General features: G+C 42.1%; 1 protein-coding gene and 1 pseudogene across 1 annotated transcript; one reads left to right on the forward strand and one right to left on the reverse strand.

The window, feature by feature from the left end:
* Positions 1-5,541: 5,541 nt before the first annotated feature.
* On the reverse strand, positions 5,542-39,887 carry A2ML1 (alpha-2-macroglobulin like 1). Its single transcript, XM_066252604.1, is given in 37 exon segments — positions 5,542-5,775; positions 7,973-8,123; positions 8,125-8,176; positions 9,305-9,451; positions 9,454-9,466; positions 9,634-9,707; positions 12,267-12,389; positions 12,392-12,422; positions 12,737-12,840; positions 13,004-13,099; positions 13,102-13,179; positions 14,594-14,664; positions 15,329-15,384; positions 15,963-16,066; positions 18,015-18,141; positions 18,344-18,572; positions 19,193-19,306; positions 19,620-19,714; positions 20,822-21,019; positions 22,375-22,430; positions 22,433-22,538; positions 23,021-23,166; positions 23,752-23,812; positions 25,967-26,061; positions 26,064-26,193; positions 28,372-28,539; positions 29,838-29,947; positions 30,277-30,336; positions 30,339-30,378; positions 30,837-30,963; positions 31,777-31,861; positions 32,133-32,292; positions 33,089-33,109; positions 38,976-39,007; positions 39,010-39,027; positions 39,619-39,692; positions 39,694-39,887. Coding segments are annotated over 37 exon segments (3,780 nt in total).
* Positions 39,888-40,503: 616 nt separating this feature from the next.
* On the forward strand, positions 40,504-41,057 carry LOC136319282 (ferritin light chain pseudogene; annotated as a pseudogene).
* The last annotated feature ends 16,881 nt before the right edge of the window (positions 41,058-57,938 follow it).

Raw genomic sequence — 57,938 nt, forward strand, 5'->3', positions numbered from 1 at the left:
TACCTCAGAAGTTGAGACAATCTCATGATTTTTTCTTCTTTTTTTTCCATTGATTTGAAAGAGAGAGAGGCAGGGGGAGAAAGGGGGAAAAGGGAGACAAAGAGAAGCATCTACTTGTTGTTCCACTTAGTTATTCCACTTTGTTGTGTACTCATTTATTGCTTCTTGTATGTGCCCTGACTAGGATCAAACCTGCAACTTCGGCACACTGGGACGACACTCTCTGTCCACTGAGCAACTCCACCAAGGCCTCATAAGTTTTTTATTTTTTACATTGATTTTAGAAAGAAAGAGTATAGGAGAGAGAGTGAGAGAAACATAGATTTGTTGTTCCACTTATTTATGCATTCATTGGTTGATTCTTGTATGTGCGCTGACTAGGATTGAACCTGCAACCTTGGCATAGACGGAAGACACTTTAACTAACTGAGCTACCTGGCAAGGGCAACAATCTCATGATTCGAGTGTCATCAACTCTATTTCAAAGAGACAACAGAGTCATCACATTCTTCCTTTACCCATAACTTTAACCTCTGTAGAAAGGAAATATGAAAATGCATTGTTTTTATTTTCCATTTACAAAATGTGATGAGGCTCTTGTGCAAAAATAGACATACAAAGAAAACTTTGCATATAACTTCATGTCACTTTTTCCTAACACTACTTACAAAACTCAAACTCCTTTTATGATTTTCTGAAATTTTCTGCCTCAAAACTCAGTTTGAGGATCAGCTTGGAAAATTATTAGTTTACACAGTCATAGTCCGTGGAATTGAGAAAAAGCCCTTCAGCATTATCAAGGAGAGAAGTTCATGAATTTGAGGAATTCTTCAATGTCACCAAGGAAGGGAGTGGGCCAGGGAAGGAAGGACAGCATCTTTGATGAAAACTCTTCTCTCTTTTATATATTTTTTCAACTCTTATGTATTACCTTATTTCTCTAATTTTTATTCCTTTTTTATTTTTCTTTCTTCTTGTATTTTGTTTATCTCAATTATTTTCCTTTTCTCAACTATTCCATTACAAAACTTGAGAGAGGTAAGGATGTATCAAAGTAGCAGAATATATGAAGGTAGAACAAAGACTGTGTCTTGATAGAAGGTGGTACATGCATAGACTGACCTCATTCTTATTCTTGATTTATTATGCAGTGTTTGACTGTGATTCTTATAGTCTAAGACTAAGTCACATGACTTTGCTTGAATACACACTAGAGTAGTTCCCTGGCTTCTTGTCTTGGGGTTTCATTTCCATTTCCTACTTTCTCATTTCCCTCCCACCTCAATTTATTTCCTCTTCTATTCACTTCCTCCTTAATAGGAAAACCTTCTTAAATTATGACTATCTGAACAGATACCTCAAATAACTACTTCAGATTTAAGTGTGAAGGTGAAGAACAGAGATGTGGATGAAAATCAGAGAAGTTAGAATGATTCTACTGTCCATTTCTTATTATTTATATCATATTACTGTAGAATATATATTTTGATCTCTCTCACTTAAAAAACACCAAAATTCCCAATGCTGGTCATTCACATTTGACCTTGGTTAACATGCGATACACATGTTTCATTCATTAAGTAAATATTATTGAACACATACTATTTTTAGCCATTACAGGGTCAAAGGTGAATAAACCTGGCATGGTTCCTGGTGTCAAGGGTTTGTAGTCTAGTGGGAAGCATCATGAAAACAAACACAAAGTACAAGAGACAAGTAATGCAAAAGACGTAGTTGGAATGCTAAGGTAGTTGAGAAGCCTAAAGGAATACATATAGTCTTGAAGAGTAAAGATGTCCTCGAGGAGGTGGTACTTGACTTGGGTCTTGGGAAAAAGAAGGAAGTAGATGAGATTTTTAAATGCAGTGAGGGAAAGTAGGATAACTTCTACTATACATGACCTTGATCATCTTAGTTTAGTCAACATATATTTATAAAACATCTACTTTGATAATGTGGTAAGTGTTGGGAATAAAATAATGACCTGACCACAATTTCTGTTTTCAAGGTACCGGTATTTACAATGTGGATGCATTTTGGCTCTCTATTGCTACTGTAACAAACTATCATGAATTTTGCAGCTTAAAGTAATAGCCATTTATTTTCCTGCAGTTCTGTAAGTCAGAAGTCTGGGCTGGGTTCTGCTACTTACACTTACTTCTCCAGGTCTCACAAGATTGACGTCAAGGTATCGTCCAGCCTGGGTTCTTCTTTGGAGGCAGTGGTGACAGTCTGCTTCCAAACTCATTCAGGTTGTGGCAGAATTAAGTGACTTGGAGCTGTAAGTTTGAGGTTTCTGTTTTCTTGCTGCCTGCCTTTCTTATTACTTTGCCCTCTCCATCTTCAAAGCCCACTACAGCTGATGAAGTGCTTGCTCATGTTTTGAATCAATCTGACTTTCTCTTCTGTTGTGTTACTTCTGCCTCTGGATAGAGAAAGTTCTCTACAAGGGTTCATGTGATTATATTTGGTCCATCAAGGTAATCCAGGATAATCTCCCTATTTTAAGATGTGTAACTTTCATCATATCTGCAAAGTCCCTTTTGCCAAGAACCAATATTCATGGGTTCTAGGATGTAGAGCATGTTATCTTTGGGGGTCTTTTTACCTCCCCCAAAATGACATCAGGTAAGTACATGGACATTTACAACACAGTATAACTGGCCCTCTGATAAGGGTAAATACCGCATTCTATGGGGCACATAGCACATCTAATCTTGAAGGAGAATTGCGAAAAACCTTTTTGCATTAATTATCTATTGCTACATAACAAGCTAACCCAAAACATAGTGACTAAAACAGTGTATGCTTATTATTTCACCAGTTTCTGTGGATCAGGAATTCAGGAGCAGCTTAGTTTGTGACTCCAGCTCAAGCTCTATCATGAGGTGACAATCAAGATGTCAGCTAGGACCGTCAACTGAAAGCTTGGTTGGAGTTGAAATATCCTCTTTTGAGTTCACTCACATGATTGTTGACATGAAGACTCAGTTCCTTACTGTCTTGGCTGGAGGTCTCAGGTTTTCACCTTGAGAGCCCCTCCATATTGTTTGAGTGTCCTCACAACATGGCAGAAAGCCATAGTGCTATTTCCTGATCTCGCTATCACGTCTGCCTTAATCTGTTAATTAGAAGTGAGTCACTAAGAAAGCTGACATTCAAGAGGAAGGGCATTAAGGAGCACTTTCTAAAAGGACTGCTCGAGAATTTTTGGACATACTTTAAACCATCACACCATGTATCTTGTCCCTAAAATGTTGTGTCTAGTAACCATCTCACAGCCCCCTGCGGGTTGGTCCTCATTCAGTTCAACTCTGACTTGCAGCTCTTTATGACAAGTGCATTTGCCTTGTTTCTGATGGGGATGTGCTGACTCTTGGCCTCTGTTCTTCTGGGAACCCACCTTTCTCTCTACTATCAGAGCATCAAGTTTTGTAACGGCAGCTCTTATTTTCAATACGTGCCTGCAGAGTACAGCCACCACTTAGCTTCTCAGTGACACTGGTGGCTCACTTAGGAAAGCAATCCTGACAGCTTTGGCAAACAAAATGTCCTCTGGGTCCTCCCATTGACTGCTGTAGCATGACCACTTCTCTGAGCCATCTGACCCCTTCAACTATCTACCATGGCAGTTCTGTCATTTCTGCTTGTCTTAGTGTGAGATTCGCTTCCCTCAGCTTTTTATGAGCCATCCTGGTAGCATTTTTTTCTTTTTTCTTTTTTAATATTTATTTATTTATTTATTTTCAGAGACAGAGCGAGAGTCAGAGAGAAGGAAAGATAGGGACAGACAGACAGGAACCGAGAGAGATGAGAAGCATCAATCATCAGTTTTTCGTTGGGACTCCTTAGCTGTTCATTGATTGCTTTCTCATATGTGCCTTGACTATGGGCCTTCAGCAGACCAAGCGACCCCTTGCTCAAGCCAGCGACCTTGGATCCAAGCTGGTGAGCTTTCTGCTCACACCAGATGAGCCTGCGCTCAAGCTGGGGACCTTGGGGTCTCGAACCTGAGCCTTCCGCATCCCAGTTCGACGCTCTATCCACTGTGCCACCACCTGGTCAGGCCCTGGTAGCATTTTTTGTACCATCTTCCGGGATCCTTGCCTGGGTGTAAAATCCTGTGTCCTGGGAAAGTGCTCTTTTGTTGATAGACTCTTCCTTATCCAACCTAGGTTCAGGATCCTTTGATTCAGCACCCCAGAATTTATCTCATGCAAAGTCTCTGGCTCCTGCTGGTGTATGTGGTTGGATCCTGCAGCTTCTTCAGGGTAAAATATTTTTCTTCCCTTAGCAGGCCTGGTGTTTCCCTACTCAGATTGTTATGTGACTTAACCCTATTGGCATAATGGTCAAGAGAGAAATAAGGGGCATATTTTTAGAGGACTATTTGCTGTCTTGCAAGGTAGAAGCTTCTGTCTCATCTTTGAGCATGTAAAAGGGAAGAATAGGCCACTTTTTCAGGTCCTGAGGATTTGGAAGAATCTGGAAATTCCAGAAATTTTGAGGACATCAATTATGATGTTCCCCACAATGTGTGTGGGTCCCAGTCCTTTCCAAACAGTTCTTTAACAGTGGCATACCAGACTGCAATGGTTCCATACCAGGCTGTCATTCAACCTGCTCTGAAGCTCTTCTTCTTATAGCAAAGCTTCGAGCCTGGTCTTCAGATTTTCCTGCCTTCTGGCTGCAGAAGTTGAGAATTTCTGTATCTTGCCAAGAGGTCCTCTGACTTCCATAATTAGCATGTAATTGTTTATTAATCATCTTCAACATGTAATTATCTTTCTCTAAAACATCTATTGCTCATCAAAAGCCATCCAATTTCACTGAACTCATAAACACTATCTCCCTTGTACTTCTCAAACACCTGATACAAGGCCTGGCTCATTGTATTTTCTTTCATAGATATGCCATTTCAGTTCCATACTGGTGATAATTTCAAGCGCACTGCTAACAATGCCACTCAAAGTATGGTCCAATAACGCTCATGGATTCCCAAGACTATATCTAGGGTTCTGTGAAATCAGAACTATTTCTGGAATAATACTAAGATATTATTTGCTTTTTTAAAAAAATTCTCATTCTCTTTTATGTTCATGTTGATAGGGGTTACTTAATGTGTGATACTGCAACAGATTGACTACAGATGATGATAGAATTTCACTCTTTAATAAAGCCAGAATCAAAAATGTAAAACAATCTGACATTCTCATTATTTTTTGTTTTTGAAAACATAGTTATTTTTTATAAACATGTTATATTAAAATGCAATAAGTTTATTATTGTTGTTTTAAAATAAATTAATAAATATTTTAAGATTATTTTGTTTTAGTCTTTGATAAGATAAATGTCAACAGATGTAACCTAGATCACCATAAATTATTTGAGGTCCTCAGTAATTTAAGAGTAAAGAGAAGTCCAAAAAATTTAAAACCACTGTTCTTGTCCATAATTTAGTTACTGTAAAAAATATATATGTAGAAAGAAATTTCTACTGGAAGCGAAAGAGGCTTTCAGACTCTCCTTCCCAACACATTCTCACAGATCTCTGCTTTCCGGCACGTAGACACAGCCCTGGCCTGTGGCCTCCAAGCTGTACATTCCAGGGACATCGGGCTGAGTCTCTAGCTGAAACACCAACCGGTTGGCAGCCTGAACATTGAAGGTATGCTGAAAATTCTCAGTGGATTTTACAGCCAGATTGACTTCCTCAGAAGGCACATAGGCAGTGGTGGCGAATTTGGCAAGAGCTTGGAGAGCTACTACAGTGTCCTGAGGAAAATAATCAAGCATACACTTACCATTTTGTGAGCCATTGGAATTAACCTCAAAGAGCCCCAAACCTACACATCTGGTGGTGGTTGGCTAGCTTAGATGATGAATCTTCTGAGTATCTAAGAACCATGTTCACCAGCATTGGGGAAGCTGGCTTTAAAATCATAATATCTCAACTATATAAAAAATCTCCATCAAGTTATTATTGAATATCCATAGATCACTAAGCTACTCTCATATATTCATATTTAGCAACCAAATCTAGCTTCAGAATGGAGTATTGGTAGAAGCAAGTGGATATATATATATTTTGTTCAGTATATATTTTGCAGTTTCTTTATTTGAGGAGGAAATGGCAGCAACTTGATAACTCTAGAAATTGCGCACTTTTCAAATTATTTATCTATGTAATGATATTGTATGGCACAGTTGGAGAGGATATTAGTAAAGCTTTGGGAAATCCTTCCTTGTAGGCCAAGCTTCCTAGCCATTATGCTATATGACAATCTTTTCTTCATCTGGGAGTAAGACAAATAATCTATCACTAGAGAGCATGGCTTACATAGTTTGAAACTTGATTCTGAAAACATTTTATCTTTACTTATATGAATAATAACTAGGGGAAAGGAAAAAAGAATGAGGAGTTCAGCAAAATTGTCATATCTCACTCTGTGTTATGAGAATTTCTACAGGCTCGACACTTAGTCAAATATCTGTTTCTAAAGAAACCCACTTTCTCCTATCCCAAATGAAAAGAACAGTCATATTAGACATTACACTGTCATATAAAAATAAGAAGACATGTCACCACCTTGGGGAAGCTATGAGCAAGTTATACCTGAGCAGCGTGACAATCTACAAACAACTTTTCGTCTACCCTCTGTGAACTAGAGCCAAGGAGGTCTTTATTGCTTGGACATATGAAACAATTCAAGGAATGGGACCACATGTGGGTGACATGTGATTTCTTAGAATAGCCAAGAATTTTATTGAAAACCAACTATGACCTATTTGAATTTATCATACCTTTTTCCCCCTACTGCCATCCCAATAATTCAATTTCTCCTTACCCCTAACCTAAGTAAATAAAATAATCTCCTGATCTCTTTAAATCTCATGTTTCCTGCCTCTAGATCATCCCATACACCAAGTAACAGATTACTCTTTCTGAACAAAGTTAAAACAAAAAGCTCCTCTGAATTAGGCACTAACTTGAGTTTGATATGCTAGGTCTTCATAAATGAATCTACCCTACATTTCCAACTTAATTCTCATTACGCTTCAGCTAAACCAATTTTCCCAACAGCCACTCTATACTTTTGCAAATGTGTGCCTCCACTCACCATTTCCTCTTCCTTTCAATAGTTGCCTACCAAAACTTTACATGTCCTTTCAGATCTACCTCAAATGCCATTCCCCTGTGAAGATTCTTCTTATGTCTCAAGCTGATGTGAGCTTTCTCCTTTTTGAAATTTAATGTATTTTGTACCTTTTGTATCTTTCCTTATGTTATTTTACCAGACCCTGCTTGGTAGTATATAAAACTTTTCCTAGCTTCCCTTCTAGCTTGTAAACTTTTTAGACTATATCTTACTAGCTTTTCAATACCTAAAACAGTTGAAGGAGGAATGCCTATAAAATCTTGCTATTATGCTTACAGATCCCATAACTGGCTTTCTAATGTGTTAATACATAAATTTAGCTATACTTATATATGTCTTCTTTACATAAAATTAAGGGATCAGGGAACGTGTAGATACTCCAGTACTTTCAGCCTTTTGTAGAGTGCATTTTCACCAATGAAATAAAAGTTGGTTTTGCATCTCATTTGCATAATTGAACAACTTCCTTTGATTTGTTGTTTGCTTTTCTGATGCTCTTGTTTTAAAAAAAATCGAATGCTTCTTTTTTTATTGCTTCACATTCGTTTTGAAATATCCCCTAGTTTTTGTGAGCAGTATATAAAACATGAATCTTATGGTTTCATATTCTGCAAAGAAAGAGCATGAAAGGCATATAGTACTATTTATGTGCTCATATGACTCAATTTATGACTCTTTTTATATATTTTTCACATGTTTTTGTTTCCTCTCTATAGAATTATAAGTTCCTGGACCTAGAAGGCAACAGCAATAGTTTTTTCTCCATCTCCACATAGGATCTAATCATACCCGGTAAAGAGCAAGCTATTTACCTGAGTGGAAGAGAAGCCCCCATATGCATTGCGTTGCTTGGCCAACCAAGCTACTATACCAGTGGCTTTGGCTATCTCATTCTGAGTCAGACTGGCTTTGCTAAGGCAGGCCAACAATACATATGCCGTAAGTTCCACATCTACAGCCTCAAGAGCTGGTATCTGATGACTGAGTAGGTTTCTGGCTCCAGTGAATGGACTCTCCTATGGAGAAAGAAGCATAATTAGGAAGGTCTTGGAAAGAAGTGATTTTTCTATATTCACTTTGTAAATGCTCCATCCCAAAGCAGAGAAAGTACCAACCAAAAATTAATCAGGAGTTAGAAAAAACGACTGTATTTCCCCATGTATAAGACACACCTTAATTATGGGGCCCAAAATTGGAAAAATGTATTATATAAAGTTATTGAACTCAAGTTTTATTCATCACAAAATTCATACAACTCCTCATCACTGTCAAAACTCCCATCCATTAGCTTGTCCTCATCTGTGTCTGATGATGAATCAATGTCTTCAAAAATGAGTGCAAAAACAAGCGCAAAAAAGCATTTGGCTTTTTTTATCCCTTCATATTCACTTTGAAATATCCTCTAATTTTTGTGAGCAGTAAGTATACTGCTCTAAATACATCCAAAGTTTTAAAGGGATCTTGAGAAACTTCTAAGTTTAAGTCTTATCAACTTGACTGATCTTACACCAAAGAACTGTCAAATACCTGCAAAAGGGTGATTCTACAATGCCGTAAGTTTTCTGACTAGCTTCTGTCATCTATTTTCTCTCCATGTTAAAAGTTTAACACTGCCACCTGACCAGTGGTGGTGCAGTGGATAGAGCCTTGACCTGGGATGCTGAGGTCCCAGGTTGGAAGCCTCAGGCTTGCCAGCTTGAGTGTCGGATCATCGGCATGATCCCATGATCACTGGCTTGAGCCCAAAGGTCTGTGGCTTGAAGCCCAAGGTTGCTGGCTTGAGCCCTAGGTTGCTGGCATGAGCCAGGGGTCACTGTCTTGGCTGGAGCCCCCACTCATCCTCCCTTCAAGGCACACATGAGAAGCAATCAATGAACAACTAAAGTGCCGCAACTGCAAGTTGATGCCCTCATCTATATATTTCCCTTCCTCTCTCTCTCGCTTTCTCTGGCTAAAAAAATTTAAAGCATAACACTGCCTTTGAGGACTTACATGGGTTTTCCCACAAAACTCTCAACAATGATTTTATGACACTAACTTTTACAAAAATAGATCCTAGAATTGAATATATGGAGACTAGGGAACATTATAGCTAACACAGCATATTTTCACAATTTCCAAAACTGCTAACATGGCCAATGTACCTGAGATGATAGCCTGCTGATCCAACTGTTCCAGAAGAATGTTTCTGATGTTCATCTCCCCAGCCAGGGAGAAAGAATAAGCTAGTAGGGCCTGTGTGTAGAGGTTGGTGGTGGAGGAAACAGAATTCTTGAGACACTGCAGCCCAGATTCACCATTGGGTCCTAAAGAGTGAAAGTATAGAACTGAATTTACGAGGCATTTTTGTTAAATGGGAAGTGATAAGGAAATCATCATATCTTCTTTCAGTTTAAAAGACACAAATAGGAGAATTTCTCTAGAAATAAGCAAGCTAAGAAGAATATAGAGAAGAGGAGCCAGAGAAACTCACATCTATGGCCATTTTCATCTCCAGCAATGCAGCTGTGGTGTATGCCGTCAAGGAGATCTCATCGTCAACATGGGGGGTGTTTGTGGGGGGAGACAGGCAGTAAGCCAGGGAAGCAGCCAGCTCAGGCAAGAATTGTGTGCAAATTACAAAATAGTGTCTGTCCCCCTTCTGAATGGATAGATTATTTTTTTTAAAAAGGCACTCTTCTACAGGTTGACCACAGCCACGCTCCTACCCCCAGGCCTCCAGGACACACAATGAGGGAGAACTGGCTGGGCTTTAACAACTGCACAGCCTTAAACAGTAGTCTGCGAGAGGTAACATGAGGCCTTCAGCTCTGAGCGAGTATTTAGAAAATACAAGAGAAGGGTTAGAAATGATGAGAGGTCAAAAAAGGGGAGGGAAATAGAAAGAGACTGTTATCTTCAGAGTCCCTGAAATGGATGAACCCTCGAATAGGACAAAGCTGGGCCTCTTCTCCAGGGGAGATTAAGTGACACCTTCCAGTTTAATGTCTTTCACAGAAAGATTTAGCAAGTTTTGAAAATACATTTCATCTAAATTATTATCCTCATTGTATAGGTAAAAGGAAAAACACTTAAAAAGGTTAAAATGCTTGCTCAAGATTGCACACTTAGAAGCAAGAGTGGGGTTTGAACCCAGGGAGTTGAACTCTGGAGCTCCTGTGCAAACCACTAAGATTGACTACAGCCGGGACAGCCAATAGAGAGCCCAGCTCTAATTATAACGGAGGATGAATACCTCTGGGATCTTGTTCTAGAGTCTAGTCAAATTCTGGCTTATGCCATTCCCAGGTATATTTCAGAGTGTATAAACAAAGAGATTTGTGGGGCACTGATAAGATTCTGCATAAAGAATACTAACAAATCTTATACTGAAAATTTTTTTCAATGATCAAGATTTGGTGGGGGGCATTGAATTCTCAGAGATTTTAATATGAAAGCTAAAATATAATACAGTTGAATACTTGTATATACACAGAAGCCTTTCTTACAGTTTTACTATAAAGCCATATTATGGTCTTTATGTTGGGGAGGAGAGAATGAGAGAATGTCACAAAATTATAGAAATGTTCTTAAACCTATTCCCTGCGGGAATCAGAATTGCAAATGTTTTAAATAAGGAATCATAAATTAAGCGACTAAGCTGTGGATATATTTAATACCAATAATTTCACAGAGAAACTAAAGCACAGTTTTATCAATGAAGTTTCCATTGCTTAATAGTTGCGAATGGTTGATAGGGAGATGGCAAGTCCCAGGTCCTGAAACAGCACTGTAAATAATTTCTCTAGGAGAGTTCATACACACCTTCCTTTCTCTGGTATGTCCTGAAGTGAACAAGCTATCCTGCGGCATCAACACCTCCCCCTGGCTTTGGAGGAGACAGGTGATGGAGTGAATGGGTGAGCAGCGTCTCTGGGGTCCAATTGCTGTGGTTCAGATTAGTCCAACCACTCATTTGCATTCACCCTGAGCAATTGATTTAATCTCTGAACCTTAGTTTTGTCATCTGTAAAATGTGATTGATAGTGGTATATCAGTACCTATGTCAATGATTTGTTATAAACTTTAAATAATGTCAAATAAACAAAGTACTTAGAACAGTGCCCAGCAGAGTCAAATCCCTTACAAAAGACACTGGGTTCCCTATTAGTCCCCAGCAGAGCAAATGGCTTTGCTCCAGACTTAAAAAGATAGTAAAAGGTTCACAGATCTTCTAGTCAGTAGTTATCAAACATTAGTAAGTATCAAAACAGTCATGGGGATGTGAAGTACAGATAGGAAATGTAGTCAGTAGTATTGTAATTACTACATACGGTGTCAGGAGGGTTCAGGACTAATCAGGGGGATCAGTTATATAAATGTCTACCCACTATGCTATATACCTGAAACTAAAGTAATATTGAATAGCAACTGTCATTAACAATTTGATTTTTAGCCTAACCAGGCGGTGGTGCAGTTGATAGTGTTGGCCTGGGATGCTGAGGACCCAGGTTCAAAACCCCAAGTCACTGGCTTGAGCATGAACTCATCCAGCTTGAATATGGGGTCACTGGCTTGAGCACTGGGTCGTTGACTTGAGAATGGGATCACAGCCCCTCTGGGGCCAAGGCACATATGAGAAAGCAATCAACAAACAACTAAGGTGCCCCAATGAAAAACCGATACTTCTCATCTCTTTCCCTTCCTGTCTGTGTCTTCCTGTCTGTTTCCCTCTTGCAAAAAAAATTTTTTTTTAAATAAAATAATAATAATCAAACCTGAAAAAAACCCACAGCATGTATCAGAATCACAAAGGCTTGTTAAAACACAAATTGCTGGCTCACACCCCCAGAGCTTCTCAGTGTAGTTCTGGGGTTGTGACTGGAATTGGTATGTCAAACCAGTTCTCAGGTGGTGCCGATGCAGTGGGTCTGGAACTGCACTTGGAGAACCATGTTCTTGTACATGTTCTCATTTTACAGACTGGCTAAGGGTATTGGCCAAGTCGCCCAGAGACGGCTGAGACCTGGACAGCACCGGCTCCCAAGCCAGTGCTCTTCTGATTCTGCTCTGTCAGAGGTACACAGTCCTCCCAGGCACAGTGGTGGGCAGCAGGACCGAGCCACACCTTCATAGCTGTGTGAATGAGCTTCCTCGCATTGGCATAGCAGCCGCTGGGGAGCTGGTTTCCTGCCATCCACTTGAGAGCATCCTGGATGTTCTTGTTGTCAATGAAGATGAATTCCTGGCTTGGCTAAAGCATTTGGTGACAAAAGTGTTAGCCTATATGGGTAAAGAGGGAAATGTGGCATGAAAGAAATTTCTATGTGAGGGTGCAAGAATTCTATAGTTTATTCTGATGTATGGTCTCAGAAGGGAAGTGGAGGAAATATAATACCTAAGAAGGCCTGGAAAAGAGAAGCATTTATAGGCATTAGTGATAAAACTGGGAGGCACAGGTCAGGGAAAAGACCATACATGCAGCTGAAATAAACAGAATGAAAGAGGAAGTGGACAGAGTGAAAGAGGGAATGGGGTTGAGGGGACAGGGAGAGGAGCAGTTCCATTTGGGAATTGTGTTCTAGAGGACAGAACACATTGAGAATTGGGTGACATTACCATGTGTTTCCATTGCCATCCCGCTCCCCAAAGGCACTGTATGAGCCATTGCTGTGTTTGTACGCCAGCTCCTTCTGGTACCCTGGGAAGCCAGATGCCCTTTTAGATAGTAGTGACAACTTCAAAAACCACCCCCTTGTTTTTCAAGAATGTGGGACATTTCAGGGGCTGAACTTTCCTGAGTCATATGAAGCTATCGTAGGCCCCAGAGAAGGTGTCCAAGAAGAAAGATTGAACCAACTCACCTATCTCCAGGAAACCCAGTGCCCGGGACCTGATTGCCTTGGCCAGCAGCCCTGACTTCCCCAGGTACTGCAAGACAGAGATGATGGGAGCAAACGGCACATGTTCTGCTCCCCACAGCCACTTGGCGTCTGCACCAGATTGTGTAGGTTCTGTAGGGCTGTGCCCATAATGTCTCCTGGGATCCAAAGGAGAGAGAAAGAGGTGATGGTAGAAGAAGGAACCCTTTAGAGTTATTATCATTCACTTAACATGTATTAGCTATCATGTAGTGAGTATCTACCCTGTGGCCTGGGAGACCACAGTTAAGTCAAACACAGTCTCTACCTCAAAGAGCTCATAGTCAGGGGATTAAACAATTATAATACATTGCAATTATTATTCATTATAAACAATATACTATAGTACTACAATATTGGGAATGTACAAGGTGCTGTAGTATACAGAGAGGTACATAGGTCACCTGAGGAAATTTAGGACTTTTAAAAAACATGTCGGTGGAGATGATGAGTGATGTAACAAAACCTGCAATATTTGCACTCCATCTCGAAGTTCCTTGCCTGTATATAAGTACACCACCCTCTAAATCACCAAGTCCCTCTTAAATATACACAAACCTGATACCGTTTCCCAAGTTATATTTACTGACCCCTCCATACACTTCAGAAGCGGGATGCCTCAAATCAATGACTCATGAACACCTACATTTCAGCCATGGAGTTCAATTCAAATGTATAAATATGTACTGAATGTCCACTATGTTGCAGGAACTGTACTAGAAACAGAAATAAAAAAGACATGGCCTTGGTACTCAAAGAGTTCCCAGTGCACTGCAGGAGACAGTGGGCCGTAGTGCAATTGTAACGTTGTCAGCTCTGTCCCAGAGGTATGAATTAAATACAGTCAAAAGGAAGAAATTTTAACCTGGAAGGGCTCTTGAAAGAGGATAAGAGTAAAGAAAGAAACTAACATTTTTAGGGCTCCCATTTACAAGCTAGACGTTGTGCATCAGTTTTAATCTTTACACCAATCCTGAGAGGTAGGTTACTATCACTGCCTTCCAGAGGAAAAAGAAGGAGTGGAATTGTTCACTCACTTATTCAAGGTCACACAGAACAACGGGAATCCTCTCAGTCTGATATGATTCTCAGGCTTATGCTTTTCTTCTCACTCCCTCACCTGGTCCAAAGGGATGAAGTATCCTGCCTAAGTAAATATGTGAATCTTCCCCAGACTATACTCAAAGAGATAAAATTCTTATTTGTTAAGTGGTTGCTGTAAACATTTTGTCTCCCCTCCAACCAACCGATAGGTCACCTAAACCTAAATACTTATCAAGCTTCAATGACCTTCAACTTCCTCCTGTCCAGACTCCTTTCTGTTTATAACTAGGATCTACATCTGTCTAATCCCAGCTGTTCTGTTAATGTACTGGTTGTATTGCCCACTCTAGAAAACAAGCTCTTCTTTTTTCACCAGTTCTAATCCACCACCTTCCTTCAGCTAGGTTCACAGGCCTCACCCCCACTCCACACCTTGGCAGCCTCTGGCCTCATGTTTATATTTTGAGCCAAGAACTTCTAACTGCTCACCCAGAACAGTTACATAAGCCTTGACTGAATCAGGAACAACATCCACAGGGAGCTCCAGAGAGATGGATTCTCTGCAGCCACGTTTCCTGTGAGAGGCAAAACAATGGAAGGTAGAAGGTTCTCAAGCCCAAATGACAGGAAAACTTTTCATAACCCAGGTTTTCTGGACCCAGCGCTCTCTATGAGATGGAAGTCAGACTTTTTTTTTTTTTAAATAATTTTATTTTTTTAATGGGGCGACATCAATAAATCAGGATACATATATTCAAAGATAACAAGTCCAGGTTATCTTGTCGTTCAATTATGTTGCATACCCATCACCCAAAGTCAGATTGTCCTCTGTCACCTTCTATCTAGTTTTCTTTGTGTCCCTCCCCTCCCCCCCCCCCCCCCCAACCACCACACTCTTATCAATGTCTCTTAGTTTCACTTTTATGTCCCAGCTACGAATGGAATAATGCAGTTCCTGGTTTTTTCTGATTTACTTATTTCAGGAAGTCAGACTTTTTTAACCTAGTCATGGTGACCTTTGCAAAAATATACAGTATTACAAAGAGAGTCGTGATTGTGTTGTACATTTTCTCTTCTTTGCCCTGCCTCCCAGCTCACTGGCCCCTTTGGGGATGGCACCCTGGATGCTCCTATACCTTCTGGTCCTGTATGTCCCTCCTTTTGCCTAAGAAAGTCTCCTGCTGTCTAAGAAAGTTCTCACCACCAACACCTCTCTGAGTTCACCCACCTTTGGGGCACAGCAATGAGCTGTATGTCTTCTCCACCAGGACTCCCTCAGGCTGACACAGAGACATGGATGGGTGAAGACAATGAAGATGAATGTCAGGGCAGGTGGCGCTGAAAGAACAGGTGGGGGAAGGGAAATGGGGAGAAGACGCCCTGCCTGTGCCCTCCAGGCACCTCTCCAAGCCGGTGAGATCAGAGCTTCTCTTTGAAGCTCAGGATGACTCCGTTTCAACCCAGAGATGGGCCTCTCAGTGAGATTCTTCTGGGCAAGGGCGAGAGCTAAGGACAAGTTTAGGAAACTTATAAGGAGCAGGATTACAAGGGGATTCATGATGGGATAAAAAAGCAGCTAATGATGACATTAGGGATTTTAATAAGAGATACTAACATTCATTGAGCTTCTGTGAAGTACCAGGCACTAACAAAGTGTAAAAGGCATTTTCATAGACCATCGGTATGGGTAAGCCAATCATAAAGGCAGAAAGGGGTCAGGAAAGGAGAAAGGGGAGCTACCTGACTGGGGTTGAAATAAGGCTGCTGTGAGAAACTAGCTGGTATGTCAGACACATGCCACATGTGCCTGGGTTGGTTGCTGTCAGTACCTCTGAAGCTAGGCCTGCAGAAAACTCACCTTGACCAGAACTGGCTTGATGACTGTGTAGCTCCAGCCCTTTTCTGGAATAAACCCTTTCTGGCTATCCAGAATCTTAGTGCCGATAGTAAAGTTTACATTACCTGAGAAGAAAGTGGGGTATAGGAAGGCATTAACTCTATTGCCCGAGGTACCAAAGAGGTCTCTTTCTTTGTGGACCAGTGTTTTCTAAAGTCAACAGCATACAAATCAGCTGGGGGTCTTGTTATAGTACAAACTGATTCAGCAGATCTGGGGGAGGGGACTGTATTTCTCATAAGCTTCCAGGGTTCATCAATGACACTGGTTCAATGTGTAGGCAGCTTCTAAGGGCCCCCAGTGATCTGTGCATCCTAGTATTTACACTGCTGTGTAATGCCCTCTCACTAAATGTGAGCTGGATTTAGTGACTTGCTTCTAATGAAAAAGACAGTGCAGAAGTAATGAGACATCATTTCTGAAATTCAGTGTTTAAAAAAACTGCAGCTTTTGTTTTGGACTCATTTTTTCTCTTGGTGAGTGTGTCACTCTCTTGAAAGAATGCCCTTTGTTTTGGAGAAAACCAGCTGTCATGTCATGAGGCACCCAATAGAGAGAGCCATGCAATGAGAAACTGATGATCAGAGGTCAGTAGCCAACAGCTGAGGCTGAGAACTGCAGCCTTCAGTCTAGCAGCCTATGAGGAAGAGAGACTGTGGAGTGAGCTTAGAAATGGATCCGCTCCCAGTCGGGTCTTCAGATGAGATCACAGCCTCAGCTGACAACTTAACTGGTACTTTATGAGAGACCCTGACCCAGAAGCATCAGCTAAATTGCTCCCAGATTACTTACCTACAGAAACTGTGTGACAATGTTTGTTCTTTTAAGCCACTAAATTGTAGGGTGACTTGTTAAGCAGCAGTAGATAACTAATACATCCAAAAACTGTGCTTTCAGTTGCAAAGATATAGGCCCTGGCCAATTGGCTCAGTGGTAGAGCATCAGCTGGTGTGTGTGTGGATTAGTCCAGGTTTGATTCCCGGTGAGGGCACACAGGAGAAGCAATTGTCTGATTTTCCACCCCTCTCTCTCCCCTCTCTTTCTCTCTCTTCCTCTCCCACGGCCATGCCTTAATTGGTTTAAATACATCAGCTGCGGGCATTGAGGATGGCTCTTGGAGCCTCCGCCTCAGGTGCTAAAAATGGCTTGGTTGTGAGCATGTCCCCAGATGGGCAGAGCATCGGCCCTAGCTAGGAGTCATTGGGTGGATCCCAGTCGGGGTGCATGCAGGAGTCTGTCTCTATATCTCCCCTCCTCTCACTTGGGAAAAAAGAAAAAAAGATGTTCCAAGAATATAATTCATGAGCAAATAACATCTTCTAGAGTTAGTGTGATGATGAAATGATTTAATACAGGTAGAGTGGTTAGAACAACACCTGGCCCAGATTAGTAATATGACCATATATCCTTTGTCTTGGCATAAATATTAAAAAGTTACCCCCTGGCCTGACCAGGCAGTGGCGCAGTGGATAGAGCGTCGGACTGGGATGTGGAAGGACCCAGGTTCGAGACCCCGAGGTCGCCAGCTTGAGCGCGGGCTCATCTGGTTTGAGCAAAGCTCACCAGCTTGGACCCAAGGTTGCTGGCTCCAGCAAGGGGTTACTCAGTCTGCTGAAGGCCCGCGGTCAAGGCACATATGAGAAAGCAATCAATGTACTAAGGTGTCACAACGAAAAACTGATAATTGATGCTTCTCCTCTCTCGGTTCCTGTCTGTCTGACCCTATCTATCCCTGTCTCTGACTCTCTCTCTGTCTCTGTAAAAAAAAAAAAAAAAAAAAAGTTACCCCTTTCACACTCAAAAAAGTCCACTTTGGATAATTCTTCAGTTTATCTATCAAAGAGTATTTGCTTATTATTTGCAACAGAGACTTAGGAAGGAAAAAACTAAAGGCTACTAAAAAGAGAAGTAAAGTGGAAACAAAGCAAATGCCGTGGAGGAAAGGCTGCAATTCTCAACCTCTCAGCCTTCGCTCTGTGCTTTCCTAGCCTGCCTACCACTTCCTTCCCTTACCCAGTTTGACAGCTGTGATATTCCAGTGATAAGAGTTTGCTTCATCAGCACAGAGGCAGCTGGAGGGCTGAGAATCTGTCCGTGATTCCATCTGGTACTCCTCTGATTTAGCCAGGTGAGTCTGCACCTGAAGAGGAGGTGGAAGAGATGAAAGGGTACATACAGGTAAAGGAGACAGAACACAGAGGCTTAGGAAAGCATGGGGGTTGAGACACTGGCACCACACCTCTTTCCCAGGGAAAACTGGTACGCTTCTAATTTAGGGAAAACTTACAGTGGGGGCTGTGGTTCCCAGGCTGGCACTTGTTCCCTGTACCCCCAGTTCTTACCCTGATGCAATCCTTTAGATAACTGAAGATGGTGGCAGTAAGGCGAAAGGACTCCCCACACACTACTGAGTAAGGGAGAGTCAGCTCAACAAAGAATGGCTTGAGTGCAGTTAGTCCAACAGTGGGTGAGAGACCAAAGCCACTGGACTGGGAGGTACAGACAGTCATGGCCTTCCCCGTGGTGATGGTATCAGGAATGGTGACATGGACAGTCTCCTTCCCCCAATTACTGTGACAACAAAACACCCAGGTGAGGCAGACAGTAAGTGAAAGAGAGCATTAGAGAATGAAGCTATGAAGTCACCTGCAGAAGTGAGTTTTTTGCTGTTAAGTGTGCTTAAGTAGGAAAACAAAGAGGCAAACAAACTGGTGGACCATGTCAATCTCAGAGTGTGAATCTTCAAGTAGGCAGCTTTAGAGTGAAGATCTAAAAATAGGAGAGAAGGGGGATGCCTGAGTATGTTGGGGGTGGTAAGTGTGGGTGAGCACGTGTGTGCAAACACATCTGAAAGAGCCCAGAGCCCTCTCAGTCTATGAAGGGGTGTATTCTCATGGCTTGTCAAAATGAGCAGGTAAGCAGTGAGCAAGAATTAAATTAATGTCAGTGTGTCCCTTTAAGCTTCTGTGGGTTTGACGTGAGAATGCATTATCTGTACTGTGTAAGTGGGAAGGTGTGTGAATTTTAGTGATTGTATATGATTGTATAAGAATTCAGGAGAGAAACACATTCCCACATCCCCGTTAAACTTTCTTGTCTTGAGACTTAGATTCGTTAGAAATGATCTGATCCTGGGTTTCCTGCTGACTCCACACTGTAACATCTTATTGTACCACTGAGGCATCACTCACCCAATAGGAAACAGATCCCAGAGCCATGTCTCTGGGAAGTACTGGTGAACCTGAGAATCCTCTGACTCAATTGATGGAGATGGGGAGCCCAGAGCTACGGGAGTAATATGATCACTTACTAAGGAGAATCAGAATAAGGGAATGTTAGAGGACATTCTGTTATGAGAAAAATTGAGGTGAAGGGACTATTAGTTACAAGGCCAATAACAGACAAGGACAGTTGGCCAGTGAGTAAAAAGATAAGGCCTTGAGACCTCAAAAGTCCTCCCCAGAAAGAGAGATCCTTGAGAAACTGCCTTCATCTTTGACCCACAAGGTATCATCATTCTGAGGCTAGAGGCTCAGTACAAGAACCAGAGGCAAAGAGGGAACTTTCAGAGTTCCATGATTCTAACAGCTGAAGGATTCCACAAGCCACAGAGGTAGCTTACCTCCACTCATGATGGTGTGTTTTGGAGACTGGTGGCTGCAATCTACTGGTTTCTTGATCTTGGCATTGGACAGTATTTTCAGTCCCGTATTCTGGTAGGTACCAAAAAGAGCAGAGAATAAAATGTTAAGTCCCCTCCCTTACCTAGTGCACCCTCAGAGGGTTCAACCAAAACATTCTCTTTCTATTAATGATAAGACTGGTGATTATTACCCAATATTCAGACACCAAGGTTGGTTCATGTCAATTCCAGCCAGTGTTAAAGGCTTTCAATAAAACTTACTTCATTGTTAAATATGTTTAATGCTTCTTTTACATATTAGTAAAAATATATTATTATTTCACTTAGACTATGAACTTTGAGAGACCAGGGACCGTATCAGCTCACTCAATTCAATAAAAACACATTGAGCATTATGAAGGATCGGGCATTAGGGAGAATACAAAGATAAACAAGACATGGTTTCTGTTGGAGACCTCCTGGTCAGACTTGGGCCACAGCATCCCAGCTTTTGTTCTTAAAATAGGTGCAATATTTTTTATAATAATGAAAAGAGATTGCTGGTCTATCTTTCCTCACTTTCCTTCTTGACTGATCCCACGGAAATCATTATTTGGGAACTAAGAGAGGAAGACTAGGTATACAACCTCTCACAGTGGTTCTCTTCTAGTGTAATAGGGCAACTTCTTCAAGCATAAGAACGAAGAGAGGCTACCTTACATATCAGGAGTTTCAAGATTTTATCCCTGTCAGTGCCCACATGACTCTCTCTGCTTATTTTATTTATTTGTTTATGTTTTTTAGAGAGAAAGAGAGAGACAGGATGGGATAGAGAGGGGGGAGGAGAGAGAGAGATGAGAAGCATCAACTAATAGTGGCTTTACTTTAGTTGTTCACTGATTGCTTCTCATATATGACTTGGCTCAAGTCAAGCCAGTGATCCCTTGTTCATGTCAGCAACCTTGAACTCAAGCCAGCAAACTTGGGTTCAAGTCAGCAACTTTGGGCTTCAACCCAGTGACACTGTGCTCAAGACAATGACCTCAGGGTTTTGAACTGGGGACCTCAGCATTCCAGGTTGACACTCTATCCACTGCACCACCACTGGTCAGGCCCTCTGCTTTTTCATATATGGACCTTCTTTTCCCCCTCCCACTACCATTGTTTCTATAAGAACAAAATGAGTAAGAACATCTACCTTGAAAAAATGGAAAAGGTTCATGCCTTGAGAGAACCAAGGCCTCCTCCACATAACTGAACGCTTGCTCCAACGCTCTTCAGGTACTGGAACAATATGACGTTGAGGAAGGTCCCTTGGGTTAGGCACTGGACACTCCTCATATTCATCTACCTCATAGGGGTAGTGACCATACCAGAATGAGAACATCTCATAGACCTGAGATAATAAGGGGTAAGGAATAAAGTACTGACACAGTGAAATCAGTTGAGAGAAACTTTTCTCAGATTCTGGTGCCATAGCTTACCACTCCCATATAATGTCTCTTCATTACTCCAGCATCCTTCTTATACTTATTTAATCTAACTCCTTCCCTTTTTTACTTTTTGGGTTTTTTTTTTGTATTTTTCTGAAGTGAGAAGTGGGGAGGCAGAGAGGCTCCGCATGCACTGACTAGGATTCACCTGGCAAGCCAGCAAACTAGGGTGCGATGCTCTGCCCATCTGGGGTGTTGCTCTGCTGCAATCAGAACTATTCTAGCACCCTAAGTGAGGCCATGGAGCCATCCTCAGCGCCCAGGACAACTTTGCTCCAATGGAGACTTTCTGCGGGAGGGGAAGAGAGAGATAGAGAGAAAGGAGAGGGTGAAGGGTAAAGAAGCAGATGGGTGCTTCTTCTGTGTGCCCTGACCAGGAATGGCATCCGGGACTTCCACATGCCGGGCCGACACTCTACCACTGAGCCAACCAGCTAGGGCCCCTTTTACTACTTTTAAAAATTTAACCTTTATCTCACCTTTCAAAATAATTTGTCACCCTTATCTTCTAATGCATCTTCTTTCCTTATCTCTATGTCCATATTACCCATGCCTTTCTACTACCATCATTGCCGCCTTTATTTTTACATCCTCTTTTCTCCAACATAATGATAGTACACTATTTTTTTTTAATGTTTTTTTTTTAGTGAGAAAGAAAGAGATAGACAGACAGGGACAGACAGACTGGAAGGAAAAGAGATGAGAACATCAGTTCTTCATTGTGGCACCTTAATTGTTCATTGATCGCTTTTTCATATGTGCCTTGACTGGGGCTACAGATGAGCCAGTGATCCCTTGCTCAAGCCAGAGACCTTGGGTTCAAGCCAGTGGCCATAGGGACCAAAGGATCATGTCTATGATCCTTTGCTCAAACTGGCGACCCACACTCAAGCCAGATGAGCCCTCACTCAAGCTGGCTACCTCAGGATTTTGAACCTGGATCTTCAACATCCCAGGTTGATGTTATATCCACAGTGCTACCACCTGGTCAGGCTATTTATTCATTTTTTTAGAGAGGAGAGAGAGAGAGAGAAAAGGGGGGAGGAGCTGGAAGCATCAATTCCCATATGTGCCTTGACCAGGCAAGCCCAGGGTTTTCAACTGGCAACTTTGCGTTCCAGGTTGACTCTTTTATCCACTGCACCACCACAAGTCAGGCACTATTTCCTTAAGACTTTACTTCCCACTTCCTGAAGTCTACCTCTTATTCTAATACAGTCGAGTTGTCTTCTCTATCAACTCCCATTTCCTGCCCCACCAGCAGACTACTCATAGAGCGGTTGCTCAGCTCCCTCTCTGGCCTGAGCAGAAGACACTGTCATCCACGGCCCGGACTGCACATAGGGACCCAGGAGCAGCCTGCAGCTGTAGGTCCACACCTGCTCCCAGAAGCTGCTGTGACAGTGAGAAGCCAAGGGAAACCTAGGGAAGGAGAAATATAACTTGGGAACCAGGTCAGCCTGGACAGGAGGAGAAAAAACATAATCTCAATCATCAGCCAATAGGCTCCAACCATGGTATCCAGACCATTCATTCACTTTTATACTGATTTTCCATTGTGAAATCTAGCTCTTCAGGATCAGTGCCTTACAATACAGTTGAGAAAAGTAAGCAGCACAGTCAAATGACATATAATGTTTAAAAGATAAAAAGTAGAAAAAAAGAAAATGTACAGAATAGCTATATTTGGAATAACTATATATGTGATTTCCCAGCATGACTTTTTAAAAAGAATCAGGAGATAGATTTCAACAAAACATACTAAAGGCATAAATACAATATGACATCCAACTTCAATATTATCTTTTTATTTCCCTGCCTGTGCCTTATCTCTAACCCTGGCATACACAAGATCTCTTTCTGGTCCTAGATCTTTCCTTCACCCTTTACAGCTGCCATTTTACCTGATTGTCAAAGCACATCTCTACTGAGAACTGAATTTTGTCTGCTATAACCCCTCCACTGGGGAAAATGGCATAGATTATGAGGGAAGGATCAGGGGCCAGTCTGGAACTGAATGTCAGTGTGAGAGAGAAGGAGCCTTTCCGTCCTGAAAGAGAAGAGGGATATACAGGATGAGAGGACGCTCACCCACCCATGATACCCAACCGTACACTTGCCTTCTCACTGGGCCGGCCGCACACCACATGGTACAAGTCACTGCTTATTTTCCTATTCTTCTATGCCTACTGTAACTTCTGTTCTCATTGCTTCTCAGTATAAAAACTTTTCTGGAAGTTTTTTTTTTTTTTTTTACAGAGACAGAGAGAGAGTCAGAAAGAGGGATAGACAGGGACAGACAGACAGGAATGGAGAGATGAGAAGCATTAATCATTAGTTTTTCTTGTGCATTGCAACACCTTAGTTGTTCATTGATTGCTTTCTCATATGTGCCTTGACCGGGGGCTATAGCAGACTGAGTAACCCCTTGCTCGAGACAGTGACTTTGGGTCCAAGCTGGTGAACTTTTGCTCAAACCAGATGAGCCTGAGCTCAAGCTGGTGACCTCGGGGTCTCGAACCTGGGTCCTCAGCATCCCAGTCCGATGCTCTATCCACTGCACCACTGACTGGTCAGGCTGTTTTCTAGAAGTTTAAAATATTCTTTTTCTTCTTAGAGAAGAATGAATACTCGCCTTTCATTTTAGGGCTCAGGTGTTTCTGCCTCTCCATCTCCAAACTTTCTTTCCCTATTAACTAGTAAAGAGAAAAAGTATCATCAACAGCACAGATGTTATGGGAGATTAACTTTCAACCTACTTCTGGAGCATCCCTGCATCTCCCTATAAAAAGCGTCTCCGTTCATAGTTCTAGAGCCTAACTCAATATGTCACAGAGCATCCTTTAGCTTGTCAAATACTGGACACTGCCAATGGTCCTGATGACTCTTCTTCCAGCTGAAGGTCTGCCTGAGAACCATGGGGGTCGGTGGGAGAAGACAAAGGTCACCATTGCCTTTAAATAGAAACCATCCTTTAGAAAGAAGGAAGGAAGGAAGGAAGGAAGGAAGGAAGGAAGGAAGGAAGGAAGGAAGGAAGGAAGGAAGGAGGGGGAGGAAGGGAGGGAGGGATAGAGGGAGGGAGGGAGGCAGGGAAGGAAGGAAGGAAGGAAGGAAGAAAGAAAGAAAGAAAGAAAGAAAGAAAGAAAGAAAGAAAGAAAGAAAGAAAGAAATTAAGAAAGAAAAAGAAACCATTCTATACCATAGACAGTTATCCACAATTTCTTGAAGATCTCCAGGTTTTATTCTCTTATAACCTTTGTAACATAAATTTAGATAAAATTCATCCTCACAACATTTTCATTTTTCTTAATAATCATTCAATTCAGAATTCTGTGGAAATGAGTGCATCTTAAACTACCTTGAGCTCATCTGATGTTGATCTTTGGAGGAGAAATCTCCTTTTCTTTTCTTTTTTTAAATTCATTTTTAGAAATGGGGGGTGGGGAGAGAGGAGAGAGAGAGAAGGGGGGGAGGAGCAGGAAGCATCAACTCTCATATGTGCCTTGACCAGGCAAGCCCAGGGTTTTGAATCGGTGACCTCAGCATTCCAGGTCAACGCTTTATACACTGCGTCACCACAGGTCAGGCGAGAAATCTCCTTTTCTAACTCTTCCTGTCACATTCACTTGAAACTGAATTCAGTGAAATTGTTTCTGAGGAGACTGTCATCTTCGGGGCCAGTCAGTGGCTCTGAGACTCGTTCCCCAGACTCTCATCTGACCCTCAGCCCTTCTGCATGGCAATCCCAACTGCACTTTTCTCCTAGGCTGCCCCACACTTCTGTCCTGAAGACAGTGCCTTCATTATCACTCTGACTTGTTATTCTGTTGGGTTATTCTGACCTCCTTATTCTGTTGTGTCTTGATGGTTGTTTTTAGCTTGATGGAGGCACGGGGATGATAAGACACTGGGATGGTTCAGCGGGGAGAAGGTCTCTCAGAGCTTTGAGAGGATGATAAGGATATGAACAGGTTCCGGACCATATCAAACAGTATTACAGGAGACAGCTTTACTATCACTGAGGTGACCAATAAAGCTGCTCATCTTTACACATTTCTCTTGGGCTACAAGTTGCAATTTTATTTTTCCAACAAGGGTGCTATCAATGTTTATTTTAACCCTATATCACCTATTTAAAAATATTAACAAATAAAACACAGAATGAAATTTATTCTGAGTCTCGTCCTCTCCTCACCCTCCTTCTACCCTCTCCCGCGATTCCCTTTCAGCCCTTGCCAGCAACATTTTCTTGTTAATTCCTCATCTTATTTCCCCACACGATTTCCCTGGGATCCTGCCCAATATCTTTTTATTCCTCATTCCCCCCCCCCTTCTTTTACAGCGACACCAATCATATCTTGGATATATTGGATTAAAATAAAATATATTTTTTAAAAATTAGTTTTACCTGTTATTTTTTAAAATTTCTCTTAATGTGGCTTCTAAATTTTTTTTAAATCTTTTTAAATGTTTTTTTTTAATTTTTATTTTTTAAATTTTTTATTTATTCATTTTTAGAGAGGAGAGAGAGAGGGAGAGAGAGAGAGAGAGGGAGAGAGAGAGACAGAGAGGGAGAGAGAAGAGAGAGAGAAGGGGGAGGAGCTGGAAGCATCAACTCCCATATGTGCCTTGACCAGGCAAGCCCAGGGTTTCGAACCGGTGACCTCAGCATTTCCAGGTCAATGCTTTATCCACTGTGCCACCACATGTCAGGCGGCTTCTAAATTTTTGAAATTACTAATGTGGCTATACTATCGCTGCCTGGAAGGTCTACCCACTGTCTCCAGTTTACTCTCCCCATTGCCATTCCTTCCCGACACATCCTCACCTGCCCTCATTCCCAGTCTCACATAGTAGGAGAAGGTGATGTCCTGGTCAAGGCTTGCATCAGCTGGGTCAATGCAATACTCCATCGGTACTTCTTGAGGCTGCCCACACTGCAAATGCCCTTTAGCTGGTGGACTCTGAGGGAGCTGAGAGTTGTGTTGTAGAAGGGTTGCAGGCGCAGGTGGGCATTTTCGTAGTATTTAGGCACCTGTTCTGGTTTATACGCCACATATTCCATTTGGAACCTGCCCTGAGATAGAAAGAGAAAGAAAAATGCTCTTTTAGTATGTACCTCAATCATATTAACCCCATTAACTTGTTATGCTTTTCAGGTAGATCTTTCTCAAATCTTCACTGCCTAAGAATAGCATGTAGATATTTCACTAGATATCCAGCCAAGGATATTTGAGGAATCCATAATAGTGGTTATATGTAGCAGCATTTTAGTATGTAGAGGAGTGAAACAGGGCTGTTTTATAGTTGTCAAGTAATGGGAAATTGTGGATAATATACTTCTACAAACTGATTCCTAGGGAATAGATTAGCATGACTAAGATTATAGAGAAATTAAAAAAATCAATCCCAAGGACAAGAAAACTAGGTATAACCCTGGCCAGGTAGCTCGGTTGATTGGAGTGCTATCCCTATATGCCAAGGTTCTGGGTTCCATCCCTGGCCAGCACAAACAAAAACCAACCAATGAATGTATGGATGGGTGGGACAACAGATCAATGCCTCTCTCTCTCTTTCTCTTTCTCTCTCCCCCTCTCTCCCTCTCCCTCTCTAGAAAAAATAAATATTTTTTTTTGACAGAGACAGAGAGAGTCAGAGAGAGAAACAGATAGGAACAGACAGACAGGGAGAGACATGAGAAGCATCAATTCTTCGTTGTGACATCTTAGTTGTTCATTGATTGCTTTCTCATATGTGCCTTGACTGGGGGGCTACAGCAGAGTGAATGACCCCTTATTCAAGCCAGCAACCTTGGGCTCAAGCCAGAAACCTTGGGCTTCAAGTCAGCAACCTTTGGGATCAAGCTAGCGACCATGGGGTCATGTCTATGATCCTACGCTCAAGCCAGTGACCCTGTGCTCAAGCTGGTGAGCTCATGCTCAAGCCAGATGAGCCTATGCTCAAGATGGCAACCTCAGGGTTTCTAACCTGGGTCCTCTGCTCCCCAGTAATACGCTCTATCCACTGCACCACTGCCTGTAAGGCAAAAACTAAGTAATTAAAAAAATTTTTTTAAAGGTTCTGGACTTGTGGTGGTGCAGTGGATAAAGCTTCGACCTGGAATGCTGAAGTCGCTGGTTCAAAATCCTGGGCTTGCCTGGTCAAAGAACATATAGGACTTAGTTGATGCTTCCTGCTCCTCCTCCCTTTCTTTCTCTCTCTCTCTTCCTCTCTCTCTCATTCTCTTCCCCCTCTAAAATGAATAAATAAAAACTTTTAAATTGAAAAATAAAAAATAAAAAAAACCCCTGGTATAGAGGATAATATGATTGAAAAATAAGTATTTCTAAGTAGAGAGATCAAGCGATGCCTAAAGAAATTATTAAATTAGCCACATGGCAAATAGCACGTGTTTTCTTAAACCATGTAGCTGAATGATTGCATTAGTGGCTTAATTGTTCATCTCTCTTTGCATAACATCTTTTACCATGGAATCTTACAGTGTCATTTTAGTCTAACTAAAAGGGCCTGTCATGTGACTCGTTGAAAATAGGATGTTAGCATACATGAGATAAGTAGAGGCTTGGAAAAGCCCTTGCATGTCCCCTTTTGTTCCTGCGACTCATCATTTCCATGAGACTATACTTCAGTAGCATGCTGGAGCATGAGATGTGTGGAGCAACAGCCTACAGTCAGCTGATCCACGAGCATATAAGGAAGTCCACCAGGGTCAGCAAAGCTGCCTTTCTGACTGTCCCAGATGCACAAAAAATACATGCTTTTTGTTACATTATACTAAAGTTTTGTTGTTATTTGTTAAGCAGCATTGTGTGACCATTGATAACTGATACAACTAGTCTTCCTTATAAGTATCCAAAATCTAGAGTTCTCTCTTTGTCATTTTTATGAGTAATGGGGGAAAGGGAAAGGAAACCGAAGGAAGATGACAACTCTGGACCGTTTCATCCTCCCTGTTCTGATCTCAAATGAGGAGCTGATAAAGATGGGAATTAATTATAAGCTGAATTACTATAAAGGTCAATTTTGATCTGAAGGGTCATTTATGTGACTGATGTTAAAAGCAAACAGGATCTAAGAAAAAGTTTTTGCCAACTGGGTCACAGAATTGGTAAGTAAGGAAGACAGAATTACCAATGGAGGTGGGGGCGGGGGGGGGGGGAGAAACAGAAGCATTTTGAAGTTTTCCTTCAGAGAAGCCTTCCTTCCTGGTAAGTTGGTTCTCCCCAGTGCTTACCTCCAGAGAAATGTCTGTCCCATTCCAATTAACCGTGTCTAGCTTGAAGGAAGTGAGGCCATCATTGTCAGTGATTAGGGTATGGTTGATGGTTGCATTTATGCCATAAATCCTCAGAAACACTGCATGATTCTTGAGGAGGGAGCCATTATGGCCTCTAACTCTTATCTGAGGGGTGAAGGTAATTATAGTTAGGTCTGGAGTAGGTTCAGAGTATGAGAAAGTGATGGGATAACAGAAACTCTTGTAAAAAAGAGTCCAGAAAAAAGGTTAATGTTTCAAGGGTTGAAAACTAGGATCTATGAGGAACTAAGAAACAGAGAGAGGTAGCTTAGCCTGGAGTGGAAGCAGGTCAGCCCTGTAGCTAATGGGGCTTTAGGGCCCTTCAGTCGCATAGGCACTTGCTAAGGTTCTGTAGAGTATTTTGCTTTCATTTTTTGAAAGAGAATCCTCTCCTGCTCCCAAACTGTATTGCATTAGGGCTCCAAGAAAATTGGGATCTAGAGAAAAGATGACTAAGGAATATATGGATTTAAATATGTACATTATTATGTTGCCCTGTTGTCTGAGAAGTAAGAAACATAAGCTAGAGAGAAGGGTAAATTGTTAGGTATTAGAAAGAAGTTATATATATATATATTAGAGACAGAGAGAGGGACAGAAGGGAAGGGAGAGAGATGAGAAGCATCAGTTCATCATTGCAGCACCTTAGTTGTTCATTAATTGCTTTCTCATATGTGCCTATGATGGGGGTAGGGGGCTCCAGCAGAGCAAGTAACCCCTTGCTCAAGCCAGTGACCTTAGGGACATGTCTATAATCCCATGCTCAAGCTGGTGACCTTGGGGTTTCGAATCTGGGTCCTCTGCAACCCAGTCCAATGCTCTATCCACTGCACCACCTCCTGGTCAGGCAAAAAGAAGGTATTAACAAAGGAAATTTTTAACTCTCTAATAAAATGTTTAAGGATCTATAAATGGCTCTCTGTCAAGGAAAGTTTGATTGTAACCTTGTGCAGATGCAAGAGCCCAGGTTAGATGATTCCTCCAAATAACTTGAAGCACTAAAATTCAAATATTTCAACATTAGTATATGAGCCCTTGGCATTAGGAAGGGGACCAAAGTCACATTAATAGTCGAAGTACATCTTATGTGGGATTAAGGGCAGTACAACATAAGGAGTTCAGAGTATATATTCTGGATGCAGACTGCCTGGCCTTAATCATACCACTTATTAGCTGTAAAATCTTGAGACAATCACTTAACTTCTCTTGCCTCAGTCTCTTCATCTCTAAAATGGGCCAATAATAGTACAGTATCAATCTCACAGAATTGTTGTAAAGATTATATAAGTGAATGCCCATAGAGTATTCAGGAAAATGCTGTTCATTTTATTTTTATATGTCTACAGGAAAGAGGCAACGGTTAAGCACTTTTTGTGTCTGTACATAGACAGGCTTCAACATACCTTCCCACTGAAGGGAAAATTGGGGTTATAATAATCACTGGTGTCTTCAGAGCTCATCGATCCTATTTGTGAAGAAATGTAGATATTCTGCGTGCCGTTGACCTCCACGCCTGCAGAGGGAAACCAGATGTACATTAATCTAAATATCTACAATTCTCATCTTCATGTTTAATACAAAACTCTGAAAGAATGGTACCCCTAGAAGTAGAAAGCTGAATACATTTCTAGCCAAAGATCCAAACCAACTCCTACTACCCAAACCCTTGGAGGAAACAGGTAGTGGATGGCAGATTGCAATCTGGCTCTTCCCTTTGACTGAACTAAGCAGTCACTCCCAAACATTAATGAGGGCGGGTATTGAATCCTCTAAGTAGGTATGTCCCTGTAATAGCCCCTTTCCTTTCTTTTTTTTTAACGAACCAAGGAGTATTCCACTTACCTGTCCCCTTCTCCACCACAGTAGCCACAATATTGATGCTCTCACTGTACATATAACTAGTGACATGTTCACAGAAGCTGAGAAGCATCCTGTTTTGTCAGTCTAGTGAGTCAGTCAGAGGGGGTGGGGTGAGGGTGAATAATTTAATCACTACTTCCATTTCATAACATACTGCAGAGGGAAATAATTTCTTATCTTCCTACACTAGTTTCTCAATCTTTAAGATAAAAAAAACTCTCCTATAACATAGAGTACATATCTGCACATATATAATCACAAAATGACTTTGAAGCTCCAAAATATGAGAAGCGGAAAAGGACCAACAGTAGAGCAGGAGAAGTCTATCTCCCAAGGGTTTACGTTCATTTCTTGATTACAAGGCAGACTCTAAAAGACTTTATCTGTTTAGGATAGAGAACACTGCTTTGTTCTCTGGAACTGAGATAATAATCATGTGAAATGTTTTCAACTCTGGGCTTTTTACCACTTTTGTATAGTGATGCTTACTTACTCTTTAGGACATGTGATCAGGTTCCTTTTCTACATCCCATTTTACTCACCTGTCCAGAGAGGTTGCTGCATTTGTCAGATAGCTGTTCCTGTTCAGCCTCTCCAAACCAGTAAGTATGTGCCCTCTGACACACTGGTACCTGCACTGCTCCTAGCATGGGCTTTCCAAGGGTGTCCCTAACCCAGAAAAGCATGAAGAGTCAGAGTTGGGAAATTCCACTTGAGATCCAACCGTCATTCTCAACACTCCTACCTCTGCATACACTGACAACCCTACCCTTCTCCAGCTCTCACCCACCTCCCCGCTTTACTCAGAGTCTTGGAATATGGCTATTACACAATAAGCACCATCGAAAGGACAGAACAGTGCTTTTCTTTTTCTTTACTCCTATTTCCCCGTGAGAGTCACGATTCCATTCAGCACAAGGTAGACTGGGGATCAATAATGCTGAGTGAGCAGTGAGAAGTTAGAGCAGAAACACAATTAGGAAACATATCCTTGGAGAAGTTGTGATTCTGGATTACATAAAATATACCAAGTTTTAAGCTCCACTAACATTTCTCCATAACCCTCCCTCAATACATTTTCGTCTTTTTTTTTTTTTGCCTTTTTTTTTTTTTTTTACAGAGACAGAGAGTCACAGGGATAGACAGACAGGAATGGAGACAGATGAGAAGCATCAATCATTAGTTTTTCGTTGCGTATTGCAACTTCTTAGTTGTTCATTGATTGCTTTCTCATATATGCCTTGACTGTGGGCCTTCAGCAGACTGAGTAACCCCTTGCTGGAGTCAGCGACACTGGGTCCAAGCTGGTGAGTTTTTGCTCAAGCCAGATGAGCCCATGCTCAAGCTGGTGACCTCGGGGTCTCGAACCTGGGTCCTTCAACATCCCAGTCCAACGCTCTATCCACTGCGCCACCACCTGGTCAGGCTAATACATTTTCAATACAGCTTTAATCTCCACCAGATCCAGAGCCTTATTCTTACCTACAACAAATTTTTACTAAAAAAGATTCCTCTATGGTTGATAACTGTGTGGGTTCCACCACTTCCACCTTGAACTCAGGCAGCACTGGAGAGAGTGGAAAGAAAAGGGGAAAAAGAATGGGAGGAGAACTTGACCATACAGATAAGTTAACTGGGGTATAAAAACAGTGATCATTTAATCAATCAATTAATTAGGGGGGCTTTACTAAGGCAAAATGCTCCTGAAGTTATTAGCTGGTTTAGCACTGATTCAAAAATGAATAAATACCCCTCCTAACAGTAGATTTTACTTAATCTTTGTTGATTTTGTAACCAGATTATGTCCAACACTTTGACCTTGTAATTCTCCCACCTACCATATTCTTCCACACTGAAGGTGCTGAAGGTCTTGCCCTCAGCCGCTGCCACTGTGTAGGTGCCCCATGTCGCCCCTGGTGCTAGCTGGAAGGATAGCTCCACAATACCTTGCTTGGGCACCACTTCCAGCCACTGTGCAATCCTGTTGCTATTTGGATCCTGCGTGCATTAAAAAGAAATCTCATGACATGCCAGCCTGTCAAACTCCCACTTTGAACTGGAAGCAAAAAGCAAGTGGAGAATTCCCCCTATAGTCTGTGTCCTGGAAGAACAGCTCCCTGGGTTATGTACAACTTTCTCCATTACTGGATGAGATCAATTTACCTATAGGTTCAGCCTCCATTTGGGGATAAAAGAGTTCTGGTGGCTTCAAATGATCAGACTGAATCTTCTCAGGTGTTATGACCAGTTTCAGAAAGTGGGATTTAGGATGTCCTTTACAAAGAATGTTTATTCCATTCTTGGTTTCTATTAAGGGACAGTGCTGAGAGGATTGATTGTAAGGTACCTGAGAGATAGGTAATTCGACAGAAAAATGGAGGGGGTGCCATGGGAAATTTGCATTTCTGGCCCCTTTTCTTCTTAACGCTTCTCACAGTATTCATGTCACAGTCAATTATGCCGAGTGTCTATGATAAGAGCTTATTACTGAAAAGTAAGATCACAGAACCAGTTGAACTGGTGTGGCACCGAGAAGTTACAGGAATCAGAGTGGGAGGGTCAGTCACAGCAGAGGTTGGTGACTTTGCTTACAGAGGTTTAGAGCCAAGAGGACCGGGGCGGGCAAAGGCAAGAAAGCAGGCACTGCGTGGGTAGAATTGTGGGCCTTTGGTGCTGGGCAGCCTCAGGCTCTGGGCCAAGAGCTCAGAGTTCTTTCTGGCTTCCACATTTAGCACTAAACTCTCATTCTTCCTTCTCCACAACTGACAGGAAAGAAAAAGAAACCTCTACTTACCTGCAGTTCCACCATGGAATACTGAAAAGAAAAACCAGATGTGTGTTAAAGCAAGATAAGCAATGAGGATAGGCTTGTTAAAAAGATCACAAAGGCCTCTTTCTTTCTCCATTGCCCACTCCTTCCTTTCAAATGGCTCTTTTGTGCTCTAACAAGAGTAACAACAGAGCAAAGGCTTACTGGCTGAGGAAGGAGAGAGAAGGGATTTCCTCAAAGGGGTTGCCAATCTACAAAATATTTGAAGAAATGGAGCTTCAGACACTTCCATACCCCTCAGTGCTCTGTGACTGAACTTCTCCAGAAAGTGTAAGTGTCTGGAGACCTTCCATTGTTTAAACTTCTGCTTGAAGCCAACTATCTCCCGACTCCCCTGCTATAAAATGTCACTGAGTTGGAACTTATTTTCAAGCATTGAAAAACAATTTCTAAAATTTTTGTTTAGCCTGACTGGTGGTAGATAAAGCATTGACCTGGAACCCTGAGATTCCAAGGTTCTAAACCCTGAGGCTGCTGGCTTGAGCCCAAAGGTAGCAGGCTTGAAGCCCAAAGTTACTGGCTTGAGCAAGGGGTCACTGGCCCACCCCCCTCCCCATCAAGGCAATATGAAAAACAATCCATTAACAACTAAAGTGACACAACTACAAGTTGATGCTTCTCATCTCTCTCCCTTTCTGTCTTGTCTCACCCTCACAAAAGTAAGTAAATAACTAATAAAAAACTTTGTTTAAATGAATTCCATCAAAAAATTATGCATAGTTTACTCAAGAAAATGAATTCTAAAATCATTAAGATAGTGGGGAACAGGTCATTGGGCTAGGTGTATCACTCCAAAATCACTTGCCAACTTCAAAGGAAAAAAGACATAGCTTTACAGTGGGGAAGTTAAGCTTTGACTCACCTTAATGATGAGTCAAAGTCATCATTAAGAATGGAAACCAGCCTGACCAGGCGGTGGCACAGTGGATAGAGTATTGGACTGGGATGTGGAGGACCCAGGTTCGAGACCCCGAGGTTGCCAGCTTGAGCGTGGGCTCATCTGGCTTAAGCAAAGGTCACCAACTTGGACCCGAGGTCGCTGGCTTGAGCAAGGGGTTACTCAATCTGCTGTAGCCCCACGGTCAAGGCACATATGAGAAAGCAATCAATGAACAACTAAGGAGCTGCAATGAAGAATTGATGTTTCTCATTTCTCTCCCTTCTTGTCTGTCTGTCGGTCCCTAACTGTCCCTCTCTCTGACTCTCTGTCTCTGACACACACACACACACACACACACACACACACACACGAGTGGAAACCAAACATTATACTCTTCCTTCCTGAAGAGAGATACATTTGAGGTTCATAACAATACTCACTAAGTATTTTAGCCAAAAATATTTAGCTTAAATCTATTAAGACCTCACACCTACTTCCAGAAGACAGGGGAACAAGTCAGATTTCACATTAAGGAAATAATCAGACAAATTAAGAATGTCAAATATTCTGTAAGATGATTAAGCTTCCTAAAGTCAGTGCATATTTCAGAATGAGGACATTTTAAAAGTCATGTAGCCTGATCACCTCAGAAAAAAAGTCAATATAATAAAAAAATAAGGGAGATTATTTTATATTTTAAAAATTTTAAACATAATTAAATGTAATGCATGGAATTTTTTTTGAATCCTAGTTTGAAAATTTGGAGAAAACTGAGGAATGAATATTAAATAATATTTAATAATTCATTAATTTTCTTAGGTGTGATAATGATATTATGTTTATTTAAGACATTCTTTTTAGAAGATATATGCTAAAATATTTAGAAGTAACATGTTATGATGTCTGCAACTTACTTTTAAATTGTTTAGCAAAAAAAATTATAGATAAAAACAAATACGCAAAATGAAATAAATGCCTGACCTGTGTTGGTGTGGTGGATAAAGCATCAACCTGGAATGCTAAGGTCGCTGGTTCGAAATCCCAGGCTTGCCCAGTCAAGGCACATATGAAAAACAACTACTAAAAGTTGATGCTTCCTGCTCCTTACCCCACTCCTTTTTTCTCTCTCCTCTCTCTAAAATCAATAAATAAAATCCCCCCCCCAAAAAAATCTTGGTATTATGTTTGAAATTTATAATAATTAAGAGTTAAAAACAAAATGATGGCTTAAGATAATTTTCCCATGAGAGAATTATCTTTTTACTATGTTGTTTCTGTTTTTGTAGATGTTTTAATTTTTAAATTGTAATTTTTAGAATTTTACAAAATAGATCATTGTAGCATTTAGGATGTGAATATAATTAAAAATCTGATTAGAGACTGTACATTTATTGGATCTAGGGCTTTCCAGTTAGTATTACATATTCTTAAGAGGACTTGCAACTAAATGAGATTGAAAGCTGGAGTTCAGATATGGGGGTGTTAGAGAGGGTGTAAAGTTTGGGTCTCACTTGGAAGGGAGATGGAATGGAGTTTAGTTGGTGCTAGCCTTTGATTCTTGGGCCAAGCACCATGTGCTGCCGACCAGTGAAGAAGCAGAGCCTCACTAAACACAAACACCAGCCTGATATCAAGGATAATGGCAATTCTTTAGGAAAGCCAGAAAATGAGAGCTAAAGACTGTAGGGATGGAAAATATTCCCTGCTAAGTTCGGTGGCTAGTCTAATAATTAAATTGCCCTAAGACAGGTTAACAGGGAAAAAACCAAATTTAATTATGTACATATAAGAGCACTACAAGGACATGAGACTCAAAAAGAATCAGGCAATGGAGGCTCGGGTGCCATCCTGCGCTAAGGAATGAATCGGAGACGTGGGGCTTCAGAGGGGAGGAGGGCAACTCGCAGGAAGGTAAGAAGAGCAGGTGTTTGGTAACCAGATCTACCAGTCAGGTACGTCTTTCAGATAAAAAAAGAAGTTATCTCTGGTCATAGCTCTTTCTGGTACAGGTCCTCTATCTAAATTCTTTTAGGCAGGTAAGGGAGAAGTGAAAGATTTCTTGAGTCTGCAGTCTTAACTGCCTTCAGCTGAAAAAAAATCCACATGCCAAAGTGGGATATTTTAGGGTTGCCTATTCTGCTCCACTTCCGGATCAAGAAAGAACAGGACTTCCGCAAACCAGGACCTTATAGACAATGAGGCAGATGTCCCTGAGATTATTGTGGAATCCTATACATTCCAGAAAAGGAACACGTCTTCAGATAAAGTATTTCTCTCACACAGGGCATCAAGAAGTAGGAGGACACCAGTTACTCAGAAGCATGCTGGGAAGGAAACAAGTGTTCAGCTTGGAAGACAGCATTTTCAACTGGAAGCTGCCTGAGGTTTCTGAATGAATGAGTGTAGCAACCAAACCAGACAGGGTCAGTTAATCTCAAGGATACTTCAGTTCCTTGAGGATAAAACCCTGTGCTCTGTGTACTCATAATTTTTGTCTCTCAGCTTCTAATTAATATTCCTTCTGTTAATTTCAGTGTTTCAAATCAAGGGTTTTAAACTGGAACTTGGAGTTGGGGGCTGGGGAGATACAGGGAGTGGAAAGAAAAAGTAATTTTATATCAGAAACAGAGTATAACTATGGAAATCAGAGCACCTCTCAGTAATAGGGCACAATATGAGCAGAAGAAAGATAACGTAATGGGTAGTTAATGGGATCAACCTCTAAGGCATAGTCGAGTCTGAGATAACTTTAGCTATGGTCACACTTTCACCTTAGCATTTCCTCTTTTTAAATTTTTTTTATTTATTTATTCATTTTAGAGGGGAGAGAGAGAGAGAGAGAGAGAGAAAGGGAGGAGAAGCAGGAAACATCAACTCCCATATGTGCCTTGACCAGACAAGTGCAGGTTTCGAACCGGCGAACTCAGCGTTCCAGGTCGATGCTTTATCCATTGTGCCACCACAGGTCAGGCAGCATTTCCTCTTTTTTAGCTCTGGAATCAACAGTCTGTTAAACAATAATGACTCAATAGTATACTGAACTTTCCACAAAGAAAAGATACAGGTGATAGGAAGGAGAAACTAAAAAGAATTCTAAATTGGGAAAGAAAGCAGTGGTAGGGGAAGCGACTGCTTAATAAGCCCATTGTGTCCCTGTACACAAGGAAAGGAAACAGATGCTCTGAGACTACTAAGATGGAAATAAAAATAATGCTTCCCCTATAATTATCTTGAAAATTTTCCTTTGAATACCTGGGCTGCAACTGAAGGAGAAAAAAGGCAGCAGGGATGTGTGAGAGCTAAGTATTTCACAAGCATGTAGCAATGACACAGCCCTGAACGGAGATCAGACCTCTTGAAAGGCTTATTATGAATCTAGGGATTGAGTTGTTCAAGGACAATTTAAATATTCACCAAATGTTGCCATGTTTTTACCTTTAGCCACTTTTTAAATACAGCCTTAAGAGAACTGTTTATTTATTTCACTCAGTATAATGTTATCAAGGTCCATCCATGTTGTTGTAAGTGATCCGATGTCATCATTTCTTATGGCTGAGTAGTATTCCATATTATATATGTACCAAAGCTTTTTAATCCACTCGTCCACTGATGGACACTTGGGTTGTTTCCAGATCTTTGATAAGTAAATCAGAAAAAACTAAGAACTATATGATTCCATACATAGATGGGACATAAAAATGAGACTCAGAGACATGGACAAGAATGTGATGGTAACCTTGGTGGGGGGAGGGGCAGGGCACAAAATAAAAACCAGATAGAAGGTGACAGAAGACAATTTGACTTTGAGTGAAGGGTATGCAGCATAATGAAATGTCAAAATAATCTGGAAAGGTTTTCTCTGAACTTATGTACCCTGATTTATCAATGTCACCCCATTAAAATTAATTAAAAAAAAGAAAACTGTCTACTTTGTAAGTTGGTATTTTTAAATGTTGTCTAAACTATAAACTGATATTTTTAAATGTTGCCTTAAGGGAATTGTAAAGTTTATAAATTACCTTACTTCATAGTAAAAAAAGATATGGGAATAGGGGGGTGAATATTCTTATTTCTTCCTTTTATTAAACATAGCTCCTGAATTATTTCTTTTTTGTTCTTTTATTTATTTTTTAAATAAGAGAGACAGTCAGATAGATAGGAAAGTGAGGAGATGAGAATCATCAACTCATAGTTGCATCACTTTAGTTGTTCATTGATTGCTTGTCATACCTGCCTTGACTAGGGGGACTCCAGCTGAACCAGTGACCCCTTGTTCAAGCTACTGACCTTGGGCTTCAAGCCAGCAATCTTTGGGCTCAAGTCAGTGACCATGGGGTCATGTTGATGATCCCACACTCAAGCTGGTGAGCCCACGTTCAAGTTGGTGACCTTGAGGTTTCAAAGCTGAGACCTCAACATCCTAGGTCGACATTCTATCTACTACACCACCATTGGTCAGGCTGAATTATTTCTTAATATTTGAACTGCAAAGCATCTTAATGTCATTCTTGGAAAGTTTTAAAACAACAGAGAATACTTGACCTGTGGTGGTGCAATGGCTAAAGCATTGACCTGGAATGCTGAGCTCACTGGTTTAAAATCCCGGGCTTGCCTGGTCAAGGCACATACAAGAAGTAACTACTATGAGTTGATGCTTCCTGCTCCTCCCACCCACTTCTTTCTCTCCTTGTCCTCTCTCTAAAATCAATAAATAAAATATTTATTTAAAAAAATAAAACAGCAGGGATATTAACCTCACTAATGGTCTCAGCCATCAGACCAGAGAATTAGACATAACTGCTTGTTTTGAGGCAGGGGTAAGGAGGGCTTAGACCTGTATCTCAATCCCTGCCTTCTGCATCTCAGAGCACCTCCTCTCCTCACACCCCTGGGAAGAATCTCTTCTTTACCCTGTTCTCTCTCAGTCTGCCATACTCCTCTCCCTTTCCTTTTTCCCAACTAAATTCTCACCTTGTCATTCACTGGGACAAAGTTGCTCTCAGGGTTACGATGCGGAAGTGCACTGGAAGGGAAAGGGCAACATTAGCCAAGGGGATATTTCCCCTCACAAAGTATTTCTTTCCACCACTCTTCTACTTCCTCACACATACTTCTGAGTCAGCAAAACACCATCAGATTTTACTTAAAAAAAAAGACAAGAAAAGAAAAACCCTAGTCTGAGAGAAAGATAAAGTCCTCCAACGATTTCTCTTCATGGCTGCTGACTCTGAAACTTTGGAATAGAATGCCCTCCTAAGTAAGATGGAACACACATCTAACAAGAACTCAAACCAGGTGTGTACTTGTGCATTTCACATACAAGCAGCCTGCTGGAGGACTAAGCAGTCCAATCGCACTTGGCCAAGTTGCATTCCAGAAGAAAGGTATACTTCTGTCTTAGAAACACACACACAGCAGCAACTCCACCTACTCCTCTTTGGCTTGTGGAACACAGCATCTATTCTACACCCATAACGTGTCATCCCCCCAGGCCTTCCTCTCTCCTGCACTCACTATTCCATAGTTCTACCACCAAATCACAAAGCCCTGGTTTACCTGCAGCTATTTCCCCAACTTTCTGTCTCCTCCTCGGCTGTTCCTCTTCCCTCACTACCTGGGTTGTCAGTTTGTACGAAGATGCCATTCCCCTGCTTCTGAATTAGAATAGTTTTCTTTTCCTCAAAGCTGATTATTTCCAGTTCCTGATACCTGGACTGTAGCCACCTCTTCTGTGCCACCTGCAGGAGGTGGTACCTGGCCAAGAGAGGGAAGCTCTGAACAGGAGTAGGACACTGGAGAACAGAGTCTACTTGGTCTCAATTCAAGAGTGGGTGGGCAAATGTAAAGAACTAAGTTAGATGCGAATAGCAAGGGCAGAGCCATAGAGTGAGTCTCTCCGGGCTGCTGTTTGCTCTGGAGAGCTGGGCAGCCCTCTCCACATTTCTGCTTTTCCTACCAGTCTCGGTGTGGCTTCTTCAGTGTTCCTTGGTTGAAGAGACCTCTTTGTTTAGTCCAAAGTTGGTTTTTCCAGATAATGATTCTTAAAATTAAGTTGTAATCCACTTTGGTTCTGGGAGGTGGAAGTTTGTTCGTCCACCTACGCCATCGCCATCTTGTTAATCTCCAGGTCAGAGCTATTCTGCCATGGGCTTCATATATAGAGATTTATTGGAGCATGGTAACACTCATTTGTTTTTGTGCTACCATGGTAGACTTATGGAATCACAAAAGAAGATCCCTGGAAATCCTATCAGATAAAGAAAGTAGATGTATATATATTAAAGAAATTTAGTCAGTGCCCATGGTGGTGTCCTGGATCTGACTCTTTCTTCAACAGTGTTTGTATAGAACAGATCTTTCTTTCAGCCTCTGACCACCCTCCACCCTTTTCTCTAGTCACCACCTTCAGAACCCCCTCAGCCACCCTCAGACTCTGAGACCAACCAACACTGGTTTGTTTGTTTTTTTTTTTACTTTACTTTCTTATTACCAAACAACCATGAGCTCCCAAATTAATCAGAATTATTCCACCAAGGTGGAGGCTGCTCTCAGATGCCTGGCCAACCTGCATCTGCCCGCCTCCTACATCTACCTCTCTCTGGGCTTCTATTTCAACCATGATGATGTGTCTCTGAGGGTATGAGCACTTCTTCCATGAGTGGGCCAAGGAGAAGTGCTAGGGCACAAGCAACTCTTAAGATGCAAAACCAGAGCGGTGGCTATTGTGTTCTCTTTTAGGACATGGTGAAGCCTTTCCAAAATGAGTGGGCTAAAACTTGGGACATCATGGAAACCATTGTGGTCGAGGAGAAGAACCTGAACCAGGCCCTTTTGGATCTGCATGCCCTGGGTTCTGCCTGCACTGCCCCTCATCTCTGTGACTTCCTGGAGAACCAATACTCAGATGAGGAGGGGAACCTGATCAAGAAGACTGGCAACCACCTGACTCACTTCTGCAGGCTGGCCGGCCCCCAGGCTGCACTAGGTGGGTGTCTCTTTGAAATACTCACCTTCAAGCACGACTCAGAGCCTTTGGAGCCCAGAAACATCTGAGGGGTACTTCTGCATTCCTCTGGTGTCTAGCTTTGGTCCGAGCCTCTCCTGAAACCACTACACATCCTTTCACCAACTTGAAGCCCTCTCCCATGCATTGGACCAAATGGGAACAATAAAGCTCTTTGCAGAAAAAAGACATTTGAATCAATTTTTAATCACTTTAAAAGAAAAATGACTGCCTAAAGCAAAAAAAAAAAAAGTTTATTCTGAGTTATAATGTAGGGTGAGGCAATGTATGTCAAAACAAAGGGAATTAAAAATAGCGAAACACTGTAGAACATTAGCATAATTTCATTGGCACATTTTTCTTCTTTCCTAGTTTGAATTTTCTGACTCCTTTTCTCCCCTCTTCCCTTTTTAACTTGTTCAGGACCCATCACTGCATGTGTCTACTTTGCTCAGCTTTTCTAAAATTCCAGTAGAGATACCTTTATTCTCTCCAACCATGAATCTTCCTTTACTCTAGCTCTTTGATGGCACTGAATAAGATTTGTTAACTTTGAGATTCTATTGAACATTTTCCAGTCCTGTGGATCTCAGGGAGAGGCTGGGATGGAGACAGGTCTGGTCCCAGCCATGGGGGCTATCTGTGTACTTGGTAATATATCAGCCATGCAATGAAACAAGAGTAATGTCTGAGCTAGGGAGGGTGCTTACTTACATTAAATGTATTTAGTTTGGGTTTCTAAGAAGTTAGCTTTACTGCTAAGGGAGATTAAAAAAATGACTTCAGAGAGAGAGGAAAGGGAAGAGAGAGAGAAACATCAATTTGTTCCACTTATTTATACATTCATTAGTTGATTTTTGTATCTGCCTTGACAGAGATCAAACCTACAACTGAGGTGTATCAGGATGATGCTCTAACCAGCTGAGCTACCCAGTCAAGGCCTACAGGAGATTTAAAACAGCTATTTACTGTCTTTACAACCATAAGAGAGATAATGGTACAAGGAATTTTTACAGAAAATGTCATTTATTAACTGTGTGACCCATGACAAGTTACTAATCACTCTGTGTTTCAGTAAATTTTATATTATGTATTGTTTACCACAAATAAAAAATTAAAATAATAACAATAAAGAAAGGTCTTAAGGGTGGGAAAATTTGTAAAAAGTAAATTAAGTCTAATATTTCTTAAGTTAGCTTGCAATTTTAATTAAAAATATTTATGGACAGATGTGTGCTTCTGCTAGGGTACACTGAGGGTTCCACATGGTCAGCAGAAGGCACAGAGAGATGGAGCAAAGCACACAGGAAAACCTTGAAAGACAGTCTCTTCATCCATGTGCTTTTGTCCATGCCATTCACTCCCTTTGTTTGGATTGCCTCTTCTCCTTTTCTACCTGGACAATTTCTCATCCTTCTAGATGCAGCTAGCATCTCCATGAAAGCACTTCTAATCTACCTCATATTATCCACTACTCCAGATAGAACTAATTCCTCAAACCTCAGGACCAAGTGAACATGACCACAGCATTAGCCACTGTCACTCTTTACTGCATTATTCTTTCCCCACCCATCCTGTGAAATTCTTTAGAGTGAGAATCTATTCACCTTTTCCTAGCCTAGGTACTCAGTGTGAATGCATAAATGAGGAGCCAGCATCAAAGATGACCCCACATCCCATTCATCTCTTTATTCTTACAAATTCCCTCTACTCCTGATCTCCTAAACTCTCTCAATGTTCCCTCCATGTTTGGGGCTCTTGTTTGGTATGATTTTACAATGAGTGAAATCATTTATTCATTATTCTTTCCTACAGCTAACTTCACATACTATGGGGAGAAGAATTTGTCTTTTGTCTCAACTGATTCATTAATAAAGAAGACATGACAAAATGCTTGTTGAAACACATTTTGCTGCACTCCTGTCCAGGAGTTTCTGATCCCTTGGTCTGTGATAGGGCCCAAACATTGTGAACAAGTTCTTTAGTGATGCTGATACTGCTGGTCCAGGGACCATACTTTGGGAACTGCTGCTGTGACGCTGGATCCGAGAGCAGATAATCAGAAAGTCTATCTTCCTGGAGTTAGGAGCAAGGCTCTGACAACAAAGGGGCAGAACGTCAACCTCTCTTCTGCATTTCCCTCACCAAAGTCCAATAGAAAGAGCTCATGAAACTGTCTTCCTTTCTCTCCTCATCCTCCGTCTTTTGCAGTCTGTTCCTCCCAGGACTTCTCTGAGCTTATTTTAATTTGGTACTCTGCTACCAGGAGTAAAATGAAAATAGTAACCACATGTGGTAGAAGAAATAAGAAGCCAACAATAATGAGCTCTCTGTGGAGTGAATCCAGATGAACTCTCCCTTGCTGGCAAAGCAGGGTTGTTCAGAAAATGTAAAGAGCCGCCTCTGTGTTTTTATCATCTATAATTTTTTAAAAAATATGTTCACAGAAGCAGTGATACATAAGTAAAACAGTGAATGTTAAATTTAATCTCCACCTCAAAGTCATTAGTTAGCATCTGAAGGCCCAGAATATGAGATTCGCGTCTACATTCATTTGGAAACCTCTCCAGTGTGCATGGACTATATAATCTCTGAGGGCAGGGACCCTGCTCTGCTAATTATTGCATCTCCACATTAATATAATAGCTGACACCTAGAAAATTTTCAGTCAGTCAATACTGATGAATACTGGTGGGGAATACTTGTTAGGAATACCCTAGGGAACCCATTTCTACAGTTTAAAATAATCCCTCCATGTTTCCCTCAATGCCACGACAAATACACACAACAGGCACACACATACATGTGTATGCCAAAGTCTTGGCTAGGTATGGAACATGTTGTAGTTGCCTCTGAAGGCTTAGACTAGTGGACACGAGGGAAAACTAGTACATCTAATTTAGGTTTTAGTGTACATCAAATAAATTCTTAAGTAAATAATTTTGTTACAAATACATTCATAGTCCACTGAAAGTGTATGTGAAAATGAATACCAATTTAAGAGAAACATAAAACCCAGAATGTTGAGATACCCTGAACTATATTCCTTTTTTTATTATTATTAATAACTACTTGTCTGTATGGTTCTATCCTATACAGACCTTTCCTTTCCTTTTTTTTTTCTTATGAGAGAGAGAGACAGAGACAGAGGTGGTGGGGGGACAGACAGGGACAGACAGACAGGCAGGAGGGAGAGAGATGAGAAACATCAACTAGTAGTTGTAGCACTTTAGTTGTTCATTGATTGCTTTCACATATGTGCCTTGACTGGGGGGCTCTAGCCGAGCCAGTGACCCATTGCTCAAGTCAGCAATCTATGGGGTCATACGTATGATCCTATGCTCAAGCTGGTGACCCTTCCTTAAGCCGGCGATCTTGGGATTTCAGACCTGAGCCCTCTGCATCCCAGGTCAATGCTCTATCCACTGAACCACCACCTGGTCAGCCCAGATTCTTTCCTTTTCTATCTATGCCTTCTTGAGGTGTCCATGAGGGGTAGATGTCAAGTAGATTTTAACTCTTGAGGGGGCTAGTTCAAACAACAAACTATCTAAAAAAGAAATAATCCTATTTATGATAACATCAAAACTAATCAAATACTTAAGAATTAATTTAACTAAAGAGGTAAAAGATTTACTATAAACGGAAAGTACAAGACATTAATGAAAAAATTTAAAAAGATACAAACAAATGGAAAGCTATCTCATGTTTATGAATCAGAAGAATTAATATTGTAAAAATATCCATGTTATTCAAAGTGATCTATAATGTCAATGCAATCCCTATCAAAAAATCCAATGGTGCCTGATCAGGCAGTGGCGCAGTGGATAGAGCGTCGGACTGGGATGCGGAGGACCCAGGTTCAAGACCTTGAGGTCGCCAGCTTGAGCGCGGGCTCATCTGGTTTGAGCAAAGCTCACCAGCTTGAGCCCAGGTCGCTGGCTCGAGCAAGGGGTCACACGGTCTGCTGTACCTCCCAGTCAAGGCACATATGAGAAATCAATCAGTGAACAACTAAGGAGCCACAATGAAGAATTGATGTTTCTCATCTCTCTCCCTTCCTGTCTGTCTGTCCCTATCTCTGATTCTCTCTGTCTCTGCCACACACACACACACACACACACACACACACACACACACACACACACAAATCCAATGGTATTTTTCACAGAATAAAAAAAAAAATCCTAAAATTCATATGGAACCAAAAAAGACCCTGAATAAACAAGGCAATTTTGAGATAGAAGAACAAAGTTGGAGTCATCACACTTCTTGATGTCAAGCTATGTATTTCCCCTGTATAATACGCACCTGTTTTTGAAAATTTTGGGGTCTAAAAACTGGGTGTGTTTTATACAGTGGTTGTCAAAGTCATTTAAGAAGTGTGGCATTTCAAATGCCATAGATGAAACTGAGGACGAGGCAATATATGAAGACAGTGATTTGTCATCAGACACAGATAAGGACAAGCTAATGGATACAAGTTTTGACAGTAATGAGGAGTTGTATGAATTTTATGATGAATAAAACTTGAGTTCAGTAACTTTATGTAATACTTTTTTTTTTTCAAATTTCAGGTCCCAAAATTAAGGTGCGTCTTATACATGGGAAAATATGGTATATTACAAAGCTATAGCACTCAAAACAGTATGGTGCTGACATACACACATAGGCCAGATACAGCACCTGGAGCACAAGCAACAAAAGCAATGTTCTTACCACACTCACAAAGATGATACTCTACGAGGTGATGGATGTGCTTATTGTGGCAATCATTTCACAATAAATACATATGTATTTCATATCATGTTGTTAAACTAATATAATGTTATTTTTCAATCATATCTCAATAAAGCTGGGGGGAGAGGAAACTTCAAATATGCTTCATTAGTTAATATTTATACTAATTTAGTCCAAAACTTTCATATCAACTAATTTCCTGATCTAACTACTAGCTATGTTGAGTTGGAACCAGGAAACCTCTCTCTGTTTGCTCTCAATATGAATCAACGTGCTTTGAAAATAAGCATGAGCACTCCCTGAGGTCCCCAGGAATGTGGTTTGCCCATGACACTGGCATAAGATAGAAACATGACAAAAGTTTGATTTGGGCAAGTCTTGCCTCTACTTTTCCCATCACTCTATTTCTGCTTTCTAGATCAGGGGACTCACTCAGCTCCAGTAACACCAACTCCTCTGTGGGAGGCTGACTGCACCTACCCTGGGAGTGTTTACTTCCCTTCACCACTGTCAAGTCAGATTGGCTCACCAATGATTTTTATCTCTTCTGATCCATTTTAAAATCCATTCAGTGTAGTTATCAGCCTGGTAATCTGTCTGGAATTTGGTGGGGGAAATGTTCAGGATTTAATAATCTCCAGAATGTAGGCTGTATAAAACCCATTTCAGGCATATCATGTGGCACAGACAGATAAGAGAGCCGTGTTAATGGGGAGTCTGTAACAAATTTTCTCACTTAGCTTTGTTCTGGGTATCAGAATCCCTATGTGCGGGCTTTAGCCTAAAAAGGCATAATTTATTACCTGGAGGGGTTCTTGCATGTGGACCTTTATTGTAAACAATAAAAGTATTTCTGGAGTAAGAATTATACCAATTATATATTAATTATATATTATCTTATCTTAATATCTTATCTTATTCTATATAGTATCTTAGGCATAACTACATGTGTGGATGCATAATAGTTATTCCGGAGCACTCATATAAATTTCCAATTTATCCATACCAAAAAAATCAGTGATGATAAGCACTCATCAGTATAGCAAAGGAAAAAAAAAATCGTTCTGGTCTGATTGAAGTTTCATTTTATATAAGTCCAGTTTCCCTTACCCTTTTTTATGTATTTTATATTTTGCTCATACCATTCTATTCAAGGACGTTATTTTCTCATTTCTAGATTATTTCTATTTTTTCACATACAGTCTTCAGTCTTCCATGTGCTAACATTTTCTTTGAATTCTTTGCTCTCCAAAAAAACTCCTTTACCTTGGAAAGTCCTCAGAGATAGCTGGGTAGTATCCCCCAGGAGACGGTATTCTCGGTGAGCCTGCTTTCTGCTCTCTTCATACCAGAGGCCAAAAGAGAGGGGCCTGTTTTTATTATACTTTTATGTTTACTTTTTAACTTTAAATTCTTTCAAATTAAAAAAAAGTTTTCTTTGTGAAAAATAAGACCTTCTTCCTCAGTCCCAATCATATAATTTCCTCTATGAGATACTTACTTGCTTGTCCATCTGAAACCACCCTTTCTGAACTTGAGAGTTCTATTTTGAGGTGAGAAGGTGGACAGGTAGTGGAAGAGATAGAAGTGTTTCCTGAGAGGTATTAACCTTCTTCTGGGAGTATGTAAGGACCTGATGAAAGAGGGGAATGCAAGGTTTCCTAGAAACTCAGCAATGCTGGACGTATAATAAGGATTCATACATTTGTAGTGCCTGCTTAAGAGAACAAGTAGGACACAAACTCTTTACAGCAAGATATTAGATAATAGTATATTATACCCAGGGAAGGACATGCTGTGTCCTCAGGGTACTTAAAACGGTGTCTGACTGTGGTAGGCATTTAATAAATATGAATGAATGAAAATGAGAGCGAAAGACCTCACTGGTGTGACTTTAGTAAAACATACACACACACACACACACACACACACACACACACACACACACACACACACACACTATGGCCCTCTAAAAGTTTATTCCTCTATAAAAACAACAACAAGGCCCTGGCCGGTTGGCTCAGTGGTAAAGCGTCGGCCTGGCGTGCAGAATTCCCGGGTTCGATTCCCGGCCAGGCACACAGGAGAAGTGCCCATCTGCTTCTCCACCCCTCCCCCTCTCCTTCCTCTCTGTCTCTTTGTTCCCCTCCCGCAGCCAAGGCTCCATTGGAGCAAAGATGGCCCGGGCACTGGGGATGGCTCCTCGGCCTCTGCCCCAGGCGCTAGAGTGGCTCGTGGCTCGGGCAGAGCATCACCCCCTGATGGGCAGAGCGTTGCCCCCTGGTGGGCGTGCCTGGTGGATCCCGGTGGGGCGCATGCGGGAGTCTGTCTGTCTCTCCCTGTTTCCAGCTTCAGAGAAATACAAAACAACAACAACAACAACAACAAAATTCTGGACCCCCTCAAAAAAAAGTCAAAATGAGCTTTACAAATCAAAATTAACCATAGGCTTGCAGCTATCCAGGGGGCATTTAGTTAGGAAAAACAGCTGGATCCTAGTGAGAGCAGTCAGCTTTGTGGCATTTTAATTTACCTCAGTCTCATTCCTCACTCTACCCCCACCCCAGTTCCACTGTGGCCTTGAGAAATATCAGCCTGCATTCTTTATTCTGGATCTCATTCCCAAAGAAATGTCATTATTTGACCTGTCTGCTAGGCTTTCAACATCACAGCTGTCCAAGATGATGACATAAACAACTGCCTAACCAAAGAGCTTAAAAGGAAAAGCTATGGAATGAACTATCCACAAGGATTTTGAAAAACTCTGACAATGAAAAATTCTATGGAATTAGTCCAAAAGTCATGGAACAAAAACCAAATATAAAACACAGCAAAATAACAAACTCTGGGGAGGCAGGAGAATCTAATTTCCAGAAATGTCACATTATTTGGGATATTTAGTTTTCAACAAAAAATTACAAGAAACAAGAAAGTATAACCTATACACATGAAAAATATCAATAGAAGTAGTCCCTGAAGAAGCCCAAATGTTGTACTTACTAGATAAAGACTTTAAATCAATGATTTTAAATATGTTCAAAGAACTAAAGGAAATCATGTCTAAAGAACAAAAGAAAGAATGAAAACAATGTCTCACTGAATAGAGCATATTAATAAAAAGACAAATATTTAAAAGAGTTTAGATAGATTCTAGAGATGAAAAGTAAAATAACTGAAATAGAAAATTCACTAGAGGCTCTATTTTTTGTCCCATGACACACTTGGTGTTTCCATTTTGGCTGACGGGAACACAAACTATTTTTGTACTTTTGTGAGCTCCAGGCACTTCCCAATAATAATTTCAGGTGTTTGGGTTTTTTTTTTTCTCTGCCCTTGAATAGTTGTTTTTTGTTTTGTTTTGTTTTGTTTTTAATATGCATGTGCTGATTAGTACTCACCCACTGTCTCGGTGCAGCTCTTTCCTCTCTGGTACTCTGCTCTGAGAATTCTAGCTATTCTGGCCCTCAAATTCTCAACTCCATTTCTTCAACTCAGTGAGACCACTAGGTTTCTGTTAGATTGCCCTCCTCTGCACTTTGACCTGGAAGTTCCCCAGCTAGGAAGGTGAGGCAATCACAGGGCTCACCTTAGTTGTTGTCCACCTGTAACGAATCATTATCTTGTGCTAACAAGATATGTCCAATAGGCCCTGGCCGGTTGGCTCAGCAGTAGAGCGTCGGCCTGGCGTGCGGGGCACCTGGGTTCGATTCCCGGCCAGGGCACATAGGAGAAGTGCCCATTTGCTTCTCCACCCCTCCCCCTCTCCTTCCTCTCTGTCTCTCTCTTCCCCTCCCGCAGCCAAGGCTCCATTGGAGCAAAGATGGCCCAGGCGCTGGGGATGGCTCCTTGGCCTCTGCCCCAGGCGCTAGAGTGGCTCTGGTCGCAAAAGAGCGATGCCCCGGAGGGGCAGAGCGTCGCCCCCTGGTGGGCAGAGCGTCGCCCCTGGTGGGCGTGCCGGGTGGATCCCGGTCGGGCGCATGCGGGAGTCTGTCTGACTGTCTCTCCCCGTTTCCAGCTTCAGAAAAATACAAAAAAATACAAAAAAAAAAAAAAAGATATGTCCAATATTTGAAGATCATTGTTTTATATATCAAGTCCTGCTTTTGGCTGTTTCAGATGGCAGGGTAAAGTCAGTCTCTATTACTTCATCTTGGCCTGAAGCAGAAGTCCTCTTGCCAGTATTATTATAGTAGTCTCCCTGTTTCTACTGGTGACTACCCAGAGCATATTATTTACAATGTAGCTAAAATGATCCTTTTAAAATGGTAGATCCTATTACTTCTCTGCTCAAAACTGTCCAATGCCTCTCAATTTCTTTCCAAATAAAACAATGTGTCTGCAGTTATTTTAAGGCTCTGCTTTACCTGACCCCTCATTACCTCTCTGTTCTACTATTGCTTTCTCTGCTGCACGTGTACTGGCCTCATTGCTGCCCCTCAAACATTCCAGGCACAATTCCAGTTTAATAACATTTATAATTTACTGTCTGTTTCAACTACTGTGCTATTAAGTATTATTGTTTAACTGCTGATTTAACCCCAGCACCTAAAATGTGCATGGCATATAATAGACCTTTAAAATACCCTTATATGAAAGTCTGAGTCCAATCATAGAGCATTTAGGATTTTGGGAAGGTTACAAAAAACAGGAACTCAGTTATAAGAGACAAAACAGAAATCCAATGACCAAAAATGGAGTATAATATCAGAATAATGCCAGTAACAAAAGTCATTTGATGCCAAGTGTTATTGTTGGACAAGAGATGTTTAATATGTTTTACCAAAGACCAGAATTTAACCTAGCAATTGGGCTGAGATGGGAATAAACTGATTCAAACTGTGGGAAGCAGGACCTGAAATTAAGCTCAGCCTGAAATGCCTCAAAAACATGATTTCAAAGGACAAAAATGTCTAATAGCAGAACTTCAGGAGGAGTTTGGATGTGCACTCGGAAAATATTATGCCTATTAGAATTCATTGACTTGCGATACAATACCATCTTTCTTTTTTTAAATCAATTTGTCAAGATTCTCTCTTTTTTTTTAGTGAGAGAAAGGGAGGCAAAGACAGACTTACGCATGTGCCTGGACAGGGATCCACCCGGCAAGCCCACTAAGGGACGATGCTCTGCCCATCTGGGGCCCTTGCTTTGTTGCAACCAGAGCCATTTTTTAGTGCCTGAGGCAGAGGCCATGGAGCCATCCTCAGCACCTGGAGACAACTCACTTCAATGAAGTCATAACTGAAGGAAGAGAGGAGAAGTGAGAGAGAGAAAGAGAGAGAAGCAAGAGAGGGAGGGATAAAGAAGCAGATGAGCACATCTGTGTGCCCTGGCTGGGAATCAAACCCAGAGCATCCACATGCTGGGCTGACTCTCTACCACCGAGCCAACTGGCCAGGGAATTTGTCAAGATTTTTAATGCTGATGAAAGATGTCATAAATGGGCACCTTATAAAAGTAATGGTAGAATTGTATTACAAACGTTTGTTAATTTTAAAAAATTATAGTAAAACATAAACAACAAAATTTACCTTTTTAAGCATTTTTAAATGTACAGGTCAGTAGCATTAGGGACATTTACACTGTTGTGTAATCATCACTGCCAACCACCTCCAGAACTGTTTCAGTACCTTTCTTTTTTTTTAGCGAGAGAGACAGGAAGGAAGAAAGATGAGAAGCATCAGCTGGTAGTTGTGTCACTTTCATTGTTCATTGATTGCTTCTCATATGTGCCTTGATGGCGGGGGTGGGTGTACTCCAGCTGAGCCAGTGACCCCTTACTCAAGCCAGTGACCTTGGGCTCAAGCCAGTGACCTTAGGCTTCAAGCCAGCAAACTTTGGGCTCAAGCCAGCGACCATGTGATCATTTTGATGATCCCACACTGAAACTGGTGACCTCAGGGTTTTGAACCTAGGAGCTGAGGATATTTATTGTCTGTAATCTCTGTATTGCTCTATTCATTGCACGACCATCCATGAGGCAATACCATTTTTTTTTTGACAGAGAAAGACAGAGAGAGGATAGATAGGGACAGACAAACAAGAAGGGAGGGAGATGAGAAGCATCAATTCTTCGTTGTGGCTCCTTAGCTGTTCATTGATTGCTTTCTCATATGTGCCTTGACCAGAGGGCTAGAGCAGAGCGAGTGACCCCTTGCTCAAGCCAGCGACCTTTGGGTTCAATCTAGTGACCATGGGGTCATGTCTATGATCCCACGCTCAAGCTAGCGACCCCACACTCAAGTTGGTGAGCCCATGCTCAAGACAGATGAACTCATGCTCAAGCCGGTGACCTTGGAGTTTAGAACCTGGGTCCTCCACATCCCAGTCCAACTCTCTATCCACTGTGCCACCACCTGGTAAGGCTAAAAATGTAGAAATTTTTTTTTCTAAAAACACTTGTGTCTATCTGCCTATATAATTGGTGAATTAAGAAATTCTTTGCTACAAAAGAGATTAGATATACAGTGTAAGTAAAAGCAGAAGAAAACACAAGCGAATCTCAAAGGCCCTTCTAAGTCCTGTGTGCCTTCAACCACATATTGTGTTCTATCTTTGAAGTAGAAAGGGTTGAGAGCTCTCTTTGTTTAAGAAGAAAAACATATGTCCTTGACTCAACCCTTTCCATGTCAGATTTCATCTTTTTTTTTTCTCCCCTTAATATGTGTCTTACTAGGAAGATTACCTGGCAGTTCTTTTATGCTTTTACAGCCAATACCAAGTCTCCTGGCACTGATGGGGTGCAGGTCTCTGTACGGGGCCATTGCATTTTGAGCCTGGCAGCTGTCTGTGGGCTGAAAGCAGCATCTAGCACCCATAGAAGCTCTAAAACATGTTCTTCCTTCTAGTCATAGTTACCTTGGTATTCTCATTTAGACCATAAAATTACAAAAGATACAGGATATTTATTGCCTGTAATTTTTTGAGTGACTAGGTTGGCATGTTAAGTTTCTCACAATTCATGTTTCAGCTGCATTTAGAAACTTGCTTTTTTCTTGATTTTCAGACTCTTACTCATATAGATTCTCTCTCTCTTTTTCCCTAGGTGAAAGTGAGATTAGTTTATTAAAGCTTTGGACAGTGAGGCCGTAAGGGCCCCGGAGACAGGATCAGGGGGTAAGTACGGAAAGCTGTTGCTGCCCATTGCTCTCCTGGGTGCAGGTTTCATTGGGATGCTTAGAGCTTAAAATAAAGGAAGAAAAGTACACACTTTAGGAAAGGGGGATGTGGGCATACCCTAAGAAGAGCCTGCGATAGTCTCTTTCTTGCCGCTCCTCCCTCTGTCTCTCTCCTCCTCCCTACACTTCATCTTTCTCATTAATTTGTCTGCTGCTTCTCTTTTCTGACCTGGTCTTTAACTGTGACCACACAATATGTTTTAGTTCCTGAATATTTATATTTCATTATTTTGGAAAGCTTATCCTCCCTCTGGGTTCAACTACATGGTAGGTATAGAATGGAAAGTTAATGTGGAAGGTTAGAGTTAGAGGGGACATCAGAATAAACCCAATCTTGTTCCAGATGAGGGAACTAAAGCCCCAGGAGATTAATCTAGGGTTTATCTGTCGTTGCTGTGGGGCAGCTGTGTTAGGCTTGCTTGCGGGTTTACCGGCTACAAGCATTTTGCTTGATTAGTGCATTAGCACGGGCAGAGGCACGTGTGCATGGCCTATATAAAGCTAAGAGTGCTTCCCCTGGGCGGTGATTCTCCCAGATTGCTCTCCCATCACCATGAGGTGCGGTTTTCCCTGCTCCCTTGTCCTTACTGTGAATAGCAGATCTTCCTTTGTTTATCAGCTCTTTCCCTTTTGTTGTTTATTTGCTCACTTGTTCTTGCGAGCCTCCAATAAACAGGTATGGCCTGATGATTTTTGGCTCTGCAGTTCCTCTACCATCTGCCCGAATCCCGTGTGAACCTGCCTGGTCTTGGCCACCGGCATTACATCTGGTGTAGTGAGCAGGATATGAAGAAGATTAGTATGGAGCCGCCAACACCCTTGAAGGGTGGAATAGAGGAGTGGTTGTTCCCGGTGGCCCTCCTGGTGGGGACCGTGGGCTGGGTGTTTTATACAATCCTGCGAGAAGAAACCAAGCGCTCTGTGTGAGAAGCTGAGTGAGGTCAAAAGCTCCAAGATGAGCTGCATACTGAGTGCCAATGACGGTGTGAACTGGAGCGAGTGCTGGAGAGGGAGTTCTGACCAGATCTGAAAGTTGTAGTGTGAGGTGCAAGCTGAGCGCCAAAGGCATCTGGAACTGAAGCAGTATCTGGACAAAGAGTCATGGGTTCGTGAGTTTTAATTTGCCCTTGAAGCTAAACATTGGCAGTAACAGCTGTTGGAGAAACAACTGTGGGTTCAGGAGCTTGAGAGTCAGCTTCAGGCTGAGAACCAGCAGCTGCAGGAGCCAAAACAGGTGAGGAAGACGAAGCTGCATTCTTGACAGTGGAATGGCTAGGAGTTAGAGGGAGCAGGCATTTCCGACTCCTCCTCTTCTGAGGGGGAGGCTTGGGCTGCAACTACCATCTGCAGACTGGGAGCCCAGCTGGTGGTCACCAAGAAGGTAAAGACCCAGCAGCCAAGAGTCCCTCGGGGGCAGCCACAGCCTCCTTCCCAGGTAGTGGAGCACTCTGTGGTCTGGCAGTACACCTGGGCAGAGCTGATGGAGTTGGGAGTGAAATTCAGGCAGAAACGCACTGAGCCCCTGGCAGCCCACTTAGTACAGCTGTGGGACCTAGGTGTGGATAGCATCATGTTCTCTGGAACAGAGATGGAGAAATTGACTGCCATTACCACACACTTCTCCTTGAGGCAGCCTTTTTAGAACTGCCATGACAACTCAGGATACCATACCCTATTAGAATGGGTGATGGCTGCCATTGGTACGGTCTGGCTGAATGCTGGGGCTTGCCAGGGGCAGTGAGCTGGTGGCAGTGCTATAGTGAGTTAGTAAAGGTCCTTCAGGAACTAGGTATGAAGAATGCTGCTTTCCGCCCAGGGTCCTGTGGACCAGACGAAGAAGTGTTTATGGCCGGGATACGGAATCTTATCTGCAGTGCCCCATCAGCCCTTTTGGGTCACTAGTGGCTATCCTGGGCCCCTATTTGGAACAGCCCATCAATGCAGTTACACAGATGGTAGCAGATTTGGGGAAGCTGGTGGTATCACGAAATCACAAAGCTGTGAGGACTACTATCCGTGCTGCCCCTCTGACTACCAAGAGGAATGGGCCTGTGAAAGTGACCCAAATACAGATGTGGGTATGTTTAATTGCAGCTGGGGCAGATAGGGAGACATTGGATGGCAAGCCTAATAAGTCTTTTGGAGCTTTGGCAGCAGCTTAAACCAGGACAGAGATTCCAGCCGCTGAGACAAACAGCCCCAGCAGCTACCAATAAAATGGTGCGCAGGGAGCACAGTTACAAGATTATATGATGGAAACCACTGAAGGAGAGTTAGACCCCAACCACCCGCTGTTTCAGTTTTAATAGGAGGAAGGCCGAGGGACCCATATAACAGAAACGAGCAGGAACCGGAGACCACGTGTGGGACTGGCTATCCACTGGTCCCCTTCTAATGTACAATGGGTGTTGGCCTTGGTGGATGCAGGTGCAGAATGTTCCCTTCTTTATGGGAACCCAGAACAGTGTGCTGGAAACTCTGTAGCCATTGATGGTTATGGGGTCCAAACTGTTCAAGTGAAGCAATAACTATTCCACTGGGGGTAGAAGGACTGCCTCCTAAGCCATATAAGGTATATGTATCCCCTATTCCTGAATATATTATGGGGGTAGATGTCTTACAAGGACTGTGGTTGGAAACTACATCTGGGAGTTCCGCCTGCAAGTCTGGGTCGTGAAGGCATTGTGGCGGGGACACGCAGGACATGTCCCATTACCATTACCCGTTCTGCAGCGCAGCCTGTGACTAGCATGAAACAGTACCACCTGCCAGGCGGCTATGAATAAAAAATCACTGGGACAGTCCTTGACCTAGAAAAGTTGGGAATCATCTGGCCAGCACACAGCCCTTACAATTCCCCAGTGTGGCCTGTGCACAAACAGATGGAACCTGGCGAATGAGAGTGGGTTACAGGGAACTTAATAAAGTTGTTCCCGCTTTGCACATTGCTGTTCCCTCAACATCTAACTTGTTGGATGGGTTAAGCCATGAGTTGGGGACATATCATTTTGTGGCAGATTTGGCTAATGACTTTTTCTCTATTGATATAGCTGAAGAGGGTCAAGGCCAATTTACCGTCAGTCGGGAAGGGCAGCAATGGACCTACCTTTACAGTATTACCTCAGGGCTATTTGCATAGCCCCACCTCGTATTATGGGCTGGTGGCTGCTGCCCTGGCTAAATGGAAACATCCTGAGGCAGTTCGTATGTATTATTCTATCAATAACATTATGCTAACTAGTGACTCTCTTCGAGAATTGGAGCAAGCAGACCCTATTCTGCTACCCCATATGAAAGCGTGTGGTTGAGTGGTCAATGAGGGCAAATTACAAGGACCTGGGTTATCTGTTAAGTTGTCTGGTTGGGTAAGACAAAGATCATTCCTGACGCAGTTATAGATAAGATCCAAGCATATACCCTGTGCCCACTCTGGTAAAGCAGTTACAGGAATTCCTAGGTCTGTTGGGGTATTGGCGAGCATTCATACCCCATTTAGCTCAGTTACTGTGTCCCTTATATCACCTTATTCGGCAGGGGGTTTGTTGGGATTGGACTGAGCAAGCATGGTGCATTTGCAGCATCTAAGAGTGCTGTCAAGGTGGCACAGGCCTTGAATGTGTTTGATCCTGCCAGGCCCTGTGAGCTTGATGTCCATGTAACTCCTGAGGGGTTTGGTTGGGGCTTGTGGCAACGGACAGAATGCTTACGGCAACCTATTGGGTTTTGGTCCCAATTGTGGAAAGGCGCTGAGGTTTGTTACTCATTAATGGAGAAGCAGCTGGCAGCTGTGTATACTGCCCTTCTTGCCACTGAGAGTATTACAACCACAACTCCAGTTCCAGTCAAGACCACATACCCTGTTGCAGAATGGGTGAGAGATTGAGCAATGAAACCTCATAGTGGTATAGCCCAAACCTCCACCCTGGCCAAGTGAGGTGCATACTTGCAACAACACTGTGCTCTTAGCACCAGCCCGTTGAGGGCAGAACTGCAGGAAGTTTTGGGTCCAGTCACTTATGCGACCTTAGAGTCAGGTGCAGGGGCTCAGAAGGTAGAACCTGAAGTCAGTCCCTACCAGGAGGGGTGAATACCCATCCCCAAGGATGCCTGGTATACTGATGGTTCTAGCAGGGGCCAACCTGCCAAGTAGACAGCCATAGCTTTTCATCCGGCCACTGAGATTATTTCAATGGACACAGGTCAGGCCAAAGTAGCCAATGGGTGGAATTAAGAGCATATGGCTTATTGTCCATAATGAACCTTCACCTCTGGTAATTTGCACTGACAGCTGGGCTGTCTATCATGGACTGACCCTTTGGATTGCTACTTGGCACATTAACCAGTGGCTGGTAATGCATCATCCACTATGGGGTCAGGCCATGTGGCAGGACTTATGGGAAATAGGACACCAGAAACAGGTGACAGTACATCATGTCACAGGGCATGCCCCTCTAGCCCATCCTGGGAATGATAAGACAGATACTGTGGCAAGGGTGCGATGGTTGGAGACTGCGCCTGCAGGTGACATGGCACAGTGGCTCCACCGGCATCTGCTCCATGCAAGACAAAAAACTACCTGGGCTACCATTAAGGCGTGGAACTTGCCTGTGTCCTATGCAGAGGTACTTGCAGCCTGCAAGCCATGTGAAGACAGGTGGCATTACCTGGACAAATCTAGAGAGGTCGTGTTCTACTGACACGGTGGTAAATAGACATCGTACCCTTACCAAAGTCAGATGGGTGCCAATATTCAGTCACATGTGTAGATACTGCCACCGGTCTGCTTGCTGCTTACCCTGCCTGTAACCCAGACCAAAGGGCAGTCAGTCATACAGGCTCTAGACCGCCTGAGTGCTGTGTACAGGTGGCTGCTGGTCTTGGAAAGTGACAATGGTACCCATTTCATAGGTTCTATGGTGAAGCAATGGGCTCAAGATGTGGGGGTGAACTGGAAGTATCATGTTGCCTACCACCCACAAGTTGCTGGTATCATTGAGCGGTATAATGGACTCT

This window comes from Saccopteryx bilineata, chromosome 1, assembly GCF_036850765.1.
Source record: "Saccopteryx bilineata isolate mSacBil1 chromosome 1, mSacBil1_pri_phased_curated, whole genome shotgun sequence".
Classification (NCBI taxonomy): Eukaryota; Metazoa; Chordata; class Mammalia; order Chiroptera; family Emballonuridae; genus Saccopteryx; species Saccopteryx bilineata.